Source organism: Lygodium microphyllum, chromosome 20 (genome assembly GCF_053477565.2).
Source record: "Lygodium microphyllum isolate KBCC chromosome 20, Lygodium_microphyllum_v1.1.10, whole genome shotgun sequence".
NCBI classification, from domain to species: domain Eukaryota; kingdom Viridiplantae; phylum Streptophyta; class Polypodiopsida; order Schizaeales; family Lygodiaceae; genus Lygodium; species Lygodium microphyllum.
The window spans coordinates 135090638-135162726 of record NC_141154.1 but is presented as its reverse complement, the minus strand read 5'-3'; the positions used below and the strand labels follow the sequence as shown (position 1 = coordinate 135162726).

Here is a 72089-nt window from a genome sequence, read left to right as displayed (position 1 = left end):
AACAACCCTTGAAGATGCAATTTCCTTGGCTCATGACACTGAAGACAAGATTCGCGGAAGAGACAAGCAACCACAATAATTTCAAACTAATGGTAACTATGGTTCCAAGCAATTCAATTCAAATTTTAGAAGATTCAATCAAAGTCGTTTTCTTTTATCTTCATTCCGTAAGTCTTGGACATGACCACCTGCTTTGCCATCAAATAACAATCCAAACCCTAAGCAATCCTCACAGCCAAATCCCAACATTCCTAAACTTCCTGCCATTACTAACAATGTATCTAAAGCCAAACCCATAGTTTGTTACAAATGTCATCAACCTGGGCATCTAGCAGAGCCAATTGCCAAACCAAAAAAGCCACCTGTCCATATCAATTATCTTGGAGCAATGGAAGAAGAAGAACGTGAGAAAATGCCTAACTTTACAGAAGATGATGACGACATTGGTACTACTTCGGATACTTTGCCAGGTATGCCAACTCCACATTCTTTGTTAACAATGAAATGTTTTGTGCATGGTAAAGAAAATATTATTTTGCATGATGATGGTAGCACACATGATTTTATTTCTGCAAAGTTAGTGAAAGAATTGAATTTACAAACTGTTTCTACACATTATCGCATTAAAGCTGCATTCCTAGGCACAAGATATAATGGAACACAAGAGGTGCATAATTTAGAAATTAAAATTGGTGAATATACTGAACGGAAAAAATTTCTAGTTGTACCTTTGCAGTCTAGTGACATTATCTTAGGAATGCCTTGGCGTCATCAGTATAATCCTGACATAGATTATTCTACACATTCAATTAAAATTTATTTTCAAGGAAAACAAATCACATTGCATGGTATGCATGCTTCTAATAATTTTCCACTGCTTACTCATACTCAGGCTAAACGTGCATTACGTAAAAGTAGCAAATCTTATTTAATATGGGTGAATAAACTTTAAGCTAAAGAAAAACATATGCATCCTAGTCATACAAAATTTCTTGCTCAATTTCAAGATTGTTTTGCTAATGATTTACCACCTGGACTACCACCTTCATGACATGAAGATCACAAAATAGATTTAAATCCTGGTACACAACCACCATGTAAAGCACCATATAGGCATAACCAAATTGAACAAAAAGAAATTCAAAATCAAATAGAAGAATTGCTTAACTGAGGATTAATTAGACGTAGTAGTTCTCCATTTGGTGCACCTTTCTTATTAGTAAAGAAGAATAATAATACTTATCACATGTGCATTGATTATCGTGCCCTAAATAAAATTATTGTTAAGAATAGATATCCAATTCCTAGGGTAGATGATCTTATGGATAAACTACAAGGATCTACCATATTCAGTAAGATGGATCTTAAATCTGGTTATCATCAAGTAAAATTGGATAAATCTAATATATTCAAAACTGCATTTTGAACACAATTTGGACACTATGAGTTTCTAGTGATGCCTTTCGGTCTAACTAATGCACCTGCTACATTTAGTCGCATGATGAATCGCATATTTCTGAAATATCAGCATTGTGTTATAGTATTCTTTGATGATATATTGGTATTCAGTAAAAATGAGAATGAGCATTATGAACATTTGTCTTTAGTTTTCAAGTTGTTAAAAGACAATCAATTGTATGCTAATCCAGAAAAGAGTGAATTCTTTCAAATAGAAATTGAATATCTAGGACATATTGTTTCATCAGAATGTATTAAGGTTGACCCTAAAAAGATAGAAGCAATTTTAAATTGGCCCATACCCAAAAATGTGTGTGAGTTACGTTCTTTTCTAGGTCTTGCTAGTTTTTACAGAAAGTTTATGCGAAATTTTTCATTACTTGCATTACCTTTGACTAAACTTTTAAAGAAGGGTATTGTTTATAACTGGTCTGACAATCAACAAAAATCTTTTGATTTATTGAAACATGCATTAACCCATGCTCCTGTATTACAATTACCTGATTTCAATAGACCATTCTTTTTAGTAGTTACCGATGCTAGTGGATCTGGAATAGGAGCTATACTTATGCAAGATAATTATCCCATAGCCTACTCTAGCTGTAAACTGAAACCATCTGAACTTAAATATTCTACATATGATAAAGAATTGTTAGCTGTAGTACAAGCCTTACGTCAATGGAAATATTATTTAATGGTTCTGAATTTATGATTAAAACTAACCAACAAAGCATTAGACATCTCCTTAGTCAACCCCAAATATCTAACCGACACATTAAATGAGTAGCTTTCATTCAAAGTTTTCATCCCCTTATACAATATCAACAAGGAAAAGAGAATGTTGTAGCCGACGCTTTGAGTAGAAGACTGACAATTCATAATATTTCTGTGATATCATTTGATTCCCTTATCCCTATGAAAGATACTTATCATCAGAATCTTACTTTTCAAGCTGACTGGAATAAATTAGTTGCAAATAATTGGATTCCTATTGATTCAATGTCTTACAATAATGGATTCATGTTTTATGAAAAGAGATTGTGTGTGACAGTTCCATTTAGATCATTTGTTTCGAATGAGATTCATTGTCCTCCATATCAAGGTCATAGAGGTATTATATCTACTTTGTGTACATTGACTGAAGATTTTTATTGGCCACATATGGACATTGATGTATCTAACTTTGTTTCTGAATGTTTAGTTTGTCAACGAGTTAAAAGACGCCATGGTAAACAATAGGGTTTACTAATGCCATTATCTATTCCATCACGACCATGGGAACAGATTTCAATGGATTTTATCACTGGTTTACCTAACACTAAAGCTAACCATGATATGATTTGGACTGTTGTCGATAGGTTTAGCAAACAAGCATACTTTATTCCATGCAAGAACACTTTAACTGCATCTCAAGCAGCTCAATTATTTTTGAAAACTATGTTTACTAATCATGGTTTACCAAAAGTTATTATTTCTTATCGTGATTCTAGATTTTGTAATAATTTTTGGATTACTTTGTTTGCTAACTTAGGAACAAAGATTGATTTTTCATCTGCATTTCATCCTTAAACAAACGGTCAAACAGAAGCTACTAACAGTACTATTTTAGATCTTTTACGTGCTTACACTATTTCAAAACCACACACATGGGATACACATCTACATTCACTTTAGTTTGCATATAATAATACACCACACACAGCTACAAAGAAAGCACCATTTGAAGTTATTTATGGATATAGATTGCCTACACCTATTGCATCATTATCAACAAAATTCAGACTGCTGATAATATTTCTAACATGCATGCTACTATTTTTTATGAAGTTAAAGATATGATTACCAAAGCCCAGCAATCATATACAAAACAAGCAAATAAGAAAAGACAGGCCATGAATTTTAAAGTTAATGATTATGTTTGGTTACGCATAGAAAAATGTAGATTACAAAGTGTAGATAAACACCCAGTTGTGAGATTAGCACCTAGATTCTATGGACCATTCAAGATCATACACAAAATCAATGACAATGCATTTAAACTAGAACCCCCACAACATTGAAAAATCCACAACACCTTTCATATTAGTTTATTACAACCCTTTGGAGGCCAATTACCTGTACACCCTATCTATGAAAACCCACCTTTGCTACATAAAGAGACTAAAATCCTTGAGCTTGAAACTATTATAAATACTGACATTAGGACCACTAGAACTGGCCGTAGATATTCTAGATATTTGGTCAAGTTTAAAAGCCATCCTGTTGAAGAGGCCCAATGGATGCACGCTAGAGACTTAAATGCTTTCCCCACTCTGTTAGCTCCACATTGAGCTAATAGCAATTGAGGACAATTGCTATCCCACCCCGGGGGTATGATGCCAGGAGGCATATTCCACGATGGATTCCGTGAGGTTTTACGGTGGATTCCGTAAACTTTTATTATCGGGCTCATACACAAAGTGGATTCTTTGTGCAAGAAGTCGATGCGGACACCTATCCTTTTCGGGCATTTTGTTAATTGTATGTGTACATGGGTGATTCCATAGCGGGTGATTCCGCAAAATACATATTTAAATTAATAAACGTTTATGAGTTTAGAGTGCGCACTCGTGATAAATTAAGGTTAGGATTGATTTCTAACCAATTTATTTATGTAGCTGAAGACTGCTAGGTATTCACTTTTGTCGGTTTAATTGTATTATTTTACTAACGATTGTGAATGCTTCAGTTGATGTGTAGAGATAGCAGCGATGACAGTGGAAAGCATTGGAGGATAGCATGTATTCAAATTTATCGTCAATATTTTGATGGGCGTGTGTCTTAGGCATGGCGCCTATATTTTGTCGCGCTTATTTATCAACGTGCTTGATATTTATTTATTATTTTTGTATGTGAATGGGTGCACGATTTAGATATTTGTATTTGGACATTGTATTTGGGTACACTTGACTTCTTGGGTGCCCATTAGCTTTAATTCTTTATTGGTACAAAAGCAAACTCAAAAGCCAAAAGCGTGCTATTTTGTAATTTGGGCTATGATTTGAGCTTGAAGATGATTAATATATGAAATACATGCTTTGTGGAGCGCTTACACAAGGCATGGGGGGAGATTGCACCCAATTGGTCTCTTGTTCATGTCATGCAAGCTTTCTACATTGATTTGTGTGTAAAAAGTAGAGTTCTTTTGTTCTTGGGGACCTTCTGACGCTCACTATGCGCGCTTACGGCATCCGATCTACGCACCAGTGTTGAACTATTTTGAACAAATGAAATGGAAGGGCGTGTCTCCAAACCCACGTAACTTTTTTTGCATGCTCAATGCATGTAGTCACTTAGGTCTACTGGATGCTCACTAGATGGGGGCCAAATGTATTTTATGTAGATGAGTGCCAAATTTAGTGTCACACCAGATGCACAATACTATTGTTGTATGGTTGATCTCTTTGGTCGTGTAGGGGAGTTTAACGAGGGTTTGCAGTTATTGAAATGATTCCATCTCGTGATTATCTTCCAGTCTAGATGAGACACTAAGTCGGATTGTCAATTAGTCAACCCATTGAAAATTAATAGATGAACTTAAGCAACAACATAGAAAAGGAACTGCAAATATCCTTATTATTTACCGTTGCATATTGTTGAGTGAACTTTGGACGCTCAATTAGATTGTCTTCAAGCCAATTCATTCAACATAGTAAGGTCCAATCAAGGATTGGAAGCCCCCAAAGAATATAGCAAGAAAAAATGATAGGATGATGGTCGGTCTAAATTGTCTCAAACCACACAATCCCCCAAAGCATACACATCGGCCATAGATGTCTTTCAATAAGTACTTGCAAGAAAGCAAAGAAGATGCTTCCACTAGAGTGAAAGCAACCAATAAAAGGTGTCCTCGGAGTAACCATAAAGATTAGATGAATCCAAAGACAATAATCAAGGCACAATCCAAAGATCTTGTATCACATGTAGCTTAGCAAAGCAATCACACTACATCCATATAATATGCCTAAACCTTAGGCATGAAGACACACTTGGGATGCTAGCCCATAACACACTTTGAGACTATGACTCAGATATTCTTTGGCATACATCAATATCTCTGCTCAAAAATCAATGACATACGCCTCATAAATCCATGCATATAACAAAATCCCTGTAGCAAATGATGGGTATCTTTACCCGAAAGTGCTATCATCCACTAGAAAGCATCAATACCACTAATAACCCATTATGGACCTTCAAAATCTTTTTCAGTCCTTTTAGATAGATTTATTATAGCAGCATTAAAACATACATATGCTGCCCAAAAATCACTCCAAAGCATGTACTTTGGGTTTTGGCAATCATCTATCAACCATAGAGCATCAATAGCATTCAATGGGAGTCTCTGAAGACCATAAATCAATCTAGAAAACCCTTTGGAAAGCAGATACCTTGCTGTATACCCAGTTTAGATAGCAGTAAACTGCGTATACACAAGCTCTCACTTTGAAGCCTCTATGAAATCTCTAGGAGTACCATGCATATAACAAAATCCCTATTAGTAAATGACAGTTATCATTATGCTACCCAAAAATCGCTCCAAAGCATGCACTTTGGTTTTCGCAATCATCTTTCAACCATAGAGCATCAGTAGCATTCAACGGGAGTCTCTGAAGACCATAAATAAGTCTAGAAAACCTTGTGGATAGTAGATATCTTGCTGTATACATAGTTTAGATAGTAGTAAATTGTGACAAGCTCTCACTTTGAAGCCTTTATGCAATCTTTGGGAGTACATGTGATTTGTAGGTAATGTCTATTCGCCTTTTGCATGAAAGATGAGTTATCCCATCACAAAGCTTCTCGCTTTCTTTTTGTTTTGTTTGCTTAATCACGAAGTATATACGTGTGTTCAACATATGGGTGAGCAAAACATGTCTTCAGCATGTCCATGAGATGATGGAAATGTAGGAGATTGATCATTGCAGGTTCAATTTATGAGAGGGTTCTCCCCAAGACATCCAAGATTGCTTGGTCCTCCCACAATGGTGCTACCCGTTTTTTTTTCCTTTTGAATATGCTACTCTTGTTCAAATAAAACTCCTTGTTTTTTGTCCAAAGTTAGGCTATTGAGCCTTAGTTAAGTCCCCCTTGTCCATCTAATTCTAGTCTCATGCATGCAAACTCCACTTCTTGACTTATTGGAGTCCTTTCCTAATATAGCATGATCAACACTTGTCATTTCAATCCACTACAGTGCCTTCTAGAACTTGTCTTCCACAATCCCGCATGTAGACCACTGACATACTCAATACACAACTGCCAATATGTTTTCATACCATAGACATAAATCCCTTTGAGAGTGTACGCATTGTCCAAGGAGTATGAAGGGTCCATTGGATCAATGCACTCCTATTTGATCTCTAGAAATTGTCAAAGAAAAGTTTGTTCCCCACCCTATGCATAACAATGTCCCAAGAATACACAGATCTCGGAGCACACATTAAGGTGGACAAAATTGAGTCTGTGGCAAGATAGTAGCCTTGTCATTGCTAACAAGCCTTCTGATAATTGGATCATTAGTAGTTGTAACCTTGAAGAAGTTTCTATTCTTGAATTGCCCCAAACGCTGCTCATTCTTTGGAGTCACATGGTCATAAGTCTTATCATAATATTCAAGGTCACCACACATGAGAAGGTCCTCTGGCTCTCCAACATTGAAGCTAAGTTTGGTGAATGTAGTAAAAGGGATCTAATCTAACATAGTCCATTCAAGTTGAATGTCAATAGAATTGTGCAAGACAGCAGCCTCAAGGCACTGCATATTCCGAATCTGATTATAGAGTCAGTTGTGGAGGAGTTTCTCTTTCTCAACCTCGTGCTTCCTCGAGAGTTAAAAACTAAAGAGATATCTTGAAGCTTAATAAAGCAATAGCAAGATGAGCTACTAAAGTATGACTACCATTTTGCTGGACTTCCATTTTGCTGTGAATAACTTATTGCCAACCATGCTGACCTCCCCTCCATCATTGCTGAAGTGCAGGGAGAAAGTGAAAGTAAAATTTGTTGTTCGAAGGGCCACAACAGGGGTTGTAGGTTGCAATGGAAAAGCTGGCGAGAGAGCACTAACAATGTTGAAGTGAAGACGAGAAGAGGAGTAGGATGTTGGTTAGTTGGGCTAAAAGAGGCAACAGATCCGGTGTTGCAACAAAGGGGAGAAGAGGAGGAGCATGCTATTGGTCTCAGTCGTTTGCTGGGCTGAAAGAGGCAATAGATTTGGTACTTTTTGAACAATATTTTAGAAGGGGGTGGGGGATTTTTAAAAACACTCCATGTGGCCTTGTTTTTTGGCCAAAATCTATTTTTTCCTGGGCACCTTCTTTAAAACTATGACCTTCTAGAAACCCTTGCTAGAACAACTCCTTGGTGTGGGAGAAGCATATGCCATGCTTGCGTTCTGAGGAATCGAAGCAATTGAAGATGGGATGGAGCCCCAACCCTCTGATGGCGCCTGCAACAAGTTTGATACCGGGGGGACAAGTCAAGCAATGGGGGAGCGGGAGGCAGCAGCACGGACGAGGCGTCATGTGGTCCACCCTAATCATGCTCCCATCCAACAACTGATTATTCATTTTCTACTATGCGACATCTGCTTGAGCCTCTTCAAGGAAGGTAACAAAGCTAAAGCCCTTTGACATGTTCATCTCGCAGTCCATGATGACATGGCAGTCGATAATCTCGTTATGTTCTTGGAAGGCCTTGTGGAGGGACTCGTCATCATCAGTATTGTATGCTAGGCTACTAACAAAGAGGTAGGACATGGCTTGTACCTACACAAAGCTAAATCCATGTCTGAGGGCTTGGCCTCGCATATTTTGATACCTCTCTTCTCTTGCATATTTTGATCCTCTTTTCTATCCTTGGTACCGTCATGTCAATCTCAAACATCTCTGTCAAATCATATGTCACATGCAATAATTTACATCCATCCGATGCAGTCTTATCCTATCTAGAAAACTGTCCTACAGGATTACCCTATAGAAGATTGCTCATATCTTTTGAACCATAACTCGGATCACTAAGTTTTAAAAAGCAAAAATGTAGCCCTTCTTGTGATGTACAACTTTGCTAGAGACATTGGGATCAAATTCTGAAGTTTTCAGCCCCTAAAATTTTCTGTGCAATGTGCATCTGTTCATTATAACATGTTGTCCCGGCGGCCAGATATCGACCTTCTTGACTTTATATGTCCTGCATATGAAAATGGGTATCAACCAAACTTTGTAGGACCCTTCCCAAGGTATCAAAGCCCATTTGGATGCATTGGTCAGTATTAATCCTCTCCCAATTAAAACAATTTTACCAATAGCCATATCGCCCTCCTTGGTCAAACATCGACTAAAGTTGTGGTCATGGTAATTTTTGGTTTTCAAAACAGTGAGTGATTCCCCAGGCGAGTGCGTTTGTTAACTTATACTATATCATGAAATTATATTCGTGTCAACTAATCTTGATTCTTTAACACACAAAAAAAGAAGGGAAGGTCTATTGATATTTTGAACGCCTCTGTTTCTCATCCTTGTTATGCATTACCTATTCAATCTTCGGTAAGAAAGAATTGCAGAGTTCTCTTCTGTATCTCATTGGGAAGAGAAATGTAGATCATCCATTAACAACCAAATCAATATGGATTCCCAGCCCCTATAGAAACCAATATCCTAATATGACAAATGGGACTACAATATTTTGTCCATGGTGGGATTCTTTTCATGAAATGGAATTTCTCGAAGAGAATCAAAAGATTGCGAGTGACACAAAAGAAATGAGTGAGAAAAAAGGAAATTTCTTCTCGGTCAAATCCCCTTGGGTCGACATTGAAGCGTGAAGGTTTTGTTCTCGGTTTGCAACTAGAAAAAGTTTCCCGAATTGTGACAATTGCTTGGAGCACGCAAATCCCTCAACGTATGCCGCAATTTGTTCTGGTTCCATGATGGATCTCGTATCAATATTAATCCGATGAGTTTCTCAACTCTGCATTAGTCTCTTCACCTTCAAAGGAAAAGGCATTCGAGGAAGGGACTTTCAGAGTATAATCAATCGTTATCAATCTTCTCTTAGGATTCCAATATCTTTCTTCTTCGTCGTCCGATTCTTTACTAAAAGTTTCTGGCATATTTCGATTCCTAATACCCGCCATTGCACAACGAACAGAAGGTTTCAATTCACGACTTTCTTTTTCTTCGTGGATTGAAACAAATCTAAGACTAACGGAAATGAGAAAAAGTTTTATTAGCTTCTGCCATTCTATGAATTTCTTCCCTCTTTCATACCGCCCTACCACAATTTCTGGCAGCATCCATTGATTCATCACTCAATCTTAAAGCCATACTTCGACTTGAACGTTTTCGACATGCAACCAATAACCATCTAAAAGCAAAGCTTTTCCTTCTGCAGGTACGACTTCAACAGGAATCTGATAAGTCGATCCACCCACACGTTTGGATTCCGTTACAACATCAGGAGCACCTCACGTATAGCTTGTAGAACAGACAGTGGATTTCTATTTGTCTCTCACCTAATTTGCCTCATGGCCTGATAAAGAATCTGATAAGCCAATGATTTTTTTCCATCCTTCATGATTCGATCAACCAACATGTTTACCAATCGATTCCAATTAATCGGATCCGATTCCATGGTTCTCTTTTTGTTTGCTACGACGCTCCAATGTAACATGAGTTTGTAGATGTGTCTTTCATCTCCTATCCCAATTGTCTTTTACTTAAGACTTTATTTTGGCTTTTTGACTCCATATTGTAGGGTGGATCTTCCAGCTAGTTGGAGATCTCCCTCCGAACTGCACGTACGGCTTTCATCGTATGTAGCTTTCCATATGATTTAATAGAACAAATCAAAGTAATTTGAAAATACCTCAAAAAATCATATTGGCTTGTTAGGCATTTAGTATACGTTTCCTCTTCCTTCTCCTAGGACTATCTACTTATCATTTCTCTAGGAATAGAGAAAGATCAAAGTCTAGAAACAGAAAAGAGAAAATCTTGCATTTCAATCATCTAACTCAAAATGTCAGTGGGTTTCTCGATTTGATTACCAAATGGTGACAAAATTTTCGGAGAATCTCCGTAATGGTAGTCTGAACCTGTTCCAAAAGACAAAAGACATTTGAAGATCTTCGCGGTGGGAGTCTAGGTGAGACTCAGCCTACTAAAGAGGAAGACCTTGGATACTAAATTGTTTCACACAAATAGATGGATAATCATCCGTTTTTGCCATAGTAGGCTTCACTCCCCTGTCAATACTTCCATTCTCAGGTCAGCTATACGTTTGACATATCAAAACAATTGATACGGAATCATTGCGATGATACAAGTCACGACGTGTTGTGCAATGCACTAGGACACCCTTTCTTACGATCCTTTGCTCCTACAGCATCTAAAGTTCCTCTAACAATATGATATCTTACACCGGGTAGGTCCTTAACTCTTCCGCCCCTCACAAGGACCACAGAATGTTCCTGCAAATTATGGCCAATTCCTGGTATATAAGTCGTTACCTCAAACTTAGAGGTTAATTGAACTCTTGCAACTTTACCTAGGGCAGAGTTATGTTTTTTGGGTGTAGTTGTGGAATGGTCGACAAATAGCTAGTTCCAGTGTCACTATACAAAACCATACGTGAGATTCCCACCTCATACGGCTCCCCATCATTCAAAGAAAATTCAGAATAGGATTACAGAACTAGAAATCTCTCTCATTGTTTCTCTTTCTCCATACGAAAGATTCTATGAAATAGGGGGGTGTAAAAGCCCTCTCTTTTTCAATCCTTTTCAATTCTTCCTTTTTTGCATTTCACCCTTCCCTCCTTCACTTCTCCTTCTGTTGAAATCAGTCTACTAACCTCTAGTAAGCATTCTGAAGTAGTGAGGAGAAGGAGATTTCTTTGTTGATTTGAATGTCTTAAACATAAAGTAATCTTCATTCCTATAGATAGAAATTTACTTTACAAATCTAGTACCTCATCCTTTTGTGTTTTCCAATCAGTTTGAGAGTACTAATACATACCCATAATCATTCCCGTATGATATAGAATCCATGGTATTCGCGTCATGAATCACTCCGTTTCCAGAAACCAATCGGTTTGTGTGGCGCCCGTGATGCTCACTCCAAGCTCACTCCAATAGGATGGAATAGATTAAGAGATCAAATGGAAATCAAAAGATAGAAATTTGTCTAATCGAGGATTCAAGATATTCATGAATTGAGTGTTCATGGTTCGTATCACAAATTAGAAGTTGATCCCAAATTTTTACTTTGCCTAGTATTGAGGAATATTCATAATGAGAACATGGATTCTCGCATTTGTAACAATCTTGTCATGGCTTCGACTCACATACCTACAAAGATAGATCCAGCTTTGATAGCCCCAAATCGGCTAAACCAATTGATAAATCTTCGTAAACCTAATAGTTTTCAACGTCAGAAAGAATTGTTGATTCTATCATGTGTCAAAGGATTTAACATACATGTTGATCCATCTTTTCTTAAAGGAACCCAGTTTGGAACTACGGGTTATAGTAAAGGAGATTTATTCTTTCTTGCTCATGAAGCGTTATTAATCAATACTTATAGAAGAGAAAAAATTGTATGTAGTAATGCAATTCTATTTGCTTTATATAGACAACGCGTGGTTGCAACTTATCTGGATAATGCAATTGAATCAGGTTCGGAGTACAAAATATTTTTTCATAGGATAGGAAAAGCTATTCTGAAAAAGAGTTTGGTAGATACTCCTACCACAGATTCTTTGTGGATTGATACTAATACACTAAAGAAGCAATTTTATTACTTATCTGACTAGTATTTAGAGTCTCCAAGAACCGAGTCAACAATTATGGAACTCATCCTATTTCCGCATATTTTGGGGCTACTAGCTGTATTAGCGGCTCATGATTACTGGTTAAGAATGGATCTAATAAAGGGAGACAATCCCATTATTATTGATAAGTATTTAGAGAATGGTTTTCATCTAGCTTGTGGTATTTTGGAAAACCTTCTGAGGGATTTTCCACAACCAGAAATTTTTGGAAGTGGAAATCAATCTGAGAATAGCCTTTCCTTTCCTTCTCCTATGGGGTGTTCCTCGGATATGATACATGCAAGTTGTTTTTCCCAATCTACGGGAAAAAAGGGACTTCGAACCAATTATGAAATCAAATAGTTAGGTGAAACAGACTTGATTTTGGAAGAAGTATCACGTGAAACGACTGGGTCTCCCAAGCTTTCGAATTTTAGTTTCATGTGAAGTGGTACTTATGAATCCACGTCTGAATCCAATTATTTGAAGAACGTAATACTTCTTCACCAGATTCATTCTAAAATCTACCAATGGGAACTTGACTAGATAAGTCATAAATACATGCAAGACATCCCCTTTGGCTTTAAATGACTTGTATATTACACGAAATATGCCAAGATCAAAGATCCACGTCATTAACCTACTTAATCTCTTTAGGTCCTCTTTCTTTGCATCTTGAACAAGGGTATCCTCTGTAACTTGCATCAATGTCTCTCTTGTATTTTCTATTATCTGTTACCCTCAGCATTATCCACATTCTCTTTCTCAGTATCATTCATTCCTTTTCAAACTTTGTAGCATCTACATCTTCAGTCTTCATATCTGCATCATCAAACTCTATAGCATCCATATCCACAAACTCTGTGTCATATTCTCTTTTTTCATCCTGAATCTCTATATCATCTGCAAGCTCTTCCATAGTTTCCTCTGCATCATCAAGTTTTTCTACATCCTGCATGTCATGTGCTCCATTTGCTAATATTGCATCTGTAACTACCATTAACGTATTTGTATTGTTAAGCAAAAGTCAAAATGTCTATATATTTGGTATTCTCCTGTAATGCCCTTAGTGATGTTGGTACCTTGCCTCTATTGTCTGACCGTTCATTGAGCTCCATTTTTGAGGCCCTACATGTTCTTGACTTGGGCTTCTCTTTTCTCTCAATTCATCGTCTTCCTAGTCTCGGGACTTGTATTGTCTACATCGATCTAGTTGTCTTTGTTGCATATTCTTATATAGGAGCCACTTTTGTGATAGGTTGCTAGGAGAGGGGGCTACAGGACCTCATGTCAGTCTCAAATGTCTCTATCAAAGCATATGCCGCATGCAATACTTTACATCCATTGGATTCAGTCTGATCCTGTCCAGAAAACTGTCATACAAGATCACCCTATAGAAAATTGCTCGTATCTTTAGAACCATAACTCAAATCGCCAAGCTTTAAAAAGAAAAAATGTAGCCCTTCTTGTGATCTACAATTTATCTGAAGACACTTGGACCAAATTCTAAATATTTAATCCCCTAAAATTTTCTGCACAACCTGCAACTGTTCATTGCAGCATGTAGTCTTAGCTAGACATCGACCTTCGCGACTCCGTATCTGTTGCATACGAACTCAGATGTTAACCAAAATTTGTAGGACCCTTCCCAAGGTATAAAAGCCCATTTTGGATGTGTCGATCACCATTAATCCTCTCCCAATCAAAACAATTTTAGACATCTTCATTTCAGCCCTGCCTATCCATTGTAGTCTCCTACTTGGTCAAACATCCATTGGATAGTTGACCAACAAGACACACATACATGCAAGACATCCCCTTTGGCTTTAAATAACTTGTATATCATATGGAACATGCCAATATCAAAGATCCACATCATTAACCTATGGTCGATCATCACATTAGACATACAAATATGGATTGAAGTCTGTTTCCATACACCCCCCTCTCCCAAAGGGGGTTGGTTCATTGGATGCTACACATCCTTAAACTAGGCATGTTAGGTTTTGGAGAACTCGCTAGTTGGGTAGAGAGGGTGTAGGAGGAGGGTGGCTCACCTTAGCTACAGCCTATTGACTGATTGGCCTCATCGAATTGCAATCCCTTTTTGTGTTGTAATCTACAATCATCCCCTTTAGTAACCTCAACATGTGTCGTTGTCATTAATGACTTTTTTCCCTATAGCACCCATCAAATTCTATCTAATAACATTAGGGAAGTCTTGCAAATTTTGGCGCCAGCAAGTGAAGCAATTTACATATCAATCAGTATTGTGAATTTTTTGATTTGTTTGGTGGTTGGACAAACTAGTACATTTTGTCATAGTCTGAATCACATGTTTCTTTCTCTTTATGATGCCTATAATTTCTTCATGAAGCTCTCTCTTTACAATTTCCAAAATCTCTCCTAAGGTGAATTTAATCTTGCTATTCAAGATTTATTTGGTCTATCATCTTGTTTCTTATACTTCTTTTGTGCATCCTCTTTATTCTATTCAGGCCGTGGTCTAGAAGGTGGTGCTGTAGGCTCATCCCCTGTAGTCTTCTTGGAAGTATCATCCCTTTTTCGCTTTTCCTTAACAATCACTTATGTACCTAGGGTCTTTGCTAAATAGGTATAATTTAAGTATTTATCAATTGGAGATCCCCACCCAATCTTTGTTGTGATGCTCTTCCTTGCACCAGATGAATCTCTTGCTACACTTCGTCCTTATTTGTAGCCTGTAAAGAAAAAGCCCATAACTTTGACTTACACTTTGGTTTCTTTTCAATCTGAATACCATAAGCCGAAGCATCTCATGTGGCTACATAATATGTTCGAGTAGTCATATCCTCAAAAATGTTCTTCATTCCACCCTTACCAAAATTTATAGCTATATAGTTTTCAGTCTTGGTTGCACAGATATTTCTATCCATTCAAAAAATAAAAATTTCTTACTCAAAAATCTTAAATGATTCACAAACTTTGTCCTCATGCTAAGGGCTATCACACCATATGCATCTATGCATGAAATTATTCCTAGGCAGAGCTTGTGAATAACAGTTTTTTCAGAATCTTCCTACTTAGCCAATTTAATTTGCAAATCCTCCATAGTTTTTCACCAGCTTATTAATGACATCCTCTTTTCTTGACACTGTAAACCTTTTATTACTTTATTATTTTCATAAAAAATATTTTCCAACTGATTATAGGATATCTTTGGTTTAGAGAATAAATCGTCACACTTTAGAAAGTCTAAAATACAAGTTTCGCCACATATTTTATAACATGAAAGTATACATTGGCTCTTAAAATCATCTATGGATCCAAGGGATTTACGGCTAGAACCGTCTTTGCACCTTTGTCACCACTTAGCCTAACATCCTTCCTACAAAGAGACATCTTGCATCTAGGGCTAGTCTTAGTATCCAACGTGGTTAAACCAACCCCTTGGTGAAGGGCTCTTTCCTGTAACCTTTGGGGAGGTTTTGTGCATAATGTTTATCTACTCATGAGGACATAATAAATTTTGTACAAATACACAATCAAGCAATGAGCCTATCATCAAAACATTCATTTTTCATAATATAAATCTAAACAATCACCTTGAATATTCCGTGGGAATCAACCAACTCATCTCGATTAGGAAGGCCATCTATCTCTTAAAACAATAAGGCTTATCTTAAAAATAGAAAGTCATAATCCACAACAATGTCATTTGAATACTTTGCAAAAGGAGATGCAATCCACAACATTACAAGCTTCTTTCCCAAATGATTTATCATTTTACCTTAAACGATCCATGCATAACTTTCTTCATTCTAACCCTATAAAGAAACTTTACTTTTAGTGAATGATCCTTCCTTCATGCGGCCCAACTATTCTCTTATGAAACATATTAGGCATCATAATTTTATTCACAACAATACGACGTTTTCCATAAGGCTTAATGCTCATAGTCATTAAGGTCTTTCCTTTTGAGAGCACATCTACAATTGATAATTCTAAAGAAAAAAATGCTCACTTGTGCTTGAGCAATTTAATCTAGTCATGATATAAAAATTAGTTAATATCATGATGATTTTCTTTATTTAATATGATGGTTCTTGGATATTACTTGGGAAAAAAGGGGTTCCACTCCTTTGTGTCTCAAATGGCTTTGCTAGAGGGAGGGTATCCTATGGTTGCCTAAAAGTCACAAAAGGCTCTCTCTCTCTCTCTCTCTCTCCCTCTTTATGTCTCCATCTCTCTCCCTCTATCCCTAACTCTTTCCCTTCATCTCTGTCTCTAGCTCTCTCTCTCTCCCTCTATCTCTACCTCTCTCCTCTATTTCTCACATTGCCTCTCTCTCTCTCTCTCTCTCTCTCTCTCTCTCTCTCTCTCTCTCTCTCTCTCTCTCTCTCTCTGTGTCTGTCTCCTTCTCTCTCCCTCTATCCCTAACTCTTTCCCTTCATCTCTATCTCTATCTCTAGCTCTCTCTCTCTCCCTCTATGTCTACCTCTCTCCTCTATTTCTCCCATTGCCTCTCTCTCTCTCTCTCTCTCTCTCTCTCTCTCTCTCTCTCTCTCTCTCTCTCTCTCTCTCTCTCTCTCTCTCTCTCTCTCTCTCTCTCTCTCTCTCTCTCTCTCTCTCTCTCTCTCTCTCTCTCTCTCTCTCTCTCTCTCTCTCTCTCTCTCTCTAAACACACACACACACACATACATATATGGGTGCTTTGCATTGGTGGCAAATTGTCATGAAACTCCATGTTTACGAGTATTTCATGTACCCCTTGCCACTTGTCATTTTAGTATTCAAGACTAAAGTGTAAGTGAGAAAGGATGTGTCCATTGTCTATTGTTGAAAGTCTCTCACAGACATAGTAGGTGTTAAGGCAATTGCGCACACTGCCTTCTATTGTTCCTTGAAAGGATGATATAGTTGATGGTCTTCTCAAGAATATGCAAGATTTATATATTACATTTACAAAACTTGATGATTCAGGAAGACCAATATCTTCAATGACTTGCTGCGAATTTTGAGAAGAGACTAGTATCAAAACATTCTTGATGGTTTATCTGCAGCGAATGCTTATGGAGTAGTGGATGCTATGGCCTATGGACTCTAGATAGAAGTAGCTCCAAATAGTATTTTCTAATTTAGAAAGGATAGCTAAAATTTGGACTCGTGCAATGAAAACTTCAAATAAGGGAAAGATCCCAAGAATAGAGTTGAATAATGCATGGAGAGACATTAGGGAAAATATTTTATGGGATTCACGTGTGGATTCTTATTGAGTTTATGAATATTTGGAAAAGATACAAAACAAAAATGTTATTGTTGACATGAGAAAAAGGAAAATCAACAATCCACTGACCTCTAAGAGTGTAACTAGAGGGGGTGCAATGACTGATCCTAATGTGAGGAGTCTATGCCTCCTACTAGGCCTACGCTAAAACATGACTATCACAAATTTGAAGAAGGTTTTAGATCATCACATCTTGAAGAAAAAAGTTGAATTTACTATTGGAGAAATTCTCAACATTTCGAGGAGGGAGTTTCATGAAGATATAATAGATATTATCAAAAGAAATAGACATTTTGTTGGAGATCCATATGTCCACAATGAGCATCATTTCTTTCTGCATGATTCTTCTTCTTATCTTGTAACTATTGCATAGATTTATATCACTTTTGGGTGTATGGAGACAGGTTTTGGATGATAGTTCAAGTTATATATGGATTAAGAGCAAAGATGGAAAGAGAGTTATAAGATTTCTAAGTATTTTTGTAAATCATGCTAGGAACATGCTTTGAGAGATTGCCCATTGTCACCTAATGCAAAAGAGTTTAGAAAACTAGGTTCTCAAAGAGTATCACTATAATGTAGGAGTATGGTGGTGCTAAAGGGAAAAAGCTCTCACCTATCACTATAGGTATAGGTGATTTTTCTTTAGCATTTTTACATTTTTAGCAAGAGGATCCATGTGTTACAAGAGAGTTGCAGACATGAACAAGGCAATAAGATAGTATATATGCAAGATTGAGAAAAACGTGAGAGAATATGGATTTTTGCAGTATGATGAATGTGTTTCTTATTTTTATATAATGATGTTTCTTATGCATATACAATATCAAACATTGCAACCATACTAGGACCTTAGCATAGTTTTGAGTCCAACATAATACATGTGAATTCTTTGGATATGTTTCAAATTAATGGTGATTTTTCTACATAAGAAGAGATATGTTTGGAAGATACAGTTGAAGTTAGAGTAAATATAAATTATAAGACAATGGATGAGAAGGTGAAACCAGGTGCAATGTCATTGCCTTCTGATAGTGAGGAATTGATTAGATTGGCCTCTTGACACCCAAAATTGAGGGATCAAAAGAAGATCAACCATAGATTTAGTGTGGATTCTCTCATGATTTGAGGATTGGAGGTCAAGATTTTCTATTACTAGAGCTGAGAAAGGCAGTGCTTTGAGGATATGCTATTTAGGAATGGTAGGGCTTTTGTGTTTCAATAGCATGAGATAGTTTGTGTTGATGGAGTTATTGCACCCATGGCTATCTTTATGATTACACATATACCCTAGAATTATGGCGCATTTCAATTTTGAGGGCACACTTGCCTTCACTGATAGATTTATTCAATGAGAAGAAGAGGATGGGAACTCTAAAGCCATCTTCAGCTCCATATTCAAATAGTTTACAAGACATGTAGCCGGTGAACAAAGTGACCATCAAGAAGGTGGGAGAGGAACCTACTGTAGATGATTTTGTTGAAGCTTTTGCATTGAGAGCCTTATATTCATCGCGTGATTTGTAATTGGGTTATGACTAGTTTCAGTTGTTGGCACTTGAGAGCAAAGATCTTACCATGATGAAGACTCCATGGAGTTTATTTTGTATATATACCTTGACACAAGGGGCTACAAACTCTATGTCTCACATAATGAATTCCATGAACAAAGTTCTTAGAGATTATACTCCACAACTGACTATGCCTTTCTTGGATGATATACCAGACAAAGACTATGCAAAAGAAAAGAAGTATAAGAAACTAGATGCCCATCGATATAAAAAGTTTGTAGCATCTCACAATGTTGACTCTAAAAATATATTGACCAAGCTTGAAGGAGTGAACCTAAAACTTTTGGATCATAAATCAATTCTTGGATTAAATGAAGGATTGATAGTTGCTCACATGTATAAGCCTTATAGAAGAAGGCCATCCCTACTGAATGTGGATGCCATAAAGAAGACTAAGGAGACTTGTTCTTCTATACCTAAAGTGAGAAAAATTTTATTTGCTTATGTATTTTGCTTAATTTGGAAATCCACTTTCTCATATTGCTGATGATCTATACCAGTTTGCTAAGAAAGGGTTAGAATTTCTATTGGGGCAAGAAACACACAAAGGCCATGCAAAAATTGGAGAAGTTATTGAGGACTCTGCCTACTATAAGGAAAGTAGATTACATAGTTGGAAGACCTATGATCATTATTATTGATACTACTCCAATTAGCATTGGTTGGGCTATTGGACATGATGATGTTGAGGTTAATAGGTATATAGTCATAGGCTTGGATATAAGATATTGAATGAAAGATAGAGAAGATACTTGCAGATAAATAGAGAGTTGTGGGAGTTGTGGTAGCCCTAAAGACACGATATTTCATTGGAGCAACAATGATAGTGGAGATAGATCACTAACCTCTATTACATATGATTACTCATTTTTTGACTCTAGACATAGCTATGATGAGATGGATTCCATACATTAGACTGATGAATCCAAAATTTTGCAATGTTATTGAAAAAGAAATCCAATAGCAAACATGCTATCTAGAGCTAGGTATGAGGATGAAGAACATTTGTTAGCAAATGATGATGAGGTAAATATGTTATCAAGAGCTAGGTATGAGAATGAAGAAAGTTTATTAGTAGATGAGGAGGAAGTTGAATTTCAACCCCTTTAGTTGATCATGAGTGTCATGTATCTTCAATGGAGAACTTTGCACAAGAATTGTATGAAGGATAATGGTTATAGATTGGATAGTATTTGAACATTTTGGCTAAAAAAGATGATTGGATAGATATTGAAGTTAAGTGAATTAGAAGAAAAACAAGCATGTTTTCCTATTGAAGCATCAGAAGAAGAAGAGAGGTTCCCAATATGGGTGGCAAGGCTATAAAACTATAGGTTATGAAGAGAATTTTACCAATGTAGGTAGTTTGTGATAGGGCTACACAACTACAACTTATGAAGGACTTTCATAAAAATCTTATGGGCTAGTCACGTGGGTGTAAGGGCACCTTTTGAGAAGATCAATGAACCTTTTAGTGAAGGATAGAGATAGTTGCATCCTACATATCTTCTTTCAATGAATTAGAAGTGGGTTATTGATCTTGTGACTATGCCTATAGGTTTATGGTAGATGAGATACATAGATCATGGACAAGAGACCCTAACTAACCAAGTTGAAGGCCAAGATTTAAGAAGAAAAACCATGAGTGGGTTTGGAGGTTTCTTTTAGAGGATGTATTTTGTAGGTATGGATGTGTTGGAAAAGTCACTGTAGATGGAGAAGAGCTTGATGTTGATGAAGCTAGAGACTTCTCTAGATTGGGAGTTAGACTTGCATTGACATCAACATATAATCTAAAAGAAAACAATGGCATACTTCCATTCCAAATCTTTGGCAAAGGCATACAGAGATAGAGTGCAATACTGGTCACATTTGCTTCCTTATGCTTTAAGAGGTAATTGGACTACAAAGTACTACTACACAATATGCCAATAGAGCTTATGTATGAACAAAATATGATTATATGTATAGAGGAAGTGGCTATTACATGGAGTGGTTTGCCATGGGTGGAAGGAATGATTAGGGGTGATCTCTTAGCTCTTAGAATCCAGTAGCTCAAATTTGATGACATAAAGACTATGATGTAGAGATTGAAAGAGACTAGATTCTGCAAAACGAAGAGAGATTTGACAAAAGACACATTGATACCTAGAGCTATTAAGGAAGGTGACTGAGTGCTAGTGTATGATGACCGTCTTGATAATCAACACACTACCATAAAAAAGGTTTCTAAAATATCGTTTGGGATTGTTATACTAATTTGGGACTTTTATACTATTGTTACATAGAGATTTGCAAGGCTGAAGTAATGCGATTAGAGTTTCCAAAAGATTTTTCCTTGATTATTGCAAGTTGAGTACCCAAATAGCGCAATTTTGTGGACACATTTGGCTCTCTCATTTCCTATTGTTGTAGGTGAAATACTATAGGGATTTTATGCTGAAAATACAAGGGTCTTGAATTTTTTAGCTCATGAAATTCATAGTCCTCTGGGCTAATTTGATTCAAGTGTTGCTATAGGATTATGCCGAGTTTATTTTAAGATCCTACATATATTATTTATGTAGATATTGATGTATTATAGTCACTAAAGCTTTTGGATTGAAGTGTTTGGATCTAAGCTATCACCATAGAAGTATCATTTGATTGAGCTATTGTCTTGGTCATAGGGTTGTAAGTCAATATGATTGTGAAGTTTTGTAGAGATTTATGCAAAATTTCTTAAGTAATACTGGATATAGTTTGATTTTTCTCTTGCATACCTTTATTTCCTATCATTTCTTTTGTCTCTAATTTGTAAAAGCATACTCTAAAGACCCCTATGATTTTAGGCATGACAATTAAACCCCCATCTCCTTGACAACATGCGAGTCTGTGCTCCATTATTAACCAATTGAAGAAACAAAGACTTGAAGAGAAAGAAGAACACGAAATGCACCAAAAAAAATTTAATTATTAGGCCTTGGAAAGGAAATTGATTGTTGTAAACAAGAGTCAAGCTCCCTCCTATGTAAATTGTTATTAATTCTTAGCATAGGAACATGGAATTGGGAGCATGCATAGAGGAAAGACTGGTCTTTGGACCAAAAAGTGGGTTGGATGCCCAAAAGGGATGGGAAAATCCTAACTCTAAAAAGTGGTATAAAAAGGATGAAAGAGAAGGGAAAAGAATATTCATTTGTATACTCATTTCTTCTTCTCATGTTCTTGTTTTCCATTGAGAGAGAGAGAGAGAGAGAGAGAGAGAGAGAGAGAGAGAGAGAGAGAGAGAGAGAGAGAGAGAGAGAGAGAGAGAGAGAGAGAGAGAGAGAGAGAGAGAGAGAGAGAGAGAGAGAGAGAGAGAGAGAGAGAGAGAGAGAGAGAGAGAGAGAGTGTGTGTGTGTGTGTGTGTGTGTGTGTGTGTGTGTGTGTGTGTGTGTGTGTGTGTGTGTGTGTGTGTGTGTGTGTGTGTGTGTGTGTGTGTGTGTGTGTGTGTGTGTGTGTGTGTGTGTGTGTGTGTGTGTGTGTGTGTGTGTGTGTGTGTGTGTGTGTGTGTGTGTGTGTGTGTGTGTGTGTGTGTGTGTGTGTGTGTGTGTGTGTGTGTGTGTGTGTGTGTGTGTGTGTGTGTGTGTGTGTGTGTGTGTGTGTGTGTGTGTGTGTGTGTGTGTGTGTGTGTGTGTGTGTGTGTGTGTGTGTGTGTGTGTGTGTGTGTGTGTGTGTGTGTGTGTGTGTGTGTGTGTGTGTGTGTGTGTGTGTGTGTGTGTGTGTGTGTGTGTGTGTGTGTGTGAGTGATAGTGAGGGATCAAAGGTGAAACTCCCATTTCTTATCTTGAGTGCTCTCTCATGCCTATCCTTATGCTCCCACCATTCATGTGAAGGCCCTAGAGAGTGAGAAAGGAGAGTGGATGCATACATGGATCGTGGAGACTTCCAAGTGCTATCTTCATTCTTAAAGAATGGCCAAGGGAGCTCATTACAATTGTTTTGGACTTCTTGCAATGCATAAGAGGCTAGGTGAGAGAGCTAGCCCAAGGATTTTGTGTGTTGAAACTTGTCAAATAATAGAAGTGTGTCCAATGGTTGCAAGACATTGAGCGCATGTTGCGCAACATTTTAGATCCATTTCCAAGACCTATAACACATCATCCACGAAGTCACATGTGCATTACACATTACAAAATAAGAGGGATGCGTAAGTGCCAACTCTTAAATGTGAGCACCTAGTTAGAGCTTTGTATTTCTTGGATTGATAACCATGTTCGATGGGAAGTTTGAGTTTTCTTGCATATAATAAGGCAATTTATTTGTCTTTATACTTCTATTTGCCTTCATTTCATTTCACTTTTTTATTTATTTGAAAAAGAGTGATTCAGTTTGATAGGGGTGGTCTTGCCTTTGAAGTCATGGTTTTCGTGGTTTTTAAATAATCTTTAGGTTGAAGGAGAGGAGAATAAGGAAAGAAAGAAAAGAAGAAAAAACATGGAAAGAAAAAAAAAGAAAAAAAGAGAGAAAGAAAAGAAAGAAAAAAAGGAGAAGAAAGAAATGAAAGAAAAGAATAATAATAATAGAAAGAGAAGAAATAAAGGAAAAAAATGAAAAAAGGAAGGAGAAGAAGAAGAATAAAACAAAGAAAACAAAATAAAAACAAAAGGCAAACCTATGGGATCCCAAGGTATTGGGTTCCCCTCCCCTTCTATACTATGCTCCCCCTTCTCCATCAAGTGCTCCAACCCTTGTCTCAGTGCTATGTTGCACTTCACCATCTTGTTAGTGTCGTCGCCATCATCACTACAGCCCACATGTGCACCCTCTATCTTCCTTCCCCACTACCCACATGTGCACCCTCTATCTTCCTTCCCCATCATCGTCGCCATCTTTGCCCACATGTGCACCCTTTATCTTCCTTCCCCATCGTCATTGCCATCAGTACCTATGCCTTTGTCTACTAGCCACAAGGCCACTTCGACCCACTACTATTGCATGGTTGTCATCATCACCATCGTACCCTATCTCGGCCCACCACCCATTGTTGGATAATGTCGCCTCGCTATTGTTGGGAGTACCCCCTCAGGACTATCTCCCATGGGGTCTTTATGTCCCGGGGGAGATGGGATCAATAGTGGACAATGCACCCAAAAAAAGGATGCAATCTCGGCCGCTTTGTTTTTCAACAAGAAAACCCATAAAGTACAGTAATCCCAACCCAATTAGTAAACCCAGCACATCAAAAAAGAGCGGATGTTTGGGAGTTACGTTGTGATTTCGGGGATAGTAAACCCGACTAGTCGGTGACCTCGGGGTTTGTGGAACGAATGTTATTCCATGTGAAATAACTACATGGATTCCATCAAATCGAGGTGGCGATGTATTGTCACACCGCATCTAAAATTTCATGGGCCCACATTGCCATTGAATGGTGTTGGCAGGGCTGGGGTGTCCCTCTCAAAATCATGGATTCTGACCTTGACCAAAAGTAAACCCAGTTTTTGTAGTAAACCCAAAAAACAAAATAAACCCTGCTTGCAAAGTGTGCAAATTTGATCGAGGACTGTAGGTGCCCTTTTTGCTCTCGGTATAACCAATAAAAATGCCCTGCATGCAAGGCATGTTGAGGAAACGACTCGTGTTAAGATACAAGACCCATATTACAACAACACATTTGCCCAAGAAATGGAAATCTCTGTGTTTCTCCAACGATGGCCTCTGCATCAAGGTGCATTTCACTCTATCTCTTCCGCTCGTGCTCATAATATATGTATTGTGATATTATGATGACATATTGGTGATGTGTGCTTGTTTAGTCAATGTCAATGGATTCTGAAGAGCGATGTTGAGATTGGTGACGATGATACCGATGAGGAAACATGGGATGAAACATGGAGTGAGGAGAATGAGGTTCATGATACTTATGTTAAAGAGAGTGATATAACACCACAAGAAAGTGGTAGCTTTGGGCCGAATCCACTAAATTTTACCTCGCCAAAGTATATCTCATTCAACCGAAAGAGCTACATGTTGATGGTGAGCGACTTGAACGGGGAGAGAGCTATCACATTGAATGTGCTTCAGCAACTCAACAAGAGGGAGTTGCTAGACTTGAAGAAATGGAAGAGGATCAAAGAAACTCTTTGCATTGTCACAAATGATGCGGGTCAGGTTGTGCTCGCCTTGAGATCAAAGCCCTCACTCCACATTGCATGCTTGGAGGATTGGGAGAGCATATCCATTGAAAATCATATAAATAGGTTTACATGTGCTCACGAAGGTGTCAGTGCAACAATCGAGTCTATCAAATCAAGGTGGTGCACCAACGTGTGAAGCGATGGCATTCCTCTCCCCTATGTCAAGGAGCTTATCAATTTATGTGCTTGCAAGGCTATCACAAAGTCCCATCAATTTGATGGAGTTTCTTTGTATCCATTTCATGTGGCAGAAAGGAAAGCACCTATCATAGAGCTTGTGTCAGATAGATTGCTTGTGGAGTGCAAGTTGTAGGAAATCATGGTTGAGCACAAGGTTAGGTTGTGCAAGCTTCGGTTGATCAAAAAGCACAATCCATCCAAGGTGATTGTGGAGTTTTCATGCCATCGTGGTGGTAGTGCCACTTGCAAGGACACCTGAGTTCGTAGGTTGAGAATATCAAAGAAGTCTGGTTGCCCATTCAAGGTGCAAGTGGAGTATAAAGATGGCGCCCAAGAAGTCACTATAAGGGTTCATGCCCTACACGAGGAGCATCTTTCTAGTTCTCATGAATATTTGTATCACTTACCAATGCATCCTCACATCATTGATTTTGCTGCAAGGAGGACTTGTTTGATGTTGGGACATGTTGCCATGTTGCCAAGATGAGTCTTTCAAAGGAACAATTTCACTTGAAAAATGCCTCTCCACAGGAGGCCACCTTCAAGTTCTTCATGATCCCAAAAGATTGTCATACCAACTGTACCTTGAAGGTATGTTGTGTTTATTGAAACTTTGGTTCTATGCCAATCAATTACTATCGACACCAATTGGATATGGGGTATTGTAGGCAAACTTTCTAAGGATGATTGGATAGCTATGTACATGGAAGCAGTTCGTCTCTACGCAACTTGAAAAAGGTATTGCACATATCCCTTTTCACATTCGTATATTACAACAATCATTGTGTCTGTGTAATGAAGCAACTTTGGATCATGTTGATGTTGTATTGTTAGCCTTACAATCCCCATGCAAAAGAGGACAAGGATAAACCATTCATACTGGTTATCCAAGACAAATGGATGTTGGAGATGAGCAAGAGGGTCTCAAGGAACAATGCATGTGTGATTGATAGTACCTTTAAGACCAATGTGTTTGGTCTACCGCTTCATGTCGTCGTTCTATCAAACCAACATGGAATGGATGTTCCCATTTGGTTCATGTTATGCACAAGTGACAACCGTTCCAACCAAGAGATCATGGCATTGAAAATTACAATGCAGGTAGTTCTCTCTAGGATGGGTGAGATTTTCCCGGCTGCCCTTGTCATTGACAAGTCCCAGCAAGAGCTAGAGGCCCTCTTTAGCATTGTTTCAAATGATCCTTTCTAGGATGGGTGGAACTACGATCAAGTTTTTCAGATAAAAGCATGAGATAGGTAGCGTATTCAACCTATAATAGACCTTTTTTTATGACTATGTGTGATTGAGTGCCTTACATGATTACTTGTGAACAACTGACTCCAAGCGCTGTGTTGTCTATGGATTGAGCAAGAGTCACACTGATGGGCTGGCTGCAGGGGAGAGGATACCCCAGCGGTATGATAGGGATCAATCCTCTCTTCAAGTCATGAACAAGGGAATGATGCTCTTCAAGATGGCTAGTGCAACACATCAAGAGAAATGACACCATGTGAATATGCAGTCAAATTATTGTGATTGTGCTGATTGGGTCACTTATTGCAAACACTTATATGGCTTGAGGCTGATCTTGGAGAGGCACTTTCCACACCTTCACCAAGTTTTGCCCATCATCAATAACTTGCAAGCAATTGGTGACTCACCACTAGCGTACCTACATCTGAAGGCTCTGATTTAGAGGAGCTTTTTTCACAAGAGGGGGTGCATGAGGAGGATCTTCTGTCCTCTATAGAGGACATGAGGAGGCTTCTCAAGAGGATTGAGGATGAGGTTCCTTCATACAGCTCATCACAAAGAGAGGCTTCCTTGCGGCAACTACTATAGAGTGTCAAGAGCTCTCTTGATCACATGTTTGCCCCTACTACGGAGATTGATATGTGGAAAAAGGGTGGGGTCCATCAAATCCAAGAGAACATGACACAGACATGCCTAGGCAATGGCAAGAAATCTCACCCTTGCCCAAATGAGGAGTTGAGTTCTTCCATGCAACCCATGCATCCTTTTGTCACAATAGTGCTAAAACGCAAGCATCAGAGAGGAAGAAGCCGAGTGAAGTTCGGTACCAAATTACCTTGCATATATTGCACGAAAACATTCTTGGTTGACCATATGGTCATTTTTTCATGCCATATGTGTCATGCTTTGCTCCCTCTCACCTTATGGCACGCTCCGTGTGATGCGACATTGATCTTGGTAGAGGTAGATTGGTGTGAGTCTATGATGAGGCGTGTAGTGGCACTGTTACTATTTCAGATTGTATCTATGCAGACCCTTATGAGGAGTGACATTTCTCCATCACGTCTCACGATGGGGAGTGATCACCCCGTGCTAGCATCTATATGTAGGATGTTACTATTGTATATTTTAACATTGCTTGTTTGGGATTTAGAGTGAATTCTTGAATCTTGATCGCATGGGTTGCTTTGTTTGTTGCCAAGATCTATCATTCATTGATTGGTGGAAAGAATTCATGGCACTAGATCCATGAGTTACATGATATACAAGTTAAATGAGTACACATGGTTGGTATCAACAATTCATGATACTAGATACCAACATTACATGGATCGAGTTACACACCATATGATTGCATGATTTATGTAAGTTACATGGTTATATGAGTTACATGGTTATATAAGTTGCATGATTATATAAGCTATGCAAATTATATAAGTTACATGATTATATGAGTTACATGCTATATGATTGCATGAGTTATATAAGTTACATGAGGTTTATTGGGATGAGTTGATAGATTGGTGCTGAGTTGCAAGATTTTTCGTTCTTTGTGTGTTTGTGGCAAGATTTGATGTTTTTTTTCTTGTTTGTTGTTTGTATATTTATTGCATGAATCCATTGCACTAGATACACTAGTTACTAGTGTTGCAATACAAGCGATGCCTCTCGACCATATGTCACGAAGTGCTATTAGAAGGATAGGGCACACTTGGAGGGAATATTTTAAACAAATCTCATCCTAAGAAATGCATATTCATTTTAGAATTAATTTAAAGTTTTCATTACTTTAGATTTTCTAAACTAATGTTCTATCACTTCAAGGCACATACCCAAGCAAGCGTGCACAAATAGAATGTGATCACTGAGTTTGCAAAACATGACTATAATTAAAGACTATCTTTTCAACCAAAAATGTGCATAAGACCAAAGTTACATGGGTCCTCAATACACATAAAACCAAAGTCCACATTGCGTATAATATCAAAGTCCCCCATACGCATTGTGGCTAACTACTAAGAGCTTCTACTCAACTATCGGGTACTATACATACCCTGAATCAAGATAGTATCCATAGAGAGTCCACTACCCACGATGTCTACTACTGCTCAAAACACTCCAACATAGTAACAGCCCACTTATGAAGGTCTTCCTTAGTCAATTGCACGTACTCGACATCGAACAATCTTCTCCTCAATTGCAAGAGGCAACCTGCAATCCTTGGAAATTTCCAAAAAACCAAAATCCATTTTTTCTTAACTTGAAAATTTCTTACCCAATACTTTGGTGGCTTTCCAATCACCCCACTCTTCATGATGCTTCTCATATAAGCCATCACGTAGAACCCGCAGTCCACTGCATTTTTTTATTGAGGGCCCTAGTAGTTATAGCAAAACACAAGAAGTAGGTTCGATGGGCCTTTAACCTTATCCCTAAACCATGAGCGACCCTTATGCGACATTCACAAAGTACAACCTTTATGTGCACAACCTTTATGTGCAGGTGATTTAGGCGAGAGAAGAAGGTACGTGAATAGCTTCATCCTATAAACCTACAATCCCAATATTTAGGGGCAACATAAGTTAGTAATCCATGATCCAAGTCTCAAAAGCCACATATTTTTCAAAATTCTCCACAAGAATCAACAATAAACACTAACTTGGGGAGCCATGTCCTCACCACCAATGGTAGGACCGTGCTGCAACAAGCCATCTAGCTCCATTTGGAATTTCTGCTCCTTCACTTTTGACTCACGGTGATGGTCAATGGCATCACCCTCACCATAGGCGGCGGGCCCATCAACATCACCATCTGTCAATCCCTCAAGATCTCTGTGGAGCTATCTCTAAGCCACACCCAAGTCATTTTTAAACATGCGTTAAAATAAATGTGAGATAATTAAACCAAAATATTGCATTTCTCATAAGAGAATAAATATTAGATACTCACATGCTTATCATATCCCTTGGCAATAGGCTTTTGTGTGTGTTGGATGCGATGCTCTTTCTTTGAATCGTACTGGCCGATGACCCTTCTCACAAAAGTGGCTACGAACTCCTCTTGTGTCATGGTATGCTCCTCCTATAGCAAGTCCCATAAGTGTCTTGCTCTTGCATATTGCCCTCTCTCATACTTCTTGCAAGCTAGCTCCAATTTTCTCTCCAAGTTTCCAAACCGAGTCTTGTCTTGGCAAAGCCATGCATCAACAACACAAGTGTGTGTGGTACCAAAACAAGGCGATCAGTCCGAGGAATATTGATGTGGATGCTATGCTTATCCCTCAAGTGGATGACCATGCTAACCCTCTTCTTCATGTTCACATGTCTCTTTGGGCAGAGGATGTTAGCACGGCACTACCAGGCTTGAGAGCCATCAAGGAGAGTGATCTCCACATACAGTGCTTGGCCCTAAGCAAGTACATGTGTAGTGAGTGGACACCACGTCACAATGCCAAAAACTTAGAGAGCACCATAATGCCATCAAACACAGTGCATGGTATTGCAAAACTCTTACCGATAAGTGATTCGTGAAGACGGCACCATCTTCATGTGGGAAGGGTGTAACACACTCGTCATGGCTTTCACAGCTAGGCCAAGAAGATAATGTCACCTACAACAAACAATTAGCAGCGCCCCTCATGAAATCATTACAAATCAATACAATCCATTGAAAGTAGAAACCGAAAGATAAATGAAACTTATAGTCCTCTTTGATCGTGTGCGTAGAGGGTCCCGTTGGGGCCGAGAGCTTGCGAGGATTGACTCCTCGTGCATGGTGCCATAACCAAGTGCCTATCAACCAATGACAAAGACAAACATCACCATTCATGTTACACAAAATAAGCGAATGATCAACCCTAAAACCCCAACAAAACCAAAGACCAAGCACAAAAGAAGAGAACAATCAACGCTAAATCCCAACAAACCACTATCATAAACAAGAATAATAATCCATGACACACTCATGTTCAACTGCTTTACCATCCATAGAAGTCATACTTTTAGTTATGGGTTTACTTCTAGGTCACATGTAAATAAATTTTTTACACATACGGGCTTCCTTACATGTCCAACAAATTACAATCCTCAATATATTAGAGCCATCATTCTTATTTTCCAAAGTGTATTTAACATGTCTTTATAACCAAATGCCATTTTTTATAAATTGCAGCGACGCAAGGAATGACAATGGACGGAGACATGAATGAAAATTCCTTAGGTTAAAGCAATCCTAAACTCAGTTTTGGTAGAGATAGTTTCAAAGTTAAGAAGATTTCTCAAGTTACTTGTGGAGTTAGACCTAACAGCCGTTGTGCAACCCTTGCCATAAACAAAGCACGAGTATACATGGAGATTTCAAAAAAAGTACCAAAAATTGACGAAGTTTGCAAACATATTGGATAATATAGATTCAGTAAGGCAAAATGCATTACAAGGTAAACCTAGCATTATCACCGAATTGCGACCTAAAATCCAACATGAACTCGGTCATTGAATAGAGACCAAAAGTGAACCTGGCATTATGACCGAATAGCTACCAAAAGTAAACCTGGCATGCAACCCCTCGCACAATTATACATGGAGATTTCAACCAAAGTACCAAAAAATAAATGAAGTTTGCAAACATATTGGACAATATTGATTCAATAAGGCCGAATGCATTACAAAGTGAACTCGGCATTATCATCGAATTGTGTCCAAAATTAAACTTAGCATGAACTGAGTCATTGAATAGAGACCAAAAGTAAACTCGACATTACGACTGAATAGCGACCAAAAGTAAACCCGGCATGAACCCAATCATCAAATAGCGACCATAAGTAAACCCAGCATGATGACCTGTACAACTCACCCAATAGCAACAAAAAGTAAACTCGGAATTAAAGGTGGAAACACAAAACATGTGCCAACCTAAGCCGCCCAGCCAAGAGAGAGAGGACAAGAGGGCTGCTGAGCTAGCGGATTTCCTTTGCACAGGTCTGGGAGGTTACGCCGTGGTAGAGAGGCTCAAAGCAGCCACGCGCCAGCGAGAGAGGTGGAAGTCCCCCAGTCGAGAGAGAGGAGGACAAGAGGGCCGCATAGCTGGTGGGTTCCTTGGCGTGGGTGCCTAAGATGCGCTGGGATGTGAGGGAGCCAAGCAGGGTGCGCACGCTTCTGTGTGGGAGAAGAGCAAGGTCTGAGAGAGCCGAGGAGGGTGTGCGAGAAGAAGGGGGCAGATGCGAGAGAGCCGAGGAGCACGATGTGCAAGCCTTAAGGCTATCTCCCATGGGGTCTCGGTTTGGTGGATTCCATGTAGTTATTTCACATGGAATAATGGTCATTCCACACAGCCCAAATTCATTCGGTTTACTATCCTCGAAATCATAGCGTAACTCCTAGAAATTTGCTCTTTTTCAACGTGTTGGGTTTACTTATTGGGTTGGGATTCCTGTACTTTATGAATTTACTTGTTGCTGAAAAAAAGAGCGGCCTTCTATCCTTTTTTCAAGTACATTTTCCACCATTGATCCCATCTCCCCGGGGTCATAAAGACCTCGTGGGAGAGTCCTGGGAGGAGTGCCCCTTCATCAACCTCCATCTTCCACTCCCATTAGTGCCCCCTCTTTCCACCCTCCTCTCCAACTTCTCTGCCCATCCCCTCCCCTCCAACTCCTTCCCTGACCCACCTCTCCACCTTCTTCACCCCCCGCGCTCTTCTCTAGCCACCCTGCTCCCCATTTCTCCAACTTCTTCACCTCTCTAATATCTCCACCCCCAACATCATTCTTGAACCTCCCCTTCTTTGCCTTCTCTGCCCCTCTAACACCCCCCTTGACCCCTCTATCTTCCCTCCCCACCCACCTAGGACATCTCTACTCTCTCCCATCTCATCACCTCCTCCACTTTGACCTTTGCCTTCTCCTCCCCATCTCTTCCACCTCCTCATACCCATCTTCTCCCCCATCTTTCCATACCCCCACTAATATCTCCTTCCATATCCCTACTGTGACACCCACCTCCTTCGCATCACATGCTCCCACCACGATAAGGTCATGCCCCGATTGTTGCCACTACATAGAACCATCTCCATTTTCAATGTCACCTCTGGTTGCATCTCCACAACCAACTTGGATCCATCTCCCCCACCCAGTTCTTCTCCACACCTCCCATCTACTTCCCCCATCTCCAACAATGATGACATCCACAACTAAGTAGCACATCCTACAATGAGGAGGATTTTAGGAAGAATAATTTGGGAAGAGGAGAGTTTCCTCAAAACAAGGAGTGTTGATCACCGTGAGAGAGCAACAACAAGAAACTGCAATCGTAACCAAGGTATCCAATATATAAATTGTTGGTTGTCAAATTCCTCCATGAACTAAAGAGAGTTGCATTGATAAGAGAGAAAGCATGGGAATCCATGACCAACTTGGCTCTCTATAACAATGTTCGGGAAAAGGCGGGTTCGCTTCATCCTAGGGCCGGTTCATTTTAGGAGAAAACTCGTTCGATCCAATCTGAGGAGGAATTGTCTACTTGTGAAAAATACATGCGAAAAGGATTTAGGCCGGTTCATCTTTATCATAGAGGGAGAATATCCTTCTCATGATTAATGTAGAAGGATAAGATCTTTCTAAATATAAATGAAAAAGGATTTTTAATAATACAATATATATTTAGCTAAGTGTCCACTGTCAACTTTCAAGTGAAACTTTAAAGTTTAAACGTTTTAAAATTTAGCCTTAATTATAATTAAAGTTGGCTGCTGCTGACTACTGTCAGAAAATTGGAGAGAGAGTGCCAAGTGGAGACTCGAGAGTTCAATGTTCATAACTTCATCATGGCACATGCAAAGTTGCAGTGTGCACAATGCAAACTTTCAGTCTTCAAAGTTGCAGTTCAAAAGATGCGTGGCGCCGTGGCCCTGGGCACTTAGAAGTTAGTAGATTGAATCCAAATTCCAAAAGAACTTCACGAATCACAAGTTCACAGCCTCAGACTCTCGACTCTCAGGTCGGAACTTCCTGGGACCTGCACGCTCAGCGCTGCCTCTCGAGTCTCGACTCGAGTTTTCTGCAAGCCTCAAGGCCGCACGGCGCAGGCTGCCTCTCGGGATTCCAGACTCCTGCACAGTGCAAGGCCGCAGGCTGCCTCTCGGGTCTCGACTCTCAGCCTCGGCCCTCATTGCGTCTCGAGCCCCAGGTGGCAGGACCCGCAGGCTGCCCCTCGGCCCTCATTGCCTCTCGAGCCCCAGGTGGCAGGAGTCAGGACCCGCAGGCTGCTTCTCGGCCCTCGGGTCTCAGCGTCAATGCCTCTCAGGCTCTCGGAACTTCCTGCAGGGCCCAGCCGCCCAGGCTGCCTCACTGCTCAGTCACCAGTGCCTCTCGAGCCTCACTACTCAGTGCCTCACCTGCAGGCTGCCTCTCAGACAGTCGTGACTCCAGAGTCCACCTGGAGGCTGGCACCGTCCAGGCTCCTGCCTCTTGGGGTTTCAACTTTCCGTGGCCCGCCTCAGACTCCAGAGTCCAAAGCCTCGGCCCTGGACTCTCCAGTGCTGAGTGACCGTGACCCGTCCGGCGTCCAGGCTGCCGCCTCCTGGCCCCTGGGGCCTCGACTCTCCAGAGTCCACGCCTCTTGAGTCCTGGGGCTGCCGTCTCCACGCCTCCTGAGTCCTGGGGCTGCCGCTTCCTGGGGCTGCACCGCTGCAACCTCCAGGCTCCCGCTACGACCTCCTACTACCTAGGCTCCTGGGGCTTACTCCCGCCTCCTCGGGCCTCCAGGCTTCCGCCTCCAGGGGAGGCTGCGACGCTGGCTGCTGCCTCCTGAACTAAAAACTTTGAAGGCTAACTCGTGAAGGTGAGAATCATATTTAACAAATAATGAGTGATTCAAAATAACAAAGAAAGGTGAGAGGTGGTAGTTCTAAGTTTACACGATCAATCATCATTTGATAATACTCCGAAGTCTGATGGAAAGTACTTTGTATGGCCAACAAAGCTCGTAGGAGCACTTGCTTTGTCAACCATAGACACAAACACACACGTCACACACACACACATGTCACACACACATATATATATATAGAGAGAGAGAGAGTGTGTGTGTGTGTGTATAATAATATATATGTGTGTGTGACATACATGTGCAATGTGCATTGTGTGTATATGCGTGTTAGTGAAAGCTTAAAGGCAAAATATTAGTACTAATTTTTATTTTTATTTTGCTATGTGGTTGTTAATAGGTTAAAAAGCTTTGTGAGACATTGTAGTTTGAAGATAGAGGTTGGCTATTGGAGGAGCTTAGATTTTCAAAGGGAACGAATGCCTAACAAAAGGTAGAAAATTTCAACGATTATAAAAAACACGGTAAGATCGCAACCACTCTTTTTAACTTTGAGAATGGCACCTAAATTGAAAGATAAGAGACAAGGAAACCTTCTTGCATGGGTTGGGATTGAAAACATAGCCAAGCATCTTTCTAAAAAGTTAAAAGAAAATACGGATGATATTGGGGGCTCAACTTCAATTAATGTGTTATCTTCAAATGAATCATTCGATAACATGTCACTTGAAGAAAGGGCTGAATTTGAAAGGAAAAAAGAAGGACGCTTACTTTTTCAAGAGGATTGGCTAGACCAATTTAAATGGCTTGTTTATGATAGAGATGAAGTAAAAATGTTTTGTAAATTTTGTTTGAAATATCCTCATCCCCATAGTGCATATTCAAAAGGGGGATCTATAAATTTTAAAATTAGCAACTTGAAATCCCATGTTCGCACATCATGTCATAAGTTTGCTATGCAAGCTATTTTACTCGAAGGAAAAGACTCAATTGAAAAGAGTGTTAAAAAAATAAGAGAAGTAAAAGATGAGGCATTACTTTCATTATTTAGAACGGCATATTTGATTGCAAAGCAAAATTTGCCATTTTCTGTGTTTCCTGACATGATAAGCTTATTGCAAGATTGCCATGCACCATACACTACTAGTCTTTATAATGATGATAAGGCATGTGCTGAAATGATTTTTTGCATGGCATCGTCTCTTATGAAAAGTACAATAGAAAAGGTTTCAACTAGTCCATGGTTTGGTGTTTTAATTGATGAGTCAAATGATATCTCCTCACATGGACATATGGTTATTTATTTATCATATCTCGAGGCTGATTGTGTTCCTAAAACAAGCTTTTATGGTATCATACGTGTGCATGATGGCACTGCAAGGTCTTTGTTTGAGGCTATTATTAAAGAGCTAAAGAAATGTAAGCTAGATTTATCTAGATTTGTTGCATTTGGGTCTGATGGATGTTCCACAATGGTAGGAAAGGAGAATGGTGTCCAGGCCTTATTGAAAAAACACGTTAATCCATTTTTAACATCAATTCATTGTGTTGCCCATCGTAGTGCCCTTGCAATATCTAGTGTAGCAAAAGAGATGCCTTATTGCAAAAAACTAGAAAAACTTATTAATGCTATAGCTTCGCATTTTAATGTTAGCACGAAGAGATTAGAAGGGTTGCAAGCTATGCAACAAGATTTGGCATGTCCCATTCTTCGACTTGAGCATACTTTTGATGTGAGATGGTTAAGTAGATATAGAGCTATTAGTAGAGTGTGTAAGTCTTTAGATGCAATACTTGATATCACTAAAAGAGAGGCATTGCATATTTATGAAGAATTGGTTGAGTTTGAGTGTGTTTATTGCTTACATTTCTTAGCTGATATTTTGAGAGGTTTAACAACACTAAGCCAAATGTTTCAAAAAGACTTTGTAGATGTCACCACTATAGATAGTCTTGTAAAGAACGAAATTGTATCCATAACACAATATTACATTGATTGTCCTCCTGTTGATGTGAATGCATTAACTATTGGAGTATATGGATATGATATCCTTCCAGACTATGGGCCTGAAAAAGGATATTTATATACATTAAGAGGTGCTTTGCATGGGAAGAAATTTTATGAGCATGATTTAAAACGTAAAATTAATGGAGAAGACTTTAACAGGGCCTTAGAATTTCAAGTTGCTTTTGCCAATTCAGTGGTAAGTAACTTGAATTCTCGATTTCAAGATAATTCTATACTTAATTGTTTAAAAATACTTGTGCCTGCACAACATCCAATACATGAGAAGGCCTTAAAAAACTATGGAACCCAAGAGATAGATCAATTAACTTCATATTATGGTTTTCCTAAAAAGCTAAATATAGAAGAATTCCCTGCAATGATAGAAGTTGACGAGTTTAAGAAAGAATTTAGAAATTTTAAGCATCAAGCTTCTAGAGATTGGATACGATTCACATTGTTAGAAATAACTTCAACACTTGCTTGCAATAGTATGTGGAGGGATGCTTATCCGAATATTCTTACTCTTTGTCAAGTAGCTCTTGTCCAATGTTCGAGCATTGCTATTTGTGAGAGAGGTTTTAGTGCTCGAACTGTGATAAAGAGTAAGCTTCGTAATCGTTTGGAGATTAAGAGTTTAGATGCATTAATGAAAATCTTTATTGAAGGGCCTTCTAAGTTCACTGATATAGAGTTCATTGAGAGTATGGACTTATGGGCTGAAAAAACACATCGCCATTTATACACAGCACAAGGAATTTGTTCATTGATTTTGCAATAAATTTGCATATTCATAAGAGCAATTGATTTTTTATGGCCTATGATGATTTTGAAGTCACTATGCATTATTTGCACTTTTGTTGTTTTGATTCTTTTGACTCTTAATCATTTTCCTATGTTAAACTTATTTTTCCCTTGCTGGCTTCTATCTTTTGAATAAAAATCTTCCAATTTGTTTTTAGATCATGCTTGCTTTTATAAAATGTACTTGAACTTTTTTGTTTATAATGTTGGTTGTATTTCATTATGTTCTCTTTTATGTTAGTTTTTGTTTTCTTTTTGTATCATGATTGCTTTTCATAAAATGTGTTTTGACTTTTTCTAAACTTTTTTATTTTTTGTTTTGCTTAAGTTTTTTTTTCTTTTTGTATCATGATTGCTTTTAATAAAATGTGTTTTGACTTTTTCTAAACTTTTTTATTTTTTGTTTTGCTTATATTTTATTATGTTATCTTTTATGCTAGTTTTTTTTTCTTTTTGTTTATTCTATGCTTTTAATAGTTAACTTCTTTTCTTTTTGGGTTTCTATTTTTTTTTAACGTTCTCTTTGTCTTTGTGCCTATAATGTGTATACTTCTCTGAGGCCATATGGCATAGACCCACTAAGAGACATAGAAACAACTTGCATACATTTGTTTTTATCTATTTAAATTTTAGATATGTAATGTAGATCAAGTTACTAATGATAATAAGGGTTTTGATTTCTAAGGTATAAGAGAAGTAATTGAACAAATTCCAAGGAAAAGTTTGAGATAAAAACCCTTTCAAATAATAGAAAAAAATGATTATCCTTTCATTAAAGATTTAAAAAGGAATTTGACCGATTCAATTTGTAGAATCAAGGGAATTGGGCCGATTCGATTTAGAATGTAAAGGTTTTGTAAGGTTCAAATTTTATGAAACCGCCTTAGGTTAAGAGAAGAAGGATCTATGTTAGGCTCACAATTTTTTTTTTCCCGAACACTGCTCTATAATCCTACAAGTGATGGGAGAGAGAAGGGAGTCCAAAAGGTGGTGGACTAATTAATGCTAGGAAGTGAATGTTTCATATTTTTTAAATCATTTTTTGAGTCAATGACATGTCAATAAAAGACCATGCACACATGCATGTGCACATGTACCTAGGATGCTTGCACACCACATACTTGCACACTCGTGAACATGCACATGAAACTTACACTCCTCACATAGGTGCATGTGACTTATTGCACCAGCACCCATGCACACACATTAGTACTCTTGCACAACATTGTCCTTGCATATGCATATGTACATATAGACTTTGCCTGCATATGCTTACACACACTAATATTGCACACACCTTGGCACTAGCACGTTGACACCTTGCATATCCCACCCTTGTACTCAAAATCTTCACACGTACCCATAGACTCATGCATATCCTTGTACCTCAACACCATATATCCTCAGACATACACATACATGTGCACATGCACATGCACAGATGCACATAGACCCATGCATAGAGACTTAGATACTTGTATGTATGCATGTACACAAGGTACCCCTACACATAGAAACCTAAACATAGACAATTACACATAGCCATTATACACGTGCATGTAGACACTTACACTTACACACAAACCCTTGCATTTGCATGCATGTACTGTTAGGATTTTTGAAGAAACAAAAAATAGCATGAGCTTGAAGAAAATGGAGAACACCTAACAAGTTTGAGAAAGCTTTCCATAGCTAGTTTTCCTTTGGCAAGGTTTTTTCATGACTTGGCTAAGACTAGGAATAATCTTCTTCTAAGATTTGTTCTAGGATGCGTGGTTTAAGTATTTTGGTTTAGGGAAATGATTTTATAGTAGCTAGAAGTAGTTTTGAGCTTGGAATAGTTGGGTATATATCTCTTTTCTTTCTCTTGTAGCACCACTTTGATATGGGTCATGAGCACAAACACTATCGCCTCTTATTCTTACACACACTAGGGGCTCTTATGGCCCCTTCTCTGGATCATATCCATGACAAGGGGGGAAGAAGCACTATTGCACCATCAAAGAAGAAATAGGGGATCCCACTCATCTTATTTCTCTTTAGGAGTGTTCATATTTGCACATTTCATGCAAATATTATAATAATTAACAAGCTTCTTAGGTTGCATCTTGATTATGCATATGCACTAATTAAGGCATTATCTTTTTCAGGTCAATACACTAATAAATGTGAGGCATTATTATCAAATATGGGTTTCCATGCTAGTCAAGTTCACCTAAGGAAAGATCCAACTATATTAGGAAAAATATGAGATGTTTTAGCATATGTGTCCATGGGAGGTTCAAAAGCCATGTGATTTTTAGCTAACTATATAGAAGAGCAAGTGTATGTAATGTGGAATAAAGAAATTCTGTGAGACTACAATAAATGTGGCCAAAACACCGTGAACTATAGCAATCTAATTTATATAGTGCAAGGAAGAGTATTAGATCAGAGACTGGGTAGGACTCTCTAGTTGACACATTTGATTTATGCTTATTTGGAAATGACTCAAGGAATAGAGGTGATTGTTGAGGAAAAATGAAGAGATAATGATGTTCCTAGCACTTCCAAGAAGACTAGAGAGAGTGATCTTACATCACTTCCTTCTAGAACAAGGCCTAATCAAAGTAAATAAGATATATAAAACAAAACCATTGTTAACCCTTGAAACAACACAAGGTGCAAAATGACACGAGATGCAAAGAAGGCTTAAGAAGAAGCATAAGAAGACACGCCACTAGAAAAGGAAGACCAAGAAGTGCAAGAAAATTTTTAAAAGATAAGAACAAGGCATACAAGAAATAAAGTGTATTTTAGCCTTTTGTAAAAGAGGGATAGGCTCCCTCCTATGCAAGTTGTAAATGAAAAGGTGCATGTAAAGGAGCCATAAGAATAGGAAAGAATAAGAGAAGAGTGGAAAAGAGAACCAAGGTGGGATGGCCAGTCATGGAAATGGGTTGGGTGCCCAAGGGGGGAAGGGCATGTATAAAAGTTAAAAAGTGAATGGATAAGTTCATTCTTGGTGTGTGTGCAAACTAGCTCCCTTCTTGTTCTTGCTCTTGCTTCCTTCTTGTGCATGAGAGAGGAAGAGAGGGAATGTAAGAAAGGAAGAGTATGAGTGTGTGAAAGTGAGGGACCATGGAGAAGATCTTCTTCTCCTCTCTTCTTCTTTTGCTTCTCCTCTTCTCTTTTGTTGCACAAAGAGAGTGATGGAGGAGAAGAAGAAAGATTAGCATTGTTTCCAGGCCTGGCATTGTTAGATTGCCTTGTCTTGGCTCTCTGGGACCTTCTTCTACTCCCCTTGTGCAGATTGAATGGAGCTAGGAAGGTGCCCCATCTCCCTCTCTCTTTCATCAACATTTCCACCAAGCACCTTCTCTTATGGTTGAATGGTCTTTCTTTTTTAAGTTTTTTTTTTTCCTTATGACAGATGCAAACTCAATTCCTAGTGATAATCAACAATGACGAGATTGATGAGCATGATGTTGGTGTTGATTCATTTCCAACTTGAACCAGTTTTTTACTTTTTGTATTTTTAATGATCATCGCAGTTGGTTCTCTTCTCTTCCCTCTCCCCTCTCCATTGCCAAGAAGGCACCTTTTTGCACCATGGTCCCCGTCTAGTTGCAAATGTCTCTTCTCATCCCATTTTTATTTTTTTCTTCCTTTCAAAATCCCTTTCATTTTATTATTTTCCCCCTAATCATTTAAGGTTTGACTCTTCCTTGAGTTAGCATGTTAGTCTCTTTGTTCATTATAAATAACCATGGAATCTCAAATGACAAAAGACTTTTACTTACAAGTGGTAGGCTACAGGTCTTTTGTACAAGTATAGATGATATTTTCGAGTGTCTAAAATAGAGGCATGTCACCTATCCATGTATGGAATCTCCTCAATTTCATGTTTGCCAACAAATATACCTTTACTCATGATTAAGATGTAATTTTCTTAGTTATGCTTGATGGATAGAACTTGCACTGAGAGCTCTTTTTCACTAGACTTCTTATATCCTCTCGAGAGCATTCCTTAGATACTTGTACCAGCTTCTATAAGCAAGAACCTTACTTTTCCCTGCCCTTGTGCGGCTTTGGGACTTGCATCTTACAAAATTAGCTACACCCTTAGCTATCAAAGCCAAGACCTCTCGATATCTTGACCTTACCGTCCCTAGCAAAGCTTTAATCCCTCTCTCCACCTCTAACTCTCCTTACAACTTCTCAATTCTACAAAGATTAGCAGTAACCCCTTTTTCTCTACTACAAGTCCTAGAACACTATGCTCAATGTAACATCCTTCTTTTTCCTCTTGTTGGATTGCTCAACCATCCTCTAAAGACAATAACTACAACTGCATTTGCATTGAAATAATATAAAAAGATGGTAATAGTGTATCGGATGTATACAATTTTATTAAAAAATTTGGGCAATTTTTAGCATATTCCTATGTGGTCATTCTCCCCCACTTAATTGTTGTGAAGTGTCCTCTCGCAAGCATAGCTACAAGATCATCATGGACATCAACATCACAGCTACCACGAGCACCGCTACGCATCTTCAAAAAAGAAAATATATTCTCCCCTACTTAATTGTGAAGCATCCTCGTCGCAAGCATAGCTACAAGATCATCATGGACATCAACATCACAGCTACCACGAGCACCACTATGCATCTTCAAAAAAGAAAATATATTCTCCCCTACTTAATTGTGAAGCGTCCTCATCGCGAGCATAGCTACAAGATCTACAGAGTAGCACATAGAAGACTAGTAGACACTAAAAATGTATAAAAAGACTAACTTGTGTCTAATTATAAAATAAACAAGACAAATCTTGCAAGTAAGTTGTATAAAAACTTGTGCAAACCGACATTCCCCCTTACTGTCCCCATTTAAGTACATAACATAATTGCATCACATGCATGGACCATACCAACTAAGAAGCATTCTAAAGCCGTTAAGCAATAATAATCTCTCTAGGCAAAAAAATGCCACATTGCTTTCCTACTAGAAATATTACTTTTAAAATAATGCCACTGATAAGGTTCATGCCTATCAAAGAACCCACACAAGGCAATCAAATGCTACAATACCAAATAGAACTCCTATGGTTTAACTGCTAACCCTCAATGTTCTACTAAAACAAATGGTCCCTAACTTCCAACTTTCTTTGTTGTGTTTTTTTTTTTGTTTTTTTCTTCTTCTAGAAGCTTTACTTTCATAACTTGTAGTCAAAAGAATATAGATATTTATTCTCCTTCCTAAAAGGTCCCACTCCAAAGAGATGCAAGGCATCGAACACAAAGCGTCCATCAAAGAAATCCCTATAGCCTACCAAGACCTCAAAGGCAATGGTTTTCTTCTTTTGGTTGTCTTTCTTTATTCTTTTTTTTGTTTAGCCCCCTGTAATCTTTAGGGTTTTTTTCTCTCTTCTTGAAGAATAAATAGATAGACTCTCTTGAACTTTTTTTTTTTGTTATTTTAGTTTTGAGTTTCTAAACTTGTAAGAATGACTAGAATGTTAAGAATTCATCACTAAATTGAACTTTCAAATATTTCAACTCAATAGCTCACTCAAGGAATTTAATCTAGCACATAATATCAATCACCTTGCTTAGGCAAATGAAAAGACAATGATAACCCACCAGCTCAACATCTCTCATCCACACTACCCCTGGACAAAATTTCGCGGAGAAAACCTTGTTACTCAACTACCCTACATCACTAAGAAAGCAACAAAGTTATGAGAATAAACTCTATTGGATTCTTAGGTAGTCACCACATACATTAAAATTCACCAATCATGCACACACCATCCCCTAAAATCACTTAATACTAATGTCGCATCCTATGTAGGTGGACTCTCATATAGACTGAAATGTTTGTTTCTTTCAATTTATTTTTGTTTTAAAAGATTTGTTTTGTGTTTCTTCTGTAATTACTTAGACCTTTGAATCTCTAAATTATTTCAATCAATTATATTTATTACTTTCCTTTATTTCAAACAAATATGTATAGATAGATTAAGAATGAAACAACCTATTATGTACATGGATATTGCAACTCCAAGAGTTGTCAATATGAATATGCAACAACGTTTAAAACAAAATGATAACCCCCACTCACCCTTCAAAAAAAAGCCCACTTTATTTCTCCAATACCAAACTTCTTGTGCAACATAAGCTTGGGAGCCTTCTATTTGATTCGTGATCCCTAAAGCAAAGCTCTAAATAATATATAGAATGTATAAATTCCTATTGCTAGCATCATTGATTCCTTTATTTTATCGTGGGAATGACAAATTGCACAAAAACACCTTTTTTGAAAGATCAGCAACGTATCCTCATTAAAAGAAGTTGATAATGTCTTGCAACACAAATCTTGAGGACTATCATGCATAACTGCAACATGTAAGGGACTATACCATACCAGAAGAAAGGTGCTGAGTCACGAGCGGTAGATAAACAACAGCACTAAGCACTTTACCAAGTAGGTTCAGCACCTACCATAGAAATTTAACTGAAAAAAAGCCAGCCATTGATATCCGTCACTAGAATGACAAAATTTTTCTTAAATTTAACTGAAAAAAGGCATCCATTGAAATCCATCACTGGAATAACAAAATTTATCCTATACAAAAGCTGATGAATAAGCTGACAACAGAACCAGAAACCAACCCTGAACCCACTTTTATACATTTAACTACAGCTGTAGCTGTTATATCTGGTTCATTGTCCCCTACAACTTCAAGATGGGAAAAAAAAGTGAGCTTTAGCTAATGTCTTTTTAAAAAGTGGTACTGCAACTTGAATGAGACTTTCCACATTTGGATAATGAAAAGCTCAATGCTTCACCACAGGCACTGAGATCTGTTATTAGAGCTGTAAGAAAATCTTCAGGTCATCAGAAAGTTGATGCTCTACCAAATCTACCCATTTTAATCATTTCAGCCATTAGGACTTATCGTCACTCCCTTCACTTTCATAACCCACCAAACCCTTCCATTGCAGGCCAGAAGCTCCTTCAGCCTCAACGGCAGGAACGATTTCGTCGGTTTCCTGTAGACTTGTTGCACCATTATTCTGCCTCTGGTTTTGCTTGGCAGCCACAATTTTTAACCGCTGCGATACAACTGACTGAATCATATTTGAAGCTGGCCTTTTCTTGGCACTTACAGCAGGAGAAATATAACCTGTAGTTGAGCCTGCAGTTTTCTCTGCTCTCTCAACAACGCTTTCAGTGAGTCCTCCATCTCGTGATGTCACACCTAAGCCGTCCCATGGTCCAGGAATTGCTTTGGTGTAGTTTGATGCAATCGTGCTTTCTCCCTTGTCAAAGGTTGTCTCAGGTATTGCAAAATCAGGTCTAGGAACCTTTGTTACCAGCAAGGCCTGCTGTCGTTCAGATCTTTCCACCTCTGCAGCCTGGCCACCAACAGAAACTGCGGAACTGCCAATTAGTTGCAAGCATAAACATGCTCTACTCATGACTAGATTATCATAAATTAGCAAAGCAAATTCATGTACCAAAGTGGTATCTTCCTGTATTAAATGAAATGGAAAACCTCAGGTAACCCAACAAGGAGAGACCAAAACTATGTTGTACAGTTGCAGAAACATTGCAATAGCTGAGACCATTGCAGCAATATCAAAGCTAACAGCTCTCAGTGTTATGTACTCTTCACTAGCTTACAGACTAACAAGTTTGTTCTCAACATTCCCTATTCTCAGAAGACATAAAATTGTAGCCGTACAAAATCATTCAGCATACCTTTGCAAAGGGATCATTGCAAAACTTTGAGATGTGCCCTTTCCGACCACACCTGGAAATATACACCATTAGAAGTGTCAAATCTCCGGAACAAGTCACAACATCATCATCAAAAACTAGGAGACACTTCAGCCAACCTAGTCAATCAACATTATAATTAAAGTCAAGTGTCATGGCACCTCTCTTGCCAATTTTTTCACATAACCAATCACTCAAAGAAACCTGACAAAATAATTATGTGAGAATGTGCATTAGATCGCCCTAGATCAACAGTGAGGAAGAATCCAAAAGTTTGTTTAAATCAACTGGTAACAAAGAAGATTGGAGACTACTAGCAAATCAGTACAACTTATTGCTACTACAGCATGCAGTTCATTCTCTTCTAAGAAAACAATCGTAGCAAATTGGTCCAGTCTGCAGCCCATTAAAAGACCAGCACTAGCACAGAGTACTCTCTGAGTATGCAACCTTGCCCATACTCACAATTAAGATTTCTTTTGAGCCTTTGCACTGAGAAAAAAAAGACAATCTAGTCGCCACTTCTCTTCTAGAGAGTTTTCGAATCCTTTCTTCATACATTAAAAACTTTTTAAAGGTGAAGAGAACACTGTCGGGTTTTGGTAAACCATCTCTATCAGGCTTTAGCACATGTAACAGCTAAATAAAGAAGTAACTATATTGGATCTTGGGAAAATAAGTTGACAGTCACTAGGCTGCCACAATTAGGCTGCAAATATACACTGTTAGTAAGTCAAATGATTCACTAACTGAAGTTAACAATCACTAGGCTGCCACAATTGAGCTGCAAATACACACAGTGGTAGTCAGTCAAATGATTCATTTATCACGAAATTTTTTGGTACAAAAACTCGCAGCCATCATTTGCATGGACCCCAAAAAGGTCTTGATGACAATATTGTGGTCTCCATCAATTAGTATACATGAAATTGCAAACATTCTTGGAGCACAGTGTTTTACCAAAGGTGTGGTGTGGAGCATTATAGCTGATTGCCTACCCACTAGTGGAGGCAACAAAGAACACATGGGCACAGTGTAAGTTCATGAATCGTGATGTGACCTTCAAGGAGCTGAGTGTCATTCATTCTTCTCATCCATCTCACTTGACACTTATCTTCATAAGGCCTTTTTATTAATTCTGCTGCATATAGGAGAGGTGCTAGAGACGAGTGCAAAGAAAGAAAGTAGTAATGAATCAATCAATCAATGAAGGAATGTAATACAAATGTAGAGAGCTCAAGGAGTGAAGACTATCCAACGGTTACAGTCTCAAGTGGGAGCAAAATGAGGGGGTGTGCCAAAGAGTGTTGTCCTCTGAGAACTCATCCCGAGTGCAGCAAAACCACCAATGATGGAGTGAAAAACTGAAGTAGAGAGCTGGGGACAGCAGGACGGCCAGCTGTCACAAATCCAGCAGTCTCTGGGGCTGGAAACACCCATCTCCCACCTAGAAATGGTCTCTATGTGAGGAAGAAGAACAAGCTGAAAATGCAGCTATCAAGGAGGTCCAGCAGTCCAGAATAGCATCACATGATAAAAAAGCAATATCAAGAGTGCCATGTGGCTGGCTAAAGTGTAGATGACTGCAGGCTGATGAAAAACAGCAGCTGTCTGTGGTGTACAGCAGGTGATGGCAGAACAGAAAGGTCCACCAACAGGGTGGCAGCAGCTCTAGCAGTGAGGGTGGCTGATCCTCCAGTAGCTGGATGGCACCCAAGGCAGCTGATCATGACCTCTTGATAAATAAGAGCGGGCCATAAAACAGCACCAACTCCCAAGGTAAAGCAATAACTTGTCGTGGACCTCCAATGATCCATATCGCCAGTCCAATCTGAATCACTCCATCTGGTAAGAACCAAGTCTATAGAATCAATACCTACTAGATAATAGATCCCAAGATCAAAAGTCCCCTGTAAGAACCGCAAAATCCTCTGAGCAACCTGCCAATGCACCATCGTGGATTCACTCATGAACCCGGCCAGCACACCTACAGCATAACGTAAGTCAACAAGAGTATTAAGAAGCCAGATAAAGGAGCCAACCAACTACCTATATCGAGTAGCCTCTGCCAAAGGAGAATCAAAATAAGTTGTAGCCTTCCAATTTGGGTCCATAGGGTTTGTAAGAGACTTGCATCCCTCCATCTCACACGTAGTCAAGAGCTCCTGTAGATACCGTTCGTGGGAAATAAAGATCCCCCTCAGAGTTTGATAGATCTCATGACCTAGAAAGAAGTGAAGAAGTCCCATATCCATCATGTCAAACTTCTCATGAAGAGCTGCCTTTATCTACTTGACCATCCGAGTATGGTCACCTGTCACAATCAAGTCGTCCACATAAAGGACAAACAACACACAACCTCCACTTGAGGCGTGAGCATAAAGCTCGGGGCGGCTTTGGAATGCTGATACCCCAATTTCGCCTAGAGGAACACGTCAATCTTCTCATTCGAAGCACGGGGAACCTGCTTAAGGCCATAGAGAGCCTTCCTCAACCTATACACCTTACCATCAAAAGAAAAGAAGCCTAGAGGCTGCTCAACATATATCTCCTCCTGCAACTCCCAATTCAAGACGCTGACTTTACATCGAGCTAATAGACCAGCCGTCTTCTATGGCTAGGCAAGGTGAGGACTACGTGAATAGTAGCCATCCAAGTTGTAGGGGCAAAAGTATCATGGAAATCAATGCCTCAACGCTATGAAAAACCTTTAGCAACAAGGCAGGCCTTGTGCTTGTCCAACGTGCCATCACTGCGGTACTTGGTCTTGAAGACCCATTTGACACCAATGATCTTCTTATGAGAAGGCTTCGGCACAAGATACCAAGTGCCACTCCTCTCAATCGACGCCAACTCCTGCTCCATCGCTTTCTACCAATGATCATGCTGTAAAGCCTCCTTCACAGAGGTGGATTTGCGATCCTACATGACACAAGTCATCAAGCAGTTCCTCCAAGAACGTTGCAGGACATCCCATGGCTACCACTCCTCAAAAGTCCTCTCAAACCCTGCATCATGAAGAGTGTCACTAGCCCAACGAGGAGGAGGCCGAATCTCGCCTTGTCGCTCTCCATCTACTGAAGTTTCTAGAAGGTCCACCGATGACAGGAGAGGAATCTGTGAATTGGGTGGCTAAGAACTAAGCTCCTCATCCGAAGAAGCGTCCTCAAGAGACACTGGCTCCAGGGAATAGTAGTTGACGCCCAGCTATCACTGCGATCTCCAAGAACACGATGATCCTCACCCCCCTCTGAGGCTAGAACATCCATGAACCTAACATCACAACTCGTGTAGACATCCCGCTTAACGAGATCATATAAGCGGTAGCCTTGAGACTGCAAGCTATAACCCACAAACACCTGTCGTTGGAAAGCCGCTTCAAATTTGTCACAATGTGTCTTCGAGATGTGAATATAGGTATCACGCCCAAAAACCCTAAAATAAGAAACATCTGGCTTAGCCCCAAAGTACATCTCATGAGGGGTCATACCAACAACACCGGAAGTAGGGAATCAATTAAGGATGTAAACTGCACTAGCCACAACCTCAACCCATAGGCACTGAGATGTCCAACAATGCTCCATCATGATACGGGCCATCTTGATCACACTACGATTCCTCCGTCCCAATATGCCATTCTCCTAAGGGGTGTTTGTATTAGCAAACTCCTGGTGAATACCATGATCTGCACAAAAACGAGCAACCTCATTAGAAACAAATTCTCTACCCTTATCCGATTGTATGATCTTTAACTTCCGGCCTGATCGGTTCTTCTCAAAGAGCAACCAATCCTTAAAGTCGGAGAAAGTCTCATACTTCAGCTTTAAGAAATAAGCCCATGTCATCCTAGTATAATCATCCACAATTAGCATGAAATACAAGCTCCCTCTAAGAGACTCCGTCCTCATCGGTCCACAAAGATCAATAGAAACAAGCTTCAAGGGTGCTGAAGACCGCCTCTTGAAGCCTTGCTGGAAACACCATCACGAGTTTGCTTCCCATGGATGCACAATACACAAGGCTACTCGCTCACCGCGATATTTAGCAAACCTCGAAAAAGTTGTCCCTTTGACGCCTTCCAAAGGTAATCATAGTTGAGGTGGCCAAACCGAGCATGCCAAAGCTCGAATTGAGTTTGTGAGATAAGAAGAGGAGAAATCAAGGCAGAAGAAGACTGCAACTTATAGACCCCATTCTCCTCATATCTTGAAGAAAGAACATGTCTCGATCCATGATCAAGAATCCGAAAAGAATCCACATCAAATTAGACCAAAAGGTTGAGAGCACAAATCTTGTGCACCGAAAGTAGACGATACCCTAAGGTTGGCACATAAAGCACCTCAGATGTATGGGCACCACGTCACCCATCTAAAATAAGATGCATGTCTCCCCATCCCTATATAGGAATAGGCAAACTATCACCAACGAGAATCTAGCCATGCGAAGGCCGCAAATGAGCAACACCTGCTGAAGGAGTCATGTGCCATGAGGCACCACTGTCAACAATCCACTCCCAAGTGTATGGGGCCGTCAACACAGCATCAAAAGCTGTCAAGGTCGAATCCTCAACCACATCCAAGTGGAGGAAAGTAGCTCATGAGGGAGCAACCACCGCTTCGGAATCCTTTGAAGATTTCTCATGCTTCTCCTTGTTCTTCTTCTCCTTGTCGCAGCAATCCTTCTTCCAATGACCTGTCTTGCCACAAATATGACAAGTGGACTTCTTTTCCTTGTCCTTCTTGGATTTGTCCCTCTTTTGGTCCTTCCCCTTCTTCTAAGAGGACTGATCAACCAAAGCCTCAGATTTAGAAGCATTGGTCCATAGGAACCAAATCTTTCCATCGACGAGTCTCAGACCACCCTGAAGCAATCAAGGCAGAAAGAAACTGAAACGGGACAGCAACTATGAAAGAAGAGTTATCACGATGTCTTCAAAAGTGATCACCTTCCCTGTGTTTTGTATCTGCATCTGAAGCTGCCTAAGCTTGTTAAAATGCTTTCGCATGGAAGATGACTTGTTGACACTCATGGTGGTCCTCATCTGCACTTCCAAATAAACTCGCTTCATGACAGTCATACAATTGTACATCCAATCAAGCTCCGGTCATATCTCCAGGACCACCATCAAATGCTCAGTATGAGAGATAACAGCTGTAATACATGAGAGAAATAAAAACAAGCGAATGTGAGCATTGAGTTTATCCCAATGTGCTTGAGCCTTTGCCAGCTCCACCTTATCATCTGGACTCGTCTCACGAAGAAGGATGATGAATAGCCTCTGTAACAAGCTCTGCCAAATCATAGGACTTCAAAATGGCAAGCATCATGACCAGCCAGATACAGTAATTCTTACCATCGAGCTTTTGATTTGATGAAAGAGCCGATAAGAAAGGCACCTTCTGATCCATGATCACCTGAAACTCAACCTCGGCCTTAAAAGACATCCTCACCTACAATGCCTGCACAAAACACAAAAAGCAAACCACATTGATTGTGAGAATACAGCCTCCTAGGGCTCTTCACTACTTGTCCCACTCCTTCACCTGCTAGAGGCGGTAAAAAGGTAAAATCTGCACTTGAAGGCCAAAAATGCACCCTACTTCTTTCTCTAACAGCAAAAACAGCAGCAGCTTCAGCAAATCTTATCTTTTCTTGCACGCCCATACTCGCCTCAGCCTTGTTCTAATACACAACCCTCCTGCACGCCCTTGAACAATGAAAACACAGCCTTGTATCGGGCTAAAATCTCCTCCTCGGATGGGTCTACCCTAGGTCAGTCCTTCAATGCTCTGATACCGTGTCAAAGTAAAGCAATGTGGAAGTGAATGACCAAGACAAAGAGTGAACTGAGAGAGAAGAGAGAGAGAAAGAGACAGTGAAACACAAAAAATCTACAGTGAAGAATGTTGTATAAGGATGCAAAAATATACACAGGTGCAGAGAATGTCTACATATGTCTCCACCTCGAAGATCTCAATCTCCGTTAGCCCCGAGAGCATTCTCCATGGTCTACAGCCTGAAAACTGGGAGCACGACTAATAAAGATTGCAAAAACCGAGGCCAATAAATAGACTAGCAAGAAAATGCCAAAAATACCGTGTCGGATGTATTAAATGCAACCAACTAGACAACAAATCTGTCTGACCAGCTGTCCTGCCACCTGCCTGACATGTCACTTGCCACATGGCACCCCTGTTGCACATGTCGCTTGTTACACATGCTACTCTTGCATGTCTAGGGAATGTCGAGCTCTAACAAGAATGCCCACAACATGTGAAACCAGCACTCCTTGGCAGGATGATAATAACTTGATTATGATTATTCATTAATTACAGCAAGCAATAAAATTCAAATAAACTGAAATGCAATTATTACTACTTAATCTTGGATAATGGATACCTCATTGGCCCTAAAACTAGTGCCCCTTTTGGTATCTCTTTAGCTTGTATTGCTAAAGGTTGGAGTACACTAAGATCGCTTAATTTTCTTCAATCTTCAATACATCTTGCTGTCCATAGCAACCAACAAGTTTCAAACCAATTTGCCCCTTGGTTTGCTTGGGGATAAGCCTTCAATTTGCTCCTTACAAGAAAAATTCCACCCCAAACTTGATGTTGGTAGGCTGGCCTCTTGAAATCCACTAAAAGCCCCAAATTTTAGCTACTAAATTTCAAGAAATAGACCTCGAACTTTGAGCACTCTTCCCAAGGTGGCTAGTAAACACTAATTCCTACTATAAATTATGGTTTAGCAGTAGAAATTCTTCAATTGCACCCTCCTCGGACTGAATTTGGCTGATATCTTTTCAAGGAAGCTATGAATTAGCTGAGAGAACAAAGAGAAAGCAGGAAATTTGTAGCAACATTTCTCTCTTCTTCTCTCCCAACCTCCACAATGTTGGAAGGAGGCTCCACCAACCTCTAATATTTCCCTTACTTGCATGGGAAATCTTTGCGAAGTGGCAACCTTCTAATTGCATTCTTCAACAATTTTCAGCCCAATTAAATTAATTTTTGGAATACTAATTTGAAAAAAAAAATTATTGCTCATAAAAATAATTTTACCAACCAACATTAAATTGGCTAGACCAATTTGTCATCCAAGTATTCCTAAGCATTTGCTAACCCCTGAACCGGCATTAATAAATTAAGTAATGCCTAGTTCTTAATATCACTTCACTGACATTAATAGCTAATAAAATCGTCTAGGCCAAAACCTATCACCAAGCACCACCTAGCACTTCACTGATATAACTTGCTACAACTTTTGCCTTTGACACCTACTGCCTTCTCAAGATCCTTGGCCCATCATTGTGAAATGGCTAATTGGCACATCACATGTGCACCTCACATTTGCACATTTGATTAAGAACTAAATCAAATACTAAGCAAAGAATTAAATTTTCACATCCCCATAACAACATGTCATTATGTAGGGGATCGTTGGGCATTTTCCTAATACCGAATAAAAAGTTGCTTTAATGAAATAATTCTTTTTTAAGACGTTTTTCTAGAGCTAAAATAGGATTTAATGCATGATAATTTTGTATTTATCTTGTTCATAATTTTGGTGGCTCAAGAAGCAGCCCATGGAAAGACATTTGATCATGATGATAGCACGTATGGCTTGCAGCAAGACATCCAGACAAAGGCCCTCTTCCGAGATAGTGGCTTTTACTCAAAGATTACAAGACCTTCCATGACACAAATGCTAACACCCAACATCCAAGTCCTCTAGACAACGAGCAATAGAAAGGAACAAAAAGCTGCCAATCTACTCAAATGTGCATACGTTGAGCTTACATGGGATAACTATTGTCAAGGGCCCCTATTGAATTACAACCTAGATTGTCTAAATCTTGAGCTCAACAAATTAGAATGACTATTGTGAAGCTAGATATAAAGAGAACATGGGTGAGTCCAACACAGCAACTAGATACAAAGATGACACAAAATCGATCACACTTTCCTAAACCTCTCCCAAGATGGATCTATCACAGACACATCATACATAGATGACATCTATCACATGGCCTCAAATATGCCATCGGCCAAGTCTGCACTCTACTACATCAACTAAAGACCGAGACTATGAGACATAAGAAATATAGTCACATGGACGAGAAATGGATCAAAGAACGGGAGTGGGGATGCCCACGCATTGTGATTCCTTACCTATATTGAATCCAGCCTTCATTCTTCGAAAGGGTGGTAATGATCTAATTAACACTAAAATCACATAAAATAAAATATACACTTTACCACTTAATCTTGGACAACCAACACCCAATTGGTCCCAAAACATGGAGCCCTTCTTCGACCTCTTCCACTAATCCAAGTACTTCTTGCTATCATAAATGACCAGCAAGTCTCCAAATCAATTCATCCCCTCATTTGCTAGGGGATTAGCATTCATCCATGCTCCATGGAAACTAAATTAGCCCCAAATTCAATGTTCGCTAGCTAGCCTCTTGTCTTCTCCTAAAATACAACGATTTTAACTTTAAAAATTCAAGTCCAAAGCCTTCAAATCTAGGCATGCTTCCTAAGGTGGTTGTCAAACTCCACTTTTTGCTATACATAAGGATTTATGGCAAAGATTCATCAAAATCCCCACCTCCAATGGCTAGATTGTTGTAAAATGTGAAGCGAAGCTAGAAAATGATTGGAAAAAGACAAAAAAATTCAAAGATTTGTCACAAGAATTTGGTAAAAAATAGTTGCTGACTGACCCAATTTTCCAATCCCAAATGAATACACCAATACAAGGAGATCAAAGGTTGTAATCTTTAGAAGAAACTACATCAACCACAATCGCCAACTTTCCTTAATCAAGAATATGCACTCATCTTCACCAATATGGTCTACAATGGCTAGGAAATTGCCCAAACCAGCAAGTAGCAGTCCAACAACTCCAAAATCCAAAAACGAGATTTTCTAATAATCTAACCAACCAACAATTAAATTCGCTTGGCCAATTTTTCCCCCAAGTAGATCAGAGCACTGATTAGCCTTAGATTGGCATTAATTAGCTAACTGATGCCAAGTCTCTAGTGTCACCATGCATACTTATGATTAATTAAAGTGTTCTAGGACAATATTTGATACCAAAAATACCTAGAACCTAACAAACATAACTTGTTACAACTTTTGCCTTTGGCATTGGCTTATATTTTGGGTTCCTTGGCTCGCTCTTGTAAAATAACTTACATACACATCACATGTACCGCTACATCTCACATTTGCACATTTGATTATTAAATTAATCAAATGCTAAGCAAAGCATTCAAATTTCAAACTCCCCATGACAAGACTTCTCCTTGAAGTCCTTTCAATCCATAGTCACAAGTGACGGCCAATTTTGAACTTAAGGCTTGTGGGGACAGTAGCTTCTTTCCATCCCACATCCCATTCCACGTGACTATATAGTCTGAAGTGACAACAATCCCTTCCCATCCCTTATTCCCCGTCCCTATCACATTTTGTGTAACTTGTGACTATGTTTCAATCGTCCTCAATCGCACTATAATGTGGCAAAGCAAAGTATACTACACTCAAATTTCCACAAGGCATCATAACATTTGCCACTGCTGCTTAACCATGCTGCTTCCAAACACTTGCTAAAAATTTTCAACCAATATAAAAATAACATAAAACTTTAAAAAAATCCAAAATTGTTGCCAAAAACTCTCACGATGCATCCATTTCTCATGTTTCTCAAATGTTTTGGCTAAGCAATCATAGTAAAGCATAAACTGAGCACAAACCATGGCTGAATTGTCAATGGCATCCATTACACATGCTATTGTCGATAGAACCAGCTCAATACCATTGAGAACTTAGCATAAATTGATCATAATCGGATCATATGACAATGAAAATTGATCACAAACTAAATTAAACTTTTGTCAAACTAATGCAAAAGTATGGTTTCAAAGCTGTGGTAAAACCATACCCATATACATACATGCAGAGGCTAAGCGGAAGCAAATAGAGAGAGAGAGAGAGAGAGAGAGAGAGAGAGAGTTGTGAGCTGAGAGCAGACACGGTGATCGAGGAGTTCAATGATACAGAGTTGAAGAGTGTTTGGCACTAATAGAGTGAGAGTGAGTCATCGGATAGATGTGTATCAATGTGGTACACAAAGAATAAAAGAATGTATTTTTACTTAGGGTACTGTACACTTACACCTATTAGGGTGGGTTCACATGTATGAAGTAATATATACACGGGAGAGCACGTAAAGGGTCTTTACACCCAACAACCTCCCACTTAAAGGTCCATTAACCAACTCCCACAAGTCTAATGCAATGCTCATGTGGAGCCTTTGCTAGACTTTTAGTGAGAACATCTGCAGGGTTATAATGTTTGGTACGTGTATGAAACATGGCATTCTTAGCTAGGCATACAACGCTCTCGCTATCACATTTAAGTACAAGTGTTTTGGTGGGCAGCCCAAAATCCTCAACCAAACGACCAAGCCAAACTGCTTCTTTTGAAGCTTCAATGACTGAAATATATTCAATCTCAATGGTAGAGAGTGCTACTATTTTTTGCAATCTAGAGCACTAAGAAACCGCCCCACCTATCAAGGTAAAGATATACCCGCTAGTAGATTTGTGAGTATCCAAGTCACCTGCCATGTCTGCATCACAATACCCTTGCAGATCCAACGTACCCTTGACATAGCAAATACATTTTCTTTGTGTGTCCTTAAGGTACCGTAAGATACATTTCACTGCTTCCCAATGTGCTTTGCCAGGATTTGACATGAACCTGCTTACAACTCCCCTTGCATAAGCAATGTCAGGTCTAGTAGCAACCATAGCGGCTAATACATGAGAGAACCACAAGCTGAAGCATAAGGAACACCCTTCATGGTATTGGTTGACTTGTCATCTTTTGGGTAATCTGCTTTGCTAAGCTTAAGATAGGGTGGAAAAGGTACACCAAGGGGCTTAGTATCAGACATAGAAAAATGATCAAGTACTTTGCTGATGTACTTTTCTTGTGAGAGAAATAAGAGTTGTTGCTCTCTATCTCATGTGACACGCATACCCAAAATATGATCAATTGCACCCAAATCCTTCATAGAAAAGGCTGAATTCAACTGCCTTTTCAATGCATTAATTTGGCTTTTATGCTTACCAGCAATAAGCATATCATCCACATAAAGCACAAGTATAATAAGGCTTCCATCATCAGCCTTCTTAATATATAAGCAGTGATCTGCACTACTCCTTTTAAAACAATGTGAGAGCATGAAGGCATCAAACTTTTTATGCCATTGTCTAGGAGCCTGATTCAAACCATACAAGCTTCTCTTAAGCTTACATACCAAATGCTCCTTTCCATGTATAACAAAGCCTTCGGGCTGTTTCATGTACAGCTCTTCTTACAGATCACCATGCAGAAATACAGTTCTAACATCCATCTGATCAAGTTCAAGATCCATAGATGCTACAATGGCAAATAACACTCGAAGAGTGGTCATTTTGACAATAGGAGAAAACACTTCCTGAAAATCAATGCCCTCCTTTTGTGTATAGCCCTTAGCCACAAGTCTAGCTTTGTATTTGGGTTTGCCATCCACACATTTGATTTTATAGACCCATTTGTTAGGAATGGCTTTTCTATCCTTGGGCAATGTAACCAAATCCCAAGTATCATTCTTATACAATGACTTCATTTCTTCCTGCATAGATAGCTTCCACTTTTTCTTTAACTCACATGATAAGGCCTCTTTATACGTAAGAGACTCACCTTCATCTGTGAGTAAAATGCAGTCCAAAGAAGGATCAAATCTTTCTATAGGTCTTCTAACACATGTAGACCTTCTTACCCAATGATCTGTGTTATCAGGTAGTGGATCCACATCCAAGGGAATGTCAATGACCTCATTGTTTGGCTGTTGAACTGCATGTTCAAGTTGCTGTAATACAATTTCAGGCTGCTGTAATTCATTTTCAGCATGCTGATTTTGGTGCTCAAGCTGATGTTCAGCCTCCCCTTCCCCTTGCTGCCCATTTTCATCTGGCTCAATAATGATATGCTGATTGTCATAATCAGTATCAAAAGGAGCTGAATTTTCAGTGGGGCTGATGGCTGCTAAGTAACTGATCATGCTGAAATTTAACTTTCTTTTTGTTTGGGTCATTAGATGTGACATTTTTCAACAGCTCTGACTCATTGAATATCACATCCACACTGCGCAACACCCTATTTAAGCTTGGAACCCAAACTCGATAGCCCATTTCACCTTCATCTCCATAACCCATTATTACGAATCCGACAGAATTATATTACTGACTTCCACCGACATCCCTCTGAACTCTTTCAACTTTCTTCATGAAGCACGAGAAGTGTCTCTCTCACCACCCAACCACGCCTAGGAAGATGCTGGAGAAAACGACGTCGTGACTACTCTACCAGCCATCATTACCTGGTGAGTTATACTATATTTTAACTCACTTACTTCCTAAGCTCCCCTTAAACCCGTACGGGCGCCCAAGGCCCCCAGACGGTCATCTCTCGCACTTGTTTTCCAATAAGTTACATTTATTGATGTAACATTTCCTCCCCCTTAAGAATCGGTTTCATCTTCGAAAATGATATTTGAAAGGTCCAACTGTAAATTGAGAAACCTTTTTCTTAAAGTGCTTACACGCTCCCATGTTAAGCTTTCTTCTAAACAATCCCTCCATTTTACCAGATATTCTTGATAAATAGTATACCTTGTTCCTCTATTACGAACATTTAAAATTCTTTCTGGTTCATGTGGAATAGATGTCACCGAATAGCTCCTCAATATTATCATTTAAAACTAGTTTATCCATATCACCCAGCTTCTTTCTTAGCTTGCTTATATGGAAAACTAGATGTGTTTTACTTCTAGCAGGTAGTTGGAGCTTGTAAGCCTGTTTCCCCACCCTCTTTAAGTATTGTGAAAGGACCACAATACCTGGGTGAAAGCTTTGGACATCATCCCGTTTTCATAGTTTTAGTTTGTCCACTTACTTTAAGATAAACTAATTCCCCTTCCTCAAAGGGGATGTCTCCTCGGTGAGGATCTGCATAAGCTCTAGCTCGGTCTTGAGCTTTCTTAATATTTTCTTGAACAAATTTTAACATATTATTCATATCCTCAAAAAAATCCTTTGCTGCCTGAACCCTTTCCCTTAAGCAGTCCTACTGCATGAGGAGCTCTAAGCTGAAACCCATACATTAACATAAAGGAACTATATCCAGTGGAAGAGTGTTTGGCACTATTATATGCAAACTCTACTATCAGTAAATACTCTTCCCAATTAGTTTGCCTTTTATTAACATATACTCTCAGCATATCTTCAAGGATTTGATTAACCCTCTCAGTTTGCCCATCAGTCTGCGGGTGCTCCGCCGTGCTCATGCTAAGTTTAGTATCCAACTTCTTAAATACAGCGCGTCAAAATTGACTATCAAGTTTTCTATCTCCATCAGAAACTATATTTGCCGGAAGGCCATACAATCGGTATATGTTCTCTCTGAATAATCTAGCTAATTCTGGTGTTTTAACATCAGTTGAAGTTGGAATAAACCTAACCATTTTGGTTAACCTATCCACAATCACCCACACAGAGTCGTGCCCCCTCTGTGTTCTGGGTAACGCGACAATAAAGTCCATGGAGATACTCTCTCATTTTACTGAAGGAATCTCTAATGGGTGGAGAAGTCCTCCCATTTTCAATCTTTCAGCTTTATTAACTTGGCATTTATTACATTTGACCACATAGTCAAGGACATCCTTATTCATTCTAGGCCAATAAAACTGCCTTTTAGTAAGACTATAAGTCTTATTAACTCCTGGATGTCCCACACTAGGGATATCATGACACTCAAAGAGTATCTGGCACCTTATTTCTTCATCTTTCGGGACACATACCCTACCCTTGTAGAGTAAATAACCATTATCAATGGTAAAATTCTTCCGCTTGAATCCCATTTGAGCAACCCTTGATGCTCCATTTCCTTGTTGAACATTCTCAGATGTTCCTTCCTCAGTGGAGGCCCTTCCATTTGGATCCCCATTTTCTATTGCTTCCCATATGTTGGAATATGCCAAATCAACCTACCATTTCCCTTTTAAGGATTCAAGCAAATCAGAAGTGAAGTGAGTAAAACTCAATTCATTTATGATAGGTATTCTGTTGAGCGCATCAACCACTATATTGTACTTTCCTTTTCTATATCTTATCTCATAGTTGAACTCTTGAAGAAGTTCGGCCCATTTGGCTTTACGCCCTTGTACATCCGGTTGGTCATTAAGCCACTTAATGCTTTCATGATCTGACAAGATCAAAAGTTTGGCACCATACAAATAGTGCCTCCATTTCTTCATTGCATGTACTATTGCATACAGCTCCTTCTCATAAACGGAATAATTCCGTATTGCACAGTCTAATTTCTTACTTTCAAAAGCAACCAGTCGACCCTCTTGTAGTAAGACCGCGCCAACTGCCCTGTCAATGGCATCAGCTTCAACCACGAATGGTTTATTGGGATCCACAATTATTACTACTGGAGCTATAGCAATAGCTACCTTAAGTTTTTGAAAACTTTCATTTTGGTCTATTCCCCAATTAAAGTTCTTCCCTTTCCCTTCAAGTTGGTCCGTCATTGGAACAGCTATCTTGGCATAATCTCAAATAAATCTACGATAAAATCCAGATAAACCTAGGAAGATCTGCAGCTCTTCCAAGTTTCCTGGAGATGGCCATTCAATAATTGCCCTTACTTTTTCTGGATCCATCTTGATTCCCTCTTTTGAGATAATATGCCTCAAATATTTGACCTCTTGTGCGAAGAATTCACATTTAGTTTTCTCCGCATAAAGGGAATGTGTTCTTAACAATTGGAATACTAATCGTAAGTGTTCCAAACGTTCTTCTCTTGATTTACTAAAGATCGAGATATCATCCAAGAAGACTATTACAAAGTGTCCTAGATAGGGCCGTAACACACTATTCATCAGCTTCATAAAAGTAGCTGGTGCATTACTGAGGCCAAAAGGCATCACCAAAAAATCATAATGCCCATATCTAGTACAAAATGATGTCTTAGGAACACCCTGTGCCTTAATTCTTACTTGGTGATAGCCTAATCTTAAGTCTATCTTTGTGAAGAATTTTGCCCCTTGTAATTGATCAAAAAGATCTTCCATTCTGGGCATAGGAAACTTATTCTTCACCGTTATCTTATTAAGTGCTCTATAATCAACACAAAGTCGCATAGAACCATCTTTTTTCTTCACCAATAAAATTGGCGAAGCCCAAGGTGAATTGCTGGGTTGTATAAACCCCTTATCAAGGTAATCCTTGATTTGTCTTTCGACTTCTTGGAGATGTGTTTCACTTAGCCTGTAAGGTGGTTTAGAAATAGGGTGTGTATCCCTATCTATGTCGATTGGGTGATTTACATCACCCCTATCTGGTGGAAGGCCACTTGGTAAATCAGAAGGAAACACATCTTTAAATTCATCTAGCAAACCACTTAATTCATTACTTACATTTACCTCACAAACATAAGAAAATTGTTGCTTTATATTACAGAAAGTAAAAGTGTTTTATACAGGAATGGACCATAACATATATACCTCACAAGCTTCCTTCTTTATCAACTTCTAAACTTCAGTGACACACAACAAAGGGTTATCAAATACTTCATGTTCACCTTGAATCACAAAAGTCTTACCATCCCTTTCAAATTCCAGCGTATTATGATGATAACTACATTTTAAGGATGGTTCCAATCCCCATAGCCACTCCCTCCCTAAAGCAATATAGGCTCTTTTCATATTCATAATTGGAAAATCAAGTTTATCTTTATATCCTTGGATCTCAATTTCCAAATTGGATACCATTGTATCCCATATTTTATTATCCTGACCTTGCATCATACGAACAACATATTGATGCCCACTCTTTTGTTGGGGAAGTTTCAATTTTTTGACAAGTGCATAATTTATGAAATTATGGGTGGCAGAGTCATCAATCATGACTCTAACCCTCTTTCCAGCTATTAATCCATGCACTCTAACTAAATCATGTGGCCCAAAAGTAGGCTGCCACATAGAAGTTGACATACAACACCTATGTTGTGCATCCTTGTGCAAGACCTCTAAAGATTTATACTTTTCATGCCCCTTTAATTCCAAGGTCTGCACTACATGGATTTGTTTCTCTTTTCCCTTGCCCTTGTCCTTATCCTTTCCTTTATCTTTCCCCTTTTTCCTTTGAGGGCAATTCCAGGCAACATGGTTAGGGGATAGGCAATTGAAACACAACCTTTCTTTTTTGGCCTTATCAAAGTCATCTTGACTTAACTTTGGCCTTACATATTGTTTCTTTTCAAAGGGTTGTTTCTTTCCCTTAAGAAATGGCATTTTCCTTTTAAATTTGCCTACAAATTTTGAGGTTTCAAATTCCTTAGTCTTGGGCTCCCTATCAGTGAGACTAGTGAGTGTACTTGAACGCGTAGTATCTTCATTGATTAATGCAAATTTAATTGCCTCTCCAAGCGTCTTAGGTGAACTCCTTTTCACTTCCTTTTTACACCCCTTATCTAGTCCCCTTATGAATCCTCGTCTTTTGAAATTCACCTATTCCTTCCAATTTGAGGATTATCTCACGATACTCCTCCAAATATGTCAACAGCGGTCTTCCCTTTTGTCTGACATAATCCCAATCTTCCCAATTTCTTTCCATTTCATTTTCAGGAAGGAATTATTTCAAAAAGACCGATTCAAATTGAGCCCAAGTTTCACGTATTTTATTTGCCTCCTTTAAAGTTCTCCACCATTTATGTGCCTTTGGCCCCAAGGTTAAACTGGCCTCCAACACTTGGAGATGTGATCGAGTATTCTTAAGTTTGTGCAAATCCTCCCATTTTTGGAGAAAATTAAAGATAGTGTCTTTATTTCTGTCTTTTTCCTCCCCGAGAAACTGAGGGGTTTTCATATCTTTTAACACTGGGTTATCTCTTAACTTTTGGTGGGGTTCACTAGGATCTCGCATAGTCACATCTAGATCTTTCGATGAAGATGGAATGTCCGAGGTTTCTATCTTATTTTTATCCCTTTCTAGTAACAAGGCTAATTGAGATTTTATTTCTGTGAGTGCTTGAGTTAGCAACTCCATTTGAACCCCCTGTGCTTGCACACGAGCAGTTAAATCATCAAATTGTTGTCGTATAGCAAAAAATTCTTCCCATTGTTCTTCTTGCATTTCAGTTTCATGGGGATCCACCACAGGGTGGTCCCCAGAACTAGAGCCTTCGGTTACCCTCTCTCTCTCTTTTCCCTCCATCTATACACTGGAATTAGAAAGCAAATATAAGAAGTTTGCGTACAAAATGAGGTACTTCCCTTATTATAGTGATAGGGCAGCTGTCGGTGCCGAACACGTGAGAGTAAGACTTGTCGAGTAGAAACACAAGATGAAAATGGGGTTAAACACTCCCCCCGCCAGGTCACTTATGAACTGGCTATGACCACTGTTGTCACTAAGGCGGATTTCGCCCGACACGTCTTACACCGTCTCCCTTCCCTGCTAGCGACACCTGCTTTAGCCTGGTACGATTGCTTCGTGTTGACGTGGACAGCTGCAAGATTGATGAACACCACTGCCGACTAGTAGCGCGCCAGATAGGAATGGGACCCGACGGCTCCAAATAGGAACGAACCCGACGGTCCTTTTCCAAAAAAGCTCGCCAAGCTTCCGTTGCGACAAGGACGTAAAGCCCTTTCGACTCTTTCCAGGTAACGTCGCCTAACGGCTCTGATACCAATGTTAGATAACATTTGTGTTGATCACCTGTGATAATGTCTAAGATTCAATAAGTGCCCCCTCTGCTCGACCGTCCCAATAGCATGAGAGAGATCGTTTCATTCACCACCCAACCTCGCCTAGAAGATTGCTGGCTCCTCTTCCTAATTCGATTTATGATACCAATGTTAGATAACGTCTGTGTTGATCACCTGTGATAATGTCTGAGATTCAATTAAATGCCCCCTCTGCTCAACCGTCCCAACAGCACGAGAGAGATCGTTTCATTCACCACCCAACCTCGCCTAGAAGATTGCTGGCTCCTCTCCCTAATTCAACTACCAGCCGTCCGCTTCAGGTGAGTCCTACAATTCTTAGACTCACTTACTCTCTAGGCTCCCCTTAACTCCGTTCGGGTGCCCAAGGCCCCCGGTCGGTCATCCCTCGCGCATGTCTCCTATAAGTTACATTTATTAATGTAACAACAAGCTTACCACCCTTGCCGTGAGGACTTACCACAAGCTTGGACTACTTCAACATGCTAGATATGGGCACCCAAACTTCACTCCCTCAGGCAAGCTTCTCAAAAGAAGTTGGTGGAGAGCTTCCAAATTTTTCCCCCATCACCACTTTGTGCCCTAGTTGTATTCAAGCAAGCAACATAGACAACCTCATCCACAAGTTGCTTCATGGAGAGCTTCTACTCCACTTGAGTTGGTTCACACTGACTTATGCAAGCCTATGTCTACAATCTCCCTTGGAAAAGCCACATAGTTGATGCTTATTGTCGACAAGTTTAGCTAGTATGTATTGCCCTATCCCCCCCCAGACCACCTTGAGAGGCTTGTATATATGATGTATCTATGACACCAGCTCCAACTTGGTTTGTTGAGCATGAGCACTTCTTTGTATTCCGGTTTTTTTCTGAAGTAATATAATTAGCCACACCTTATTTGCAAAAAAAAAGTATGTATGGCCCTATTTCTTGGAATACAAAAGCAAGGCATGTTCCAACTTCTATGACAACAATAAGGTGTTTACTGAAAAGCAAACCAATTTCAAGATTGAGATGTATGAGCCTACCACAATGACGAGTTGTACTCAAAATTCTTTGTCAAGTTTAGTAGGAAGTATCGTATTCGATTGTAGTATCCCCATCCGAGCACACCATCAAAGGATGATATGCTAGACCATGCCAATCAAACCATGCTTGAGATGGCTTGATCAATGTTGAAGCATCATAGTCTACCTCATTCGCTTTTGAGTGGGACAATTGTTACAATGATTCATATCCACAACAAGTCTCCGACATCAACTTTAAAGGACATGTCTTCTTATAAGGCTTTCTTTGGTAAGAAGCCTTCCGTCTCACTTTTGCAACTTTGGGTGCAATACATTATTGCCATCTACATTTTTTTAAAACTAGCAATTGCATTACTTTATTCAAGATCAGCCAATTTTATTCTTTTCTAGCTATTTATCTTCCTTTCTAACTTGGATTTCATCATTCACACATTCTTCTACAAATTTCGTCAGTACACTCCAAATTCCCACCTCTCCTCTATCTCTAGTACTGTCATTTGTCAAACCTAATCCAATACCCTCATTAACATCTTGGGCTATGTGCAAGGACTAATCAATCCACTCTTTGTATTCAACTTTCGTTCAAATTTAGTGCAAATCTATTACTTCATTCTCTTCTTTCATTGTAGTTTTTCTCTTTCCATCTCTCTCCTTGTTTGTGTTCTTCTTCCATTGCGCACTCACAAACCAAACATGGACGTCTCATACCATGTCAAAAGTGGATGTAGCAGTGGAAGTGTAAGAATCTGTTGTAATAGACTACGAAATCACAAGAGAAAAGAGAAACGCTGCAAAGAAAGATTAACACTACAAAAAAACTCAAAAAAAGAATACTCGAGTAATGAAATCCATATACCAAGACAAAAGTCGACACAGAACCAATTGTGAGTCACCGAATGTGTGGGCATGCACCAGCTCCCTCTCTTTAATAGGACTAACATATGGTGTACACTCAAAATGAATGACTAGAGGAGAGAACTACTAGCCTATAAATAGGCCATTACGATCATCAAGTCAGCTAGCAATCTAGTGTCATAATCGCCAAACATAAAATATGTGAATCAACCATTAAATGTGCAAATAATCTAGCAACCACCTCACTGGAAAAGATTATCTCAACACACTAAAGAATGCATAGACTCACACATGAACTAACAATATCCACTAACACATGGAGCTTCAGTAAGGGCATCAAACGGAGGCAAAAGAATGATAACAAAAGGGTGAAAAGGGTTGGCAATAATGAACTAACAAACACAATGAAGAACAAGCAGCACTAAGTAGCCAAAAGCAGAGCACTTGTCCAACCAGCTGACCTGCATTGCAAACAGGTGGGACCTGCAAAATATAGCTAACTGGTCATAAAGGTGCCACCCAGGTCTACCCACCCGTGATCAAACTGTCTGCCCTACTAGATGGCCATATAACCTGCCTGAGACAAAGACATCTAGGATTCAGGCTGCCCAATGTTGTGGCCTGTCATCAGCATACACATGAGCTGAGAGAATGCTGCATGCAAGAAGAACCTCCAACTCAAATGTAGCAAAGAGATAAACCGACAGAGAAAGACTGCGTCAAAGCTCCTAGTGTCCTTGTTTGACTCAGATACAAGACACACATGTCGGCTAACATCTCCAATAACATTTGTCCTGCAACACTTGCTTTTTTGCAAGAGTCTACTTATGATCTTTATTTGACTTGAGTTTTGTATATTTGTGCATATCTATGTCAATGTCTATGTGCAAGTGCTCCACGATCAATAGAAAAGCCAGTGGACTTGGTCTAGTACAAGGAAGGATTAAATGCACTTGGATGAATTCCATGTGTTTACTGTTTGCAATACAACATAGCTGAATGCATACTTACCTAGCTCTCCCAGCTGATCAAAAAGACACCACGACTAAGGGCAGCTATAAGCTCCTATCAAAAGCATGCGAGGCAGCCAATTAACAAGTCAAGCTGCCTCATTTACTATCGTCTTCCTTTTCCATGGCCTGCTCAGCTCCATTGGCTACAACGAGACTCTATCTCCCTAGCCAAAGCCCTAAAACGACCTTGAATGGCCAACCTTAATGGCATTCGTGAGGCACTTTGTACACGTCTTCATTGCCAAAAAGCAGGAAAATGATTGGGGCGTCACCTTCAATTTCATCGTTGTATACAACGCTGCTCAGTGACTCAGGGACCTGTGGAAGTATGGTGTGTATAAGTATTCTGTCTTGTAGGCGGCCGTCTATCTTCCAGATTTCGAGGAAATTTAAGTGTACAAAAAACTTGACCAGTATGACATCAAGGTACGACTGCAGGAACAACTGTGACCCTGGCAGCTCCAACTAGCAGTAATAACTCCAGATTTCCTTAAACCAAAACAAGATAGGGAGACTAGATCGTACTTGTGGCAAGAGACGCTCTTGCAGTTGCGCTGAAGGTGGCCTTTCTCTCCACATTTGCTGCAAGTAACGCCTTCAACGCACTCCCAAGCCATGTGACCCCTCCTGCTCTTTCCTACATAGTGGCCTTGTTAAGAAAGAAGGCAATTGAGGAAAGCAAAAGGGGAAAAACAACGCGCGCGTCCGCACTCAAGGAAAGGAAAACAGGAAGAGGAAAAACAGAGTAAACATGAAATGGATCTATCTTTGTGGTATGGTAGCCGAGGGAAGAGATTCAAACCCGTTGCAACGGAAGCAGGTATGCAGAGAACAGTCCCGGGCGAGATGGCCTGCGCGCCCACATCTGTGGCACGGCCCGCTTGTTCCCATCTCAGGACGACGAGGCGGAGAAGTCTTCAGGAGAATTGATTTTGGGGGGGTGGGGGCCCGGGGGGGTGGTGCAGAGAAAGAGGAAGACTTCGTTGTAAACCCAACGAAGAAGATGTCACAGCATCTCTCCTCCCCTAAACACACACTCACTTTAATATCTAAGCTCTAATCTCTCCTCGCCTAAACACACCACTCACTTTAATCTCTAAGCTTTATTAGAGCGAGGACAGGCGTAGATCAATTGACTCGTGCAAGTCGCCATCGTCATCAATGACTTGCACATGTCCTACATTATTTCATTTTTACCCTAGAACTGAGGGACTTTGGCCTCTGAAAATGAGGATACTGCATTAACTCAGTGAAGTTAGCTCATGTAATTGAATGTGAATAACATATTGATATTTCGATAAAAAGTCGTACACCTACATCTTAAAGATGCATCAGGTAGAAAAGATATTCCCAAAACAAGTCAGTCACATGTTCTCTTAAGGAGCTTGTGGCTAACTTTAGACACTCGATCCACCCTCCTCTAAGATCCAAGTAGTCCAAGGATCACTAGCACAATAGCCAAAAACCACATCTATTTTTATCCTAGATTCCTTATTCATTGCTACTTTATTCATATTCTTCCACCACTCTAGTAATATTCCAAGCCTTGAGTGAGGACTTATCTCCAAAAATTGCAACTTTGAGGCTAACATTGGCATTCAATCCCATTGAGTGGACCCACTTTCTTAATTATTTTCCACACTGCTTGTGTTGATGAGCAGTGCCAAAGTTTATGGGGTATGGCTTCCTTCCTTCTTAGGCACATGGGACACCACAAGGAGACCTTCATGAATTTGCCAATCCAATACTTGGTGTTGAATTTCTTCCCATTGACTTTCCAAAGCATGGTGTTAAGTTGAAGCAAGGACATGCTCCTCCAAACTCCCTTTACCCTATGCTTCCATGGTCAACACTTTGTTAATATTGCCCTTTAGGGCATATGTTTATACAATGGTGCAATGACAAGTTGGTGCATGTCCCAAGAGAATTACACATTGTTAACTTCAATTAATTGGCCCACTTAGCCTTGAAATGTGTGAATAGCTTGCTTTTCGAGAAAGAAGAGTTTAATCAAGGTTCTCTCTCTCTCTCTCTCTCTCTCTCTCTCTCTCTCTCTCTCTCTCTCTCTCGTTAATGCATTGGCCATTGTCAAGGGAGATTAATTTGAAGGCCTTAATTATAGGGATTCAAAGAGAATACTTACAAAGAATAGGGATAAGAAACTTCAATAAGAAAAAATAGAAAATATATTTGAGACACTAGAACCACTACAAATCAACTATGTTGAAGTCCTTGAATTAGATATTACCCAATAGAGGTAAACCCTTACATGCATGTATTTAAGACAATAGCTCAAACTTTGTCTACTAGGACGATAGCCTAATTTGTATTGATAGCTCATATAATATTGTGTTTATATCAAAATGTACACTAACCATAAGACCCAATTCCAATAATAAACTTCATAAAGCAAGATATAACCTAATATTTAATTAGCATATGGTAGGTATCAATCAAGAGGGATTCTAACCGATAGAATGTATAAGAAACTATGTACTGCCCTTGATGTGCCTTGAGTGAGTGTGGGGGAAATGAACAAAGGGCTAGGGATTAGGGACTGAGTCGGCCAATCGAGGCCATCGAGCGTACCTAATTTGAGGACCCCTAGGTGCATTACAATGATCATGCATGCATTTTTATTTTGATTGTCTTTTCATTTTTTGGGAATAATACAATCAATGCTATACAACAAGGTTTTCAGCCTTAGAAAGGGATAGCTAATTTTTTAAGGCTCAAATGGATGAGAATGATTACTCCATGAGAAAGTAGATTTGTTTGATCTTTAAGCCTCAATTCGAAGCTATGAAGAACCTATTGCGATGAAGAGTTGGAAGTTTGAGAGAGGGTTGAAATTCTTTGGTAGCCATTGCTCTTCATGATGTAATGGTAGAGAGTTTGAGGTAGCAGATGAGATTTGTTCGACAAAATTGGCTCCTCAATGTTGGCTTTCTTCTTGCATTCCCTTGAAGTTTGTTGAGAATCCTAAATATTCAAGTCTTCAGTCTTGCTTGTGTCATTTAGCTCTTCCATAACTTGTTGGATTGCCACTTATTTATTGTTGTTTTAAGCATATAATTTGCCACATGCTTGTCTACATTCACTTGATAAAACTTAAGAGCATATGTAGTCAAGTTCAACAAGGACTTAAATAAAAATTTTAAATTTTTTGTTAATATCACTTACTCATTTAATCATTGGTTGCTTCTGCTTGCTCCCTCCCTATACAAAGAATGTTACCTTGCTTCCAAGCATTGTAGGGGTACTAATAGTGTGGTATGCATGGATTTTGTTTATATTTCTAGTTTAAAAAATATTTTTTGTTGTGTATAAAATTATAATGTACAAGTTTTTATGGTATAGGATTACTCTGCCAAGATGTGAGCTATTGATAAAAATCATGATTGTATTGGAGTGGAGCATATTTTTTGAGAAGCTGCAGTAATTTTGCCATTAGGGTTAGATATGCTCCAATGTTATAAGTACCACACCTCCTTGATTTAAGCTACTCGCAACATGGAGCTCTTCTTCTGTAAGGATTTTGTCAAGTAAGGGAAGGTCTAAGAGAGGTCCAGTTAGTGTGACTTTTTGCACAATGGCAAGTATGCCGAGCAAAGTTAGAGCTACGTATGTTGGATTACTTTTGGATTTCTACATGGCTCAACTTTGCTCTAAAATGGTCATGAGGTGACTTCTGAGTTCAACCATTGAGGTTCTCATGGTACATCATATGTACTTGAATGAGCTACCATTTTCTAGCTTTTCTTCTAGTGCTAATAGTTTCTTAATGGTTGGGAGGCACAATGGATTATGGAATGTAGGGACCAAATGACATTCCTCAACTCCTTTGAAATGAGTCGCAGAAGATTATCTACTTGATCACCGTATTGCTTGCACTAAGATGTTTGTGCTCTTCCCAAGATAGTGGCCATGTTAAGTAATCCTCATGTAGGATTCCAACATCTGATTGGGTATAGATGTGAGCAAGGACATGATTTTATCATAAGTTAGATTTAAGTTGTGAGCTAGAGGTTTTGGTTGAATGGGGCTTGACTTGAGAACTACTAACTACCTTGGGCTTCTTGGGTTGGTGCTTGTAGCACTCTTTTTTGAGGTAGTAGGTGTATTTTCATTTGCAGAGTTGGTGGGTTTAGTCGCAATTGGGAAGTGCGATTGTTGTGTTTCCACATCTTGATGGGAATCAATAATTATTGCATCAATGGTTTTGGCACTAGTAGTAGTGTGAGTGACTACGGTCTTAGCTTCAAGGCTTGTTTGGAAGGATTTTTGACATTAAGGGACTCGTGTTTTTTTGGGTCCCTGTGGATGTGTTGTTAAGAATAATGATTTGTCCCTTTTAGAGCCTCTATTTAGGGTTCCTTTAATAGATATGGATTCTTGGCTTGGATCTGAGGGATGATTTTATGTTCTATCCATGTGAGGGAAAGTCATGGGTGAGTCGCTTTGCCTTTCGTTCTCCGAAAAAGGAGGGGGTTGTGTTGCTAGGGTAAAGTCAAAAGATAGATTATATTTTTGTGTCACACCATTGTGGATTAAACCACTTGGAGAAGTTAGGGTTGTACTGAAGTGAAGCATAACCATCTAGATTTGTTAGGTCTTGAGTAAGGAAAAATACATATGCACTAACATCAAGCACCATGCTTCTAACTCCTAGCTTGCAAGCCATGTGTAGATCCTCTTCTACAATAAATTAATTGTACAAGGGATGTTTTCAAATAGTGGTTGAAAGCGTGATATTGTGTACAATTGATAACACTTATAGGGATGTAGGAGCAACATATGTGGAGTCTTGTAGGGAGGTCCAAAGTGCTTTCCTTTGCTCAATTATTGTCATTAGTTGATGTGGCCAATTTTATTTGCTAGATTGTGGTTAGAATGCCATTTGTGATCAAAGGTACCTTGTTTGTTTCCTTTTCACTCTAATGTGTCCAACTTTTCATTGTTTGAAGGTCAGTGTAAAAAGAGGGAAATAAATGCAACTCTCTAGCTATGGATTTTGGCATACCTTTTGTGAATTCTTGAGCAATGGTCATGTAGTGAGAGTAAATGTGTTGCTGCTTGTCCTAGGTTAATGTCTTATTTAGAGTTTTTTGTGCTCTTCCATTCTTTTCCCAATGTCAATGTAGATACATGCACGTGTGAGCAATGCCAGTTTTGCATCGAGCCGAACCAGACACATTCCTAGTTCATTAGTTTGTTGTGCTATCTCATCAACCATCTCAAGAGTTTTCTTTCTGTATGTAGGCCTGAGGTACATTGGAGACTCTAGAGGTGATGAAGATGTTTCTTGAAACATCATTTTTGAGAGTGGACTAGTAAGGGCTTGTTCCTCTATGGATGTGGCCTCTTTGTGGCAAAAGGTTGTGATTGTTGAGATTCTAGTTAGGTTTGACTACTTTCATTGGTCTAGGTTGACTACTTAGTCAAATCCTTATCCTAGATGGGTGTGACAATATCCTGGGCTAGTCTTTGTGGGTTTACTTGCGTAGGTTTAGTAGCTACATGAGGCTATTGCTACTGGCCTTCTTGTTTCTACTTAGGCAAATCATTCTTAGGAGATTAGGACTCCTAGGCAGTAGTTGATGCTTCTAGTGGTTGCTCATTGCTTTTTGATTGTGTAACTTTTTCCTCACTTGGCCATTCTTATATAGCTTGAATATTACCATGGGGAGGACACTAAAGTTTCTCTTTTGCACTTGCTATCTCAAGAGTTAGGACCAACTTTTCCTTAGATTTGACAACTACTTCAAGTGGTTGTACTTTAATTAAGTTAGGATAAGGCTCTCTTTTTCAATAAGTGTAGTTTGGCTTCATGGTTTCTATCCTAATTGCCTTAATCTCTTGAGTGGTACTTGTCCTAGACTATGATCCAAGATCAAGTAGTTTCCTTTAGTTTTTGGCTAATAAAGGTGGTGACGTAGGTGGTTTGGGTAATCAAATCCATCAATTTTCCAAATAATACACTTGAGCATGCAACAATGCTTTAGATACCCATCACGGTGTTGTACTGACTCTCCATTGACTTTTATGGTGGTATCCCCAAGATCTTCATTTCTTTTTACATGGGGGTCTATGTTTGGTAGTATTAGCAATGGGATAAGAGCTATGAGATGCTTGGATTCTCTCACTTGGACTAGGAAATTTCTCATCGAGGGGCATCTACTTTCGGTCTTGTGCTTTCAATA

At 39.3% G+C, this 72089-nt stretch overlaps 2 protein-coding genes and 1 long non-coding RNA gene across 5 annotated transcripts; 1 reads left to right on the top strand and 2 right to left on the bottom strand.

Annotated features, from left to right (window-relative positions):
• Window positions 1-28928: 28928 nt before the first annotated feature.
• On the bottom strand, window positions 28929-32009 carry LOC148019440 (uncharacterized). Its single transcript, XR_015687561.1, has 5 exons — window positions 31652-32009; window positions 30255-30532; window positions 29691-30148; window positions 29401-29586; window positions 28929-29292 (listed from the first exon to the last, which is right to left on the bottom strand). It is a non-coding gene; the product is annotated as an uncharacterized LOC148019440 (long non-coding RNA).
• A 3109-nt stretch (window positions 32010-35118) lies between these two features.
• On the top strand, window positions 35119-37347 carry LOC148019439 (uncharacterized). The gene has a single exon (XM_087701349.1). The coding sequence runs from the start codon at window positions 35119-35121 to the stop codon at window positions 37345-37347; it is 2229 nt and encodes a 742-aa protein (XP_087557475.1).
• Window positions 37348-43898: 6551 nt separating this feature from the next.
• On the bottom strand, window positions 43899-66872 carry LOC148019438 (uncharacterized). 3 transcript variants are annotated; one of them, XM_087661070.1, is made up of 4 exons: window positions 66689-66872; window positions 66412-66513; window positions 45118-45169; window positions 43899-44771 (listed from the first exon to the last, which is right to left on the bottom strand). In XM_087661070.1, exons 1-4 carry the CDS (start codon window positions 66775-66777, stop codon window positions 44301-44303), a joined length of 714 nt encoding a protein of 237 aa, XP_087517196.1. In that variant the 5' UTR covers window positions 66778-66872; the 3' UTR covers window positions 43899-44300. The 3 variants fall into 3 exon arrangements, with proteins under 3 accessions (XP_087517196.1, XP_087517197.1, XP_087517198.1); XM_087661071.1 differs by having other exon boundaries at window positions 66412-66523; window positions 66689-66827; XM_087661072.1 differs by lacking the exon at window positions 66412-66513.
• Window positions 66873-72089: the final 5217 nt, after the last annotated feature.

Bases quoted from the DNA above. Each gene is read 5' to 3' on its own strand.
- LOC148019439 (XM_087701349.1), top strand. From the start codon at position 35,119: ATGGCACCTAAATTGAAAGATAAGAGACAAGGAAACCTTCTTGCATGG.
- LOC148019438 (XM_087661070.1), bottom strand. From the start codon at position 66,777: ATGGGAACAAGCGGGCCGTGCCACAGATGTGGGCGCGCAGGCCATCTC. The intron at 66,514-66,688 runs GTTTGAATCTCT...AGGAAAGAGCAG, and splicing joins ACCTGCTTCCGTTGCAACGG to GAGGGGTCACATGGCTTGGG. The intron at 44,772-45,117 runs GTATGCTGAATG...GTTGGTGGCCAG, and splicing joins GCAATGATCCCTTTGCAAAG to GCTGCAGAGGTGGAAAGATC.